This window comes from Arctopsyche grandis, chromosome 8, assembly GCF_051622035.1.
Source record: "Arctopsyche grandis isolate Sample6627 chromosome 8, ASM5162203v2, whole genome shotgun sequence".
Taxonomy (NCBI): domain Eukaryota; kingdom Metazoa; phylum Arthropoda; class Insecta; order Trichoptera; family Hydropsychidae; genus Arctopsyche; species Arctopsyche grandis.
The window spans coordinates 2,960,629-3,018,640 of record NC_135362.1 but is presented as its reverse complement, the minus strand read 5'-3'; the positions used below and the strand labels follow the sequence as shown (position 1 = coordinate 3,018,640).

The following is a 58,012-nucleotide window of genomic DNA, read 5'->3' as shown; positions in this document are numbered from 1 at the left end:
ATTTTTGTTTATTATTTATTACCCTTTTCCAATTATAAATATCCTTAGAAAAATAGGTGGTACCGATATTTTAGAATGCGCTCTAGGGTACAAAAAGGTTGGGAACCCCTGGTCTAGAAGGTGAAGTGCCGCAGTAGCTTTAAATTCCAGCTCAACACGGGACTTTGCGTGCGTTAATAACACTATGTCATCAGTAGTCACCGGAGACTGAGGGGGCCGTGTATTGTTCAAAGGTTGTAAATGCATTGTTAAAGGTTTGCCGAACAATGGATAGCACTGTGACTATCCTACCTCTAGTCATCAGTAGAGGTAGGATAGTCACAGTGCTATCAATTGTTCAATTGTTGTAAATCCTTTGTAAAAAAGGTTCGGCAAACCTTTAACAATGCATTTACAACCTTTGAATAATACACGCCCCCCTCAGGCTCCGGTGACTAGTCATCAGCGTACGCAACCAACCTGCAACCCTCCGGCAAATTGATTGTAAAAAGGTCATTGACAAGAATGTTCCAAAGAATAGGTCCCAAAACGGAGCCCTGTGGACATCCAATACAGAGATCCCTGAAACCAACCTGTCCACCGACTTCGAAAACCAATTTCCTATCCGACAAGTAACTCTGCAGTAAGCATAGTAAATTCGGATGCAGTCCCAGCAGACGCAATTTAATCAATAGCATGGGCCACCAGGCATTATCAAACGCTCCAGCAAAGTCCAACAAAACAACAACTACATATTTGGATGGAGAGTCCGAAGACTCCCTCAAGACACAGCGAATTGCATTAACAGTAGACTTGCCCGATCTAAATCCAAATTGACCATCGTATAAAACAGAGTTATTGTCAAGGAATCTACCGAGCCGACTCGATATTAGCCTCTCTAGGACCTTCCCAAAAATATGAAACAAACTGATTGGGCGATAAGCCTTAGGGTCACAAGCTAGTCTGTCAGTATTATGCATCTTAATGTCAATCAATTTTCCAACCTTCCAGCAACTAGGGAATGTTCCAAATTTAAAACAATTCCTATAAACATTAAGAAGTTCAAAATTACCCACCGACCAAACAGCTCTGGTAATATCTCCGCCTATCATATCAACTCCAGGAGCCTTACCCCGACCTAGGCTATTAAAAATCGAACTAACTTCCTCCGAAGTCGGAAGGTCTTCATAGCAACTAAGTTCAGTAACATGAGAAGCAAAATTACGGATACGAACGTGAGCAGGTAGATCATTGTCAAAGCGATCAACAGGGATAAGTGCATTCACAAGGTTATTAACCGCTTCACTACTAGATAAAGCAAGGTGACCATCAAGAGGACTACGAACTGCACATATAATAAAAGCGGGGTCCCTAGCGATGGCCTTATACGCTGGACCTCAAGGTCCCGACCCTGCCTGTGAGTTAACAAAATTCTCCCAAGACTTTTTTTTGGACAGCAAAATTTGACGCTTAAAAAGTGCAGAAGCTCTTCTCACCTCGATACCAAGGGGCATTAACAAATCTGGACCAAAACCACGACGCTTAGCCGAGCGTAATTTACGTATAGCCCTTTTGACTAAGGATTTAAGGGATGCAAGGTAGTCATTCCACCAAGGATTAGAGCGCCTACCTACAGCACCAACTCTACCAAAGACATATTGTGCTGTATTAATAGTAGCAAGGTTAATTACAGAAGCACACAAATCAGGGCAACTGTTTGCAGCAGAATGACCGTCAAAGGGATGCGGTGCATCCGCTCTAAAATCGCCAGACAAATTGAACGACAGATTAACGGACGGCTGCTTTAAATGCAATTCTCATCTTCTCGAATGATAGATTGCACATCAGATGACGGGTAACCTTTCGATGTGCACAGATGTAATTATTAAAATGGTAATTATTAAAATTGAGTTGGATCTTTCAGGCGAGTTTAATAAGGCAAGATTCGATAAGTTCCGAATCTTGCCTTATTAAACTCGCCAGAAAGATCCAACTCAATTTTAATAATTGCATATGTGCACATCGAAAGGTTACTCGTTATCTGATGTGCAATCTATCATTCGAGAAAACGAGAATTACGTTTAAATCTGCCGTTCTGTTAATCTGGCGATTTTAGAGCGAATGCACCAAACCCCCGTCAAAGCATATTTACAAGAATGGACTAACATTTTAAAAACTGCGTCTACCAAATCATAATTGAAATATTAGCGTAACAAAGGTGTATTATTTCTTGACGGTCATGATGCTGTATACACACATATGTATATAAAAGGTCTTTCAATAAGGACGCTCGATTTTAAAATGTAAATAAAACAAGTTGTGTGTGAGATATCTACTATTTTTTTTTGTCATTTGAAAGTATATTTTATGGCATTAAGTGTGGAATATCTTATTCTTCTTCTAATGCCGAATCTGTATTCGGACGTAGGCGACTATTCTACCATGGGCAGACATCGTTTATGGCCCGTGCGTATTCTTTCCTATCATGGGCAAGCCGAAATAACTTTTCGAGACCGAGTCCCATCCATGACCCGATGTTCCGGAGCCAAGAGAGCTTCTTTCTCCCAAGCTACCGTTTGCCTTATATTTTCCCTTTTATGATTGTTTGTAGAATGCGATATTTGGTGCCACGAATGATGTGGCCAAAGTATTCCATCTTACGGCGCTTCACCGTGTCAAGAAGCTTTCTCTTTTTATGAAGAAGCTGGAGGACTGTTTCGTTTCCTATGTACATGCTCCTTCCACGAGATCTTTAGCATCCTCCGGTAACACCACATTTCAAAGGACTCTATCCTCTTGATGGATGCCACTAACAAAGTCCACGTTTCGCATCCGTACAGCAACACCGACCAAACATAGGAGTGCAGGACTCTTCAGCGAAATTTCATAGACAACCTTCGACAACATAACACATTTTTCATGCTGCCGAAGGCATTTCTTGCTATTTCGATCCTTCTTCTTATCTCCATTTCGGAACTGACTCCCGTATTGATCATTGCTCCTAGGTATTTGTATTGTTCGACTTGTTCAATCATTTGTTCGCGCACACTCAGGTTTAATGGATCCATCTTTTCTTTACATATGACCATTGATTTTGTCTTTTTTATATTAATAGAAATACCCCATTTTTGACATGCTTGATCAATTGCGATCAATAACAATTGCAGATCTTCGGCACTCTCAGTCGGATATTATTTATAATTTCGACGCCTATTCTTACTCCTATTCGACTATCGACTGCCTGGTAGAAGACCATTTCGAATACAGATTGTAGAGCATGGGCGACAATACACATCCCTGCCGTACCCCTCGACTAATTTCTACTTTTTCGGTTTCCAAGTATTCAACCTTCACGACAGCAGATTGGTTCCAATATAGGTTCTTCAAAAGGGCGATATCCTTTGCATCTATCCCAGTTTGGTTTAGTGCATGGATTAATTTGTCATTCCACTCATAATCATGTTCCACTCTATCAAACGCCTTTTCAAAGACGATGAAACAGACGTATATCCTCTTTTTGAAATCCCTACACTTTTGTAGGAGTACGTTCATGCAGAACAACGCTTCCCTTGTTCCCAATCCTCCTCTGAATCCAAATTGCGAATTGCTTATCATACTGTTGCGTAGGGGTGGGTGGAGGATCCAAGTAAAAGGCCAACAGTCGTTTCACAGCATTTATTGATGATTAAGGAGATACACGCACTGGCAGTGCTCAGTCTAGAATGACATGATATCGCCTACGTATTGCCTTATAAGGGGTAGATCTCTCAGGACGTCTAATCTGTTAACCTACTGTATAGTCACGTATTCGTATATGTATTCCCACGGTATGAGAAGTGCAATCATTGTTTAGCTTACTTGCACTTAGCCTGTCGCTAATCCTTGAAACCACTTATACTAGTCGCACGGTCACACAGTCTCTGGGATTCTATTCGCTTAATCCGCGGCGTACGTAACAATACTTTCGCACTTTGTCGCATAAATCTGGCTGAATTTGCTGGATGGCGTTTGTTATGTTAACTTCGAGGGCGTCAATTGTTTGCGGTTTATTATAAAAGACTTGCGATTTAACGGATTCTAAATTGTAACGATTTGAATTTAAAAAATTTAAATTAAAGAAAATATTTCAGTTGAAAATTAAACTTTTCAATATGTATCATAAAATCAACTCCACACAAATTAGAGAATTTTCGTGAAATCGAAGTTTAAAAAGATTTATGTAACTTTTGAATATTTTTTACATCTGGTATATGATACTTACATTTGAATGTATTTAAGTCGACTAATCGAAGATAAATATCGTGTTTACCGTGAAATAAATATGTTAGTGCGAATGATAAGAATATATCTGATGTACATATGTACATATGTAATTCAATTGATAACGAATTTATCTTTCATGTATTTTAATCCCAAAAAATACATTAACCACATATGATGAAATAAATAAAATATCGCGAATCTCATTAGGAATTTAGGTATTATTGTTACGTAGGGGTGGGTGGAGGATCCAAGTAAAATGCCAACAGTCGTTTCACAGCATTTATTGATGTTTAAGGAGATACACGCATTGCCAATGCTCCGTCCAGAATGACATGATATCGCCTACGTACCGCCTTATAAGGGGTAGATCTCTCAGGGCGCCTAATCTGTTTACCTGTTGTATAGTCACGTATTCGGATATGTATTTCCACGACATTGGGTCTTCCCGTACTGATTCTGAGAAATAACTAATAACGGTCATTGTTTAGCCTAAATGCACTTAGAGTCCAGATATAATCTTTGGAAGTAAGTGCATGCATTTAGTTAATCCGATAACTGATATCCGTTGGTCTAAGTGCAATTCGCTCAATCCGCGGCGTACGTAACATTATCATGATTTCGGTCACGATGATGTTATCATAACTACATTACATAACATACACACATCTTTAGGTATTGTTTTGTTATTATCATTACTATGGTATCGCAAATTATTAAAATATAATAACACGAATAAAACGAAAATAAATGCCGAATGTAAAGATATAAAATGTAAAAATTTAATTTTAAGAAAATATTTCGAATGAAAATTAATAGCCTCTATTTAGTTATTTATTTTAGATTCATTTTCATTTATTTGGTTAGTATTGTAACGTTGGTAAACGATAGAGAGTATCCACTGTCTAAGTGAATTCATGGGTGAACAATAGAGACCCCGGATTAGGCTAACGGGACTCAGTAAGTGCCCAAACAAAGGATACGTTGGAGTTCTCACAGAACAAGACTTTTACGTACCTAGAAAATATATACATACATAGATGGATCGGGGAAGTTGTGGTGTGCAACTTTGTCCTTTATAAGGAGGTACACGCGGTGGATCAGATTATTCTGGAGAGAGCGGTGGCGTCGTGTGGAACTCCCGGATCGTTGAATAAATGCTGTGAAGCGACTTTGTCCTTTCATTTGGATACCGAACCCACCCCTAAACAACAGTATTTATATTCAACAGTTAACATAATATACATATATAGTGTTGTGCCCGATGAAATATCATCGCATGGGTTATGGTATATTAAATTATGCAATTCAGATTCGTGTAAATATGAGTAAATACTAGTACGAGCTTTGAGCTCGCAATTTTACCGATTTAAAATTCAGCACACTTCCAATTAACCCTTTTTAACGAAAACAAAAATTAGTGTGGCCAGAACACTATCCCAATAAACATGTTTCAATAGAAAATACTCAATATAAAATAGTATTAACAGTGGGAAAAAATCCCAAGTGAAAATACGTACTTTTGACTTTTGATTTGAACTGGACGACTACTTAAGAGATATTTGAAATCTGAAAAGTACTACAAATGAAAGATAAAATACCCGTCTATAGATTCCAATATTCATTTTGAACAGGAAATTGACATATTTTAAGACATCGACCGAACAACACCAAGATATAGTAAAATCGCACGATTTAAAAAAAAACACATATCTCCGAATCTCGAGCCAATCAACATTTTTTATTACCAGATTCGTGTTCACTGGGCATAGATCTATAAGAAAAGTCATATCTCGTCTCTGAACCATTTTTCGTGTCGAACAGTGTAATAAACGATCAATTTGGAGTCACAAATACCCCCAAATCTAACCAGCAGTATGGTGGATCGAGCCCACTGATCACTCGGTGCTAAACATACACGCTAGCATTAAGGAATAACGGTTGGCTGTATGTATGTAGGTATGCAATGCAAATATAAAATAGTGCATGATTATATTTTCTTACCACCATTTTCCATCAATATCGTGGAGATTTAATGACTTGTATGGGTTATTAAGCATAGATACTTATAATGGATTTATTATTAGGACAAGATTTATTTAAACAGCAAATAAAAAAAACGCACAACATAATGTGTATAATTTATTTATTCAATTCACAATTTAAAAACGTAATATAAAATTTAGACAAATTTAATGTGTTAACGAGCGGTGATTAATTTCCGTGACAAAAATACATACTCTTATATCGAATACACTTTCCGACACTAAGCATACTGGGGATTTATTTTTAATTAATTTTAATTAGATTCGATTTTTCGCACATTTCTTCTCGTAGCACACTCGTGCGTATCTCGGTACTCACTCACATACGAATAGTCACACAAACACACGCGAATTTGCCGACGTCTTAAAAAACAGTAACCTGGCAGAGGATCAAAAGAAAGAGTCCATCGAACGAAAATTTTGGCAAAATATTACTTATTTATTATTATCAATTTAGCGACGGCCGAACACATCACGCAGCGATTCGAATCCCACAATAAGCTCATCGTACAAAAAACATCGTCGCACATAATAATTACATTTCACATAGAATTTTAAACACTAGTCAAATAAATACGGTGTATAAAAAAATGGAGTGTATCAAATAAAAAATACATACATATATAAACTATTATATTCATACGTAGACCGAAATTTCACACCATCGTCAAAACTCGGACACAATCAGACTTTATCATACAAATACGTAACAGTAAAAATACAAAATAGGACGTAAATTTAATAAAATAAAACAATATTGTAAAAAAATGACGAGATTTCTTATTAAAAACAAAACATCCCAAAAAAAAAAGTAAAAACGACCAGAGAATACTCCTTTTATATATTTTTTTTCAACTATTATTTATTATTATTCGGCTATAATAAACTCGATAGTTTAAATATATGTATTTATATGTGTAATATTTTTCATTTTCAACTAACAATTTAAATATAACAATATATATGTATATATAAATGTATTACACGAGTGTGAGTATTATAAGGCAATTATACGAGACATCTCGTTTAGCTCGAAACAATTAGTATATATGCATTCATTTTTTCTTAATATTCCGGAAAGAAACCAGTAAAAGCTCGGCAAGATAATATTAACAATTATACGCTGAACGGGATGGAGGTAGGGATTAATAAAAAATAGTAATAAAAATAACATAAAAAGAATATTAGTAAAATTTAACGTACATACACAGTATAATAGTATAATATATATATAAAAAATTGGGAACATTTTCTCACGAGCGATTCGAAAGTGACTAAAAACGTACGAGACGGCAACAGTATGTAAGATAACAAACGACGCCAGTACTGTAATCTATCAACTACTCTCTTTTGCAACGTCGGTGTTCGCACCAGGAAGAGGCGGTGCAAATATCTCAACGGAAGAATCGCAATCCGCTTTGACAGCCCGACGTTTCGCCTCGAGCAGAGCCTTCCGCTGTTCGTCTCTCTTCTTAGCCGCAGATGCTTTGGCAGCCGAGGCGGCTTCTGTCTGATTCGCCGATGGCTTCTTCGGTTTAGCGAGCCGAGAGCGCGTCGACGGAGCCGACTTGGATGCACTGTCCGATGTTCTCTTGACGACGGGAACCTAAAAAACCACATTACTATCAACTCCTGAACACACCGACATTTCTATAGGGTACAATTTAACTGTACATTGAGAAAAATACTTTGTGCATTAAAATTTTGCATTATTTTCGATGAATTAAACAATCTCATATTGTGCATCGAATAAAATATTTTGGCATTATAAAGTGACCGTTAAACAACGAATTGTTGAAAAATCCGACTGACCATGCTCAAAGTGTCGAATGTTTACCGTTAGCATGCTAGCGGGACGGGTGCGCTTGGCCCTAAAGGTCTGACCGCACTATGCGTCAAACGAACGATCCGACACTTCACAACAGTGTGCGACAATATTAGGTAAACCGCACTTGAATTATGTCAATCATTCGTTCGGTACCTCAGAGCAAGATGGACGAAACGGACGCTATTATAGTATCTTTGATATGCGAGGAAGAATAACAATCGAGAAAAACCAAAAGGTTATGGCTACATGCTATTTCAAAGTCACGATATGAAGAAGGAGAATAATTGTCGCAAGGCAACCCCCATTCAACGACACTTGCCTCACGTCGCGAACGACACCTCGCGTCAAAGTTGGTCGGAAAGTCAACTTTGACGCACGGTGTCGTTCTACGTCATGCGACTGTCGCGCAGTGCGTTATGTCTCATACAATTGCATACAAACAATATTTGGTCGCATACTGTTGTGAAGTGTCGGATCGTTCGGTTGTCGCATAGTGCGGTCAGACCTTAACAACTAAAACGATCAACATTTTAACATTCATTATTAGCACTATGAGTGAACTAAAAACTTATATGAGAAAATGAAAACCTATAAAGCAAATTTTATAAAATATAAAGTGAAAAAAGAAAAAGTTATAGGCGTTTAAACAATTAAAATCTGACATAGCGAGATGGTGGCGAAAAGGGATGTAAAGTAAGAAGAGGCTAGTAAAAACTATCGGAGACAGTGTGGACAATTGAGACAATGTGGACGATAGACGTCACCGAGAAATATGATGGAGTATTTTCAAACGTGTCTATTGAGATTATTTTTCACCATCGTAATGGCGGAAGTCATTTCCACATATATTGATGACCAAACCGGGCAAAATGGCAAAGTTTGAAAACGATCGGATAAGAACCCAAATTTCATCACACGACAAAATCGAAAGTGAAGTGAGAAGGGGCTAGTAATAAAAATATGAAACGATCATTCGAAAAAATAGATTTCAGCATTAGAATAGATACAAAAAGTGGCTACATTGCAATCTTCCGCTATTGACAACTGTCAACTGTCAAAAGTGTTTAATTTTGTTTCTCACTAGTGAAATGTAATCTTAAATAAATAAATCCAGCCCTAACTTAACCTAACCTAACCAAACATATTGGTTCATATTTTGATATTCGCGACGTTGCCAATACAGTTCATCTGTCATTTTAATGCACATTTCATCCACTTTTTAAGTAGCAAATATTTTTTCAATGATCAAAACAGACTTTCTAATGCAATATGTATCCGTCATTTAGAAATGCACACAATTTTTTTGTAATGTAGGTACAGAAACTTTTTTTTTAATGTACAAAATTTCTTTTAATGCACATTTATTTTATAGAATGGACGTTGAAATTGTTTCCATTTCTATATACATGGGTATATTGTATTAATCATTATAACCTCTTTCCAATTGGTGCCCTTCATTATGTTGATCTGTTCGAATATCGTTCTGATGTCTTCAATCTGTAAACAGACCATGTCCCAAAAGCCTCTCAGATCCTCGTCGGTCGTCGGAAACTGATCGTCGGGTCGACGGTTTATATTATTATGACACAATCCTGGAATGAATTTAAGAAAAAACAATTAATAATCAGTTTCATATACGGTATTTATAATCAGCAACCTAGCTCGGTGATTAACTTATTATGACCAAACCTTTGATATTTAAATTGTACATACATCATATATGCCATGACAGGAAGACGACACAAATATATGTTTAGATTATTTTTTGTACATACATAAGTACTAACAATTTTTCAAACATACATTGAATACAAATAGAGACATCTATGGACAATCAACAAATTTTTGATACACAGCAAATTTGCAAGAGATACATCATGTAGGTAGCTTTTATAAGATTCGACAAATTCGAGATGCTAATAACTCGAATTTGAGAAAAGCTGAGGGGGAGGATACCGACTTGATCTCGACAATTAAGCCAGGAAATCGGAAAATTCTAACAGGAGACAGTTGATCTGTTGTTTTTTTTTTTAAATAACCACAAGACCTCGCCAGTAGCGATTTGGCCGGGATTTGAACCCACAACCTGTCTACCCGTATGCAATAGCTCTACCAGTGCACTACACTGTAGCTACACGTGGCTCCAGGTAAACTGTTTCCTATCAGAGTTTGCCAATGTATCTGATTTCATTGTTGAAACGGTTCCAAACAAATCGGCAACCTATCCTCATTCGTCGCCATTATTTGAATATAATTTCATATTTATACTAATAATGTTATAAATTAATATAAAATACTGTTACGTACGCCGCGGATTGAGCGAATTGCACTTAGACCAACGGATATCTGTTATCGGATTAACTAAATGCATGCACTTACTTCCAAAGATTATATCTGGACTCTAAGTGCATTTAGGCTAAACAATGACCGTTATTAGTTATTTCTCAGAATCGGTACGGGAAGACCCAATGTCTTGGAAATACAGATCCGAATACGTGACTATACAACAGGTAAACAGATTAGGCGTCCTGAGAGATCTACCCTTTATAAGGCGGTACGTAGGCGATATAAGGCATTCTGGACTTAGCAGTGACACTGCGTGTATCTCCTGAATCATCAATAAATGCTGTGAAACGACTGTTGGCTTTTACTTGGATCCTCCACCCACCCCTACGCAACAATACATATATACAAGTCAAGTTAAGTATTGATCTATGTATAGGTATATACCGAAGGCAAGATTGAAACAATACCTTGACAAGCAAATTCCGGATGAGCAAGCTGGATTTACTAAAGGCAGAGGCACACGAGAACAAATTTTAAATATACGACAAATAATCGAAAAAAAGTAGAGAATTCAAGATTCCTGTAATATTCCTGTAATAATAATCCTGCTTCATAGATTACACAAAAGCTTTTGACCGTGTCAGTTGGAACTGACTATAGAAGGTCCCAAAGTAACTGATAGCACTCATTCATAATTTATATACATAATACGGCACCAGTAAGAATAGATGAGTTTCTATCGGAGAAATTTCTTTCACTTGAACATCTCCATCCTCAAAGAGCTGGCAGTTTCAGAGAAACTCTCCATAACATGTAGGAAAAGGGTTTTTTCCCACTTTGGCAATATGGCCAGGAAGAATGTGGAGAGAGACTGGAGAGTCTGGTAGTCACCAAACCGCTGGAGGGAAGACGAGCGAGAGGACAGTCTCCCAAGAGATGGTCATACCAAATAAAAAAAAACTAACGGGATCGTCCTTTCAACTTGGCGCAAAACCGGGAGGAGTGAAGGTAGATCATTTATCAAATTCAGCATTAAGAAAACGGGAAAAAGAAGACAAATGTACAACTTTGGATATATGTGACAAAACCCGTAATGGCACCACAGTAAATATAAAAAAATTAGACCTTTTGACGTACATAAACTTACGTACGAGTCACAAAACTACAATTACCTTCAAATTGCTGCATCTTTTGCGAGGCAAGCAGTCTCGCTTTTCCGGCGGCGGCTCTCAGAAATCCCTTAACTTCCTCCGACACATCAGCGACATCCTGAAAATCGAACCGAAACATTAGAATACAAACTACAATTTAATATTCACCGACAAAAAAAAGACCAATATTGACCGACCTGCACCTCCACCAAGCATGATTCAGCCACGTCGCCCAGTTTGAGCAACTTCTCCGTCTCGACGCGCTTCAAATTCAAAAAGAACGGACCGTCCTGCACCACCGTGTCGTCGATTATGCATTTGGGCAACAGATCGATTTCGACCTGAGCCGAAACATTGAAAGTAACTACGGGAATGTTTTCTATGGCGACAACCTCGACATTCTTACCGCCGTTCACGAGTATATCGCTAAATTGGGCAGTCTTTAAGCCGTTCGTAGACGGTGCGTCGATCCTCTCACTGGATTCCGACTTAGTTATGGGTATAATGGTCACCTTTGCGTCTGATAAAAGCCTATCGTCCGGTTTGGAAACGTTCGTCGTCGACCTATCGACGACGTCTATTCCGGAAAGTCTCGTGTCTATTTGATTATTCGTTATAATATTACTATTGTCTGAAATTTTGGATAGAGGACTCCTCTTCGGCGAGAGGATCGGTAACTGGGCGCGGAATTCGGCTCTCAGGTGACGCATAACAGGCAGGACGGAATCGCCGTCTTCCTGACCGTTGCTGTGATTCTCCGTAAAGGTATTCTCAGACGTGACTCCGTTCTGCGTCTTTTTAATGACGACATGCCGAGTTGTGTGACTGATTTGCGTCACGCCACTCGCCCCGTTGGATGAATTGTGCTCGCCGTCTTTCAACTGCTTTTTTTGATTGAAGAAGCCTTGAGCTAGTGCGCCGGGACCGTACAGTCGTTCGACCCGTTGCTGGATGAAGGATTTGGACGGACTCTCGTCGGCCGCGGTACCGTTCGAAATGACGTGGTAGCTCTTGGACGTGTGCGTTTCGGAGCCGACGCTCTGTCCGTTTGATTTTAAATAGGTCATCACGTTCTGCGAGCTGATGCTCGTCTCTGAAAAGCTAGTTTTGAAGAAAGGCGATGCGGAGTTTCCGCCGTTGGTCACCGTTGGGTTTGCGTTGAGCCTCTGCGCCATGGCATCGTCTGTTCGATTCCTCAGCATAACAAACGACGATATGTTTCCGGGTCGCGCCGGAGAGTTCTCCCTGGACCGACTCAGCTTCTGCCGCAGCGTCGAGTCGTACGTGGTCAGGTTTGAGTAGCCGTTGATCGAGCAGGCCAGGTGCAAGTAGCTAGGTTTCTTCGGCGGTGGCACTCCGCCGAAGCAAGGCTTCGATTGGACGGAGGTGTCTTGCGGGTACGGTTTGAGGTATGCTTCCTCTTTGAGCGGCAGGCCGCGTAGATCTTGCCGCAGTCCCGGTGTGGCCCTCTCTTGGAATTTGGACGCGAATTCTCGGTAGTGGCTGGTCGTCGACGACGGCGTCAAGATGTTCAGACTGCCCGATGTGGTGTCTGAAACATGTTTGAAAAAACACTCAATAAAATACTTTCGCTATGATAGAGCTAAGAGCTTTCGTGCATGATAGAACAGTTTTCCTCATACTGTTTGGTTTATACTTTTGAATACATATTTCATCGAACATAATGACAAATGCAATGAATTTTAATCAATGAGACATTCATACGATAAAGCATACTGTATTGATAATATAAAATGCACCATATTAGCATATTAAACACGGGTATAGATCGACCATTATATCTGAGACTAGTTTCATATAGGGTTGCCAACAGGTCTCTTTTTAAGAGAACATGTTCTCTTTTTAAACACAATTCTTTTGTTCTCTATCTTTTTTTTTATATTATACCCATAATGTCCTCTTTTTCAATATTGACAATAATTTCATGCAGTCCGTAGGAGAGGCTTTTGCATTACCTGGCCAAAATGCCAATGTAGAAAGAATATTTTCCATGATCAGCGGACAGTGGACTAAAGAAAGAAATAAGTTGAAAATTTCCACTGTCCGGGGTATTTTAAGCGTAGTATATAATTACAAAAATATTTCATGGTTAGAATTTTATAAAGAAATCAAAGAAAATAAGAAACTTTTGCACCAAATTAGCAGTGTATAGCAACACAGATGATAAAATTGAGACTAAGAATGAAGATGATTGAATTTAAAAATTAATTTTTAAGCGCACTTTTCATCTTCTTAACATTCCGGTTATTATGAAAGTGGAATAAGTCATATAATATTTCGTTCTGAGAAAATTGGACATTATGTGATTATGATTCTTAATGTTATACATTAATTAATATATACATTATGATTCTTAGCTTTATATCTTTCCTGTACTGGTTGAATTTTACGATTACCTTGTAAAATAATGGTATTTTTGGTACCTTAAATGACTTATTTCACTTTAAAAATAACCAGCACAATTATTAAGCACATTTTAAAAAATAAACATTTTTGTTGTTAAATGTTCCGTTTTTTTGTGCATGATACTTGGCAACCCTAATTTCATACACACCTTCATGTCAAAAAGATTATAAATTTAGAAATCGTATTCAAATAGTGTTGACATAGCGCGTAGAATGGTTTTTACCGATTTGATGAGGACGACAGAAATAGATAGGATAGAAAACGATCGACTTGGAGTCACAAATATCCAAGTCTGACCAGCAGCACTACAGATGATACTCGGAATAAATTCGTTTCAATCAAAGTCATCCCACGGGATCAAACCCGGCAACCTCTCAGTGGTTACAATTATCGCAACCACCAAGCCATGCTACTGGCTCAAGTTTCAGTAAATAATATTGAAATTAATTTGCAGTATATACAATGCCAAATGAAAAATTATCATTGGAATTGGTTGCTTCGAGGAAACAGTGACAGAGTATCACAATTTTGATCAAAAATCATGATAATTAAGACTAGAAAACTGATAAATCCAAATGACAAATGACACAAGTCCAACAGCAGCCGTGACAGTGGTCACACGCTAGCGCTATCGATTCCCTAAATGTAATGGTAGATCTATAATCAGAGTGTTTATATAGAAGTCATAGATCAATCATACGAATGTATATACATTATTTCAGCATATTCAATTATTATTGATTTTACTAGTCAATTCCACATTAGAATATTTAATATTGATCTTAGAACACGGTCGAAAAGTCAAATACAATAAATTTTACAGACTGTTTATACAGCGTGCAGATGACTTAATTCAGTTAGAAGCTATTTTGATCGAACAAGCTATTCATAAAACCAGTCGTAACCTTAGTATTGAAAATATATATATGAATGTTATAAAGGAAAAATATATTTATATAATAATAAGTACAATATAATAAAATGCAAAAATTCATTCTTACGACATACTCATTGTTGACATTCATACCGATTTAAGCAATTAAATATTGAGGAAAGGAAAATATTATACATTATACAATATATATACATACACAGAGAGAAAGAGTAGACGTGAGTGAGGTACATGAAAATATATTATAATGTGAACATACTGTGAAATGAAATGTGAAATAATAATAAGTGAAGAAGTACATAGAAGAAGAAGAAGAAGAAGAAGAACACAAGCAGTTGTACAAATAAAACGAAATTTATTAATATAATAATAATAAAATAGAACAAAAGCATCGAAAGCATTATGAAACTTGCAATTAATAATGAAAATAATGCATTATTTATTATATTATTATATATAAATCGGTGATATAATATATGTATTAGTACTAGCAAAACAAAAACTATCATATTATCAAACCACTGTATACAATTACAGTTTGGACGACGACGACGATGATGACAAGGACGATGACCATCAGATCTGAATGATTTATTAATACAGTACTCATTTTATCAATACAAAAATACAAAATGCAAAGTTTCAATGATCCTCCAAATGCTCGTGAATAATAATAATCATCAAAAAAATTAATTAACAAATGAAACAATCAAAAAAAAAAGAAAAAAAAAACAGTCTGCAAAGCTGCACCACACTGCGCTACTCGAAACAATCATCTCCCCTCGTTATTCGGAATACCTGAAAAGTCCGTGTTATCGGCGTCCACGTCCAACGAGCACGATCCTATCGAGTCGACCGACTTATCCATGACTTTCACGACTAAATTCTTCGTCCTGTCATTGATCAGCAGGTCGTCTTCGGTAATGTTGATCTCATACGCCGAAGACGGCGTACCTTCCTTGCAGCAAATCTTTCTCGACTTCTTCACGCCTCCCGTGCAATCCTTGAAGCGAGAACAGTCGGCGTCCGACGACGAAGTAACCTCATACTGAACGTTGTAGTTGCACCGATTCCGCTCGGATCCAACCGGAACGAAACTAGAATCGCTCCTGTCACCGTTGAGAAATTTATCACGTTCGAACCCCCGTCTTATTGCACTCGCGTTACATTCAATGCAGTCTGGATTCTGGGATTCAGTCTTTGATCCGGCGGGACTTTCATACAACGGCTCAGTGTAGATAGACTCCTCGTCGATTTGAGCGTAGTCTTTCAGCACTGGGGCGGAATTGAGCGGAGTTTGACGGGCATTCTTCAACTTCTGTATCCTATTGTAGTGATTCTCCAACTTATCTAAGCGCTTCTTGCACCGAGACTCTTCCGACACCGTGTCGGCTATGCCCGGTACGTCTAACAAATCCGGAGTGGTGCGTCCTTTGAGCACCGGCGAACACTCGGCACTGCTGTCCAGATAAAATTTGCAATACTTGGACGATGAGAAGTCGTCCGACGAGGCTTCGGACCGTCTCGAGTCTAAAAAAGTCTCCAAAGTGAAGAACGACTTCGGCCTGAAGCGTTTCTTCTTCGGCGTGCAACAATTGTCCGTTGAGCAATTGTTCAGTTCTAGATTACCGGCGGTATTAACCATCGATTTGGGCCTCCGGGTTTGATCCGACGTTGTCTGAACGCTCCGGTTGACCCTCGAGTCCAAACTGAGGGTCTTTCTGAAGCGTTCGTTCAGCTGGGACAAGATGTTGTGTCGCTCGGAACGACGCGGCGACGTGCAAGCGTCACAACGCTCCGGAACCGGATAGCCGGATTTGTTGTGGACAGCGAGCAGCAGAACGGGAGACGAATTCTCCTCCCGGTCCGGCAAGTCACTGCAGGAAAAAATCGCACATCATTACTCCAGCTAGCTTCAACGTTACGATTACTTCAAAAACTACTCAAGTGTTAAATGTATAAAAAAAAAATAGTAATAATAAAAAAAAAATAGAAAAAAAGTACTCACAAAGAAAACCAAAGATTGGCATGCACACCTGTACATTTGAAGAACTTTTTTTTTCAATAAACACAACACCAGACAGGCAAAAATGTCACAAAAAAAATTAATTAATGTACTGAAAGTGTTAATTTTCAATATAACAGCAGCCAACGTGTATGTGAAACAATCATAATAACAATAAAGTGTGTTGATTATACATATTAAAGAAAATCAAATAATACACAATCACCAAAAACATATTATTATTATAAAATATGTACCATTAACCAAATTCATATACAAAATATACGCACAAGGCGTAGGATCGTTCAAGTCATACGTTCTAAACGAGTCGAGGAATTTACGATAACGTTCAATAATCACTCAACACGTTATCGAAAATGTGTCGAATTATAATAGGATTAACGCTAAAGACAACTATTATACAATTTCTTATTATATGTATAATATTATAATAATTGCATACATTCACTCGAGTACGAACGAGAAAGATCGTATACAAAGATAAGCTAGTCACTATCATACATATGTATATGTATGTGGCAAGTGACTAGCATGCAATTATAAAATATAATATAATATCAACCACACATTGAATCGGATGCGATTTAAATATATTTTATTCGATTGAGAATCAAATGTACATATATAAGATAGTCAAAATATCACACATAAGGTTGAATAGTATAACATACATACATATACATATGTATATGATGCAAAAGAGTCACATCATTAACATCATTGTTATTATAAGCAATCGGTTAATCTTGTAAAAAATCTTATAAATCATACAATGTATGATTGAGTTGGCATGCGTGAGTAGGACGAATGATGAGGTTGGTAGTATGTAATGTGACAGACCATTGCAGTGCTCCGCCGAGTAAAGAATGTTTTAAACCGTCAAAGAGTCTCATTCCATACAGGGACAACGAGAGTGGGGGGGGAGCCGGGGCAAAGTTCCAAGGCCCGGACTACTCAAGTGGCCCCGTGTCGGAAATCATACCTATCACATATATCATACTTTCTTATTCAATTATTAAAAAAAATAACAAACAACATATAGGCATTTTTCTAATATATAGTTCTGATAGATTTTTCGCATATTAAAAATATATCTATAAGATATTTTTTTTGGTTTGTCATAGAGCCCTGAATAAATATTTCCCAAGGCCCGGGATTTCTCTCGGCGACCCTGATTCCACACAACCGCCTATGTCTCCTAACAACAAGATCCTACAAAAATATTTGATAGAATTTGTCAATTTATCTTATTTAACTGTTGAAACGGTTATATACCTACCTATTATTTATTTATTTTCTATACTTTTGGGATAGGTGGTAAAGCAGATGTGCACAATTTCATATTTCAGATTGCCTCTGAGCGACATCTACGATATTAAATTTGTACGTATATAATTTTTTTGAAATCATATTTAAATAGTGGTGACATGGTGGATAGGATAGTTTTGCCAATTTGATGTGGAACCGTTCCAAATATCAAACCAAATAAATTAACCAACTTTGATAGGAAGCGATCGACTTGAATCACGAATATTCAAGTCTGAGCAGCAGCACTATAGATTATACTCGGAATAAATTATTTTCAATCGAGATCAACCCATGGGATCGAACCCGGCAACCTCTCAGTGGTAAACATCAACGCAACCACCAAGCTATGCTGCTATACACGTTTGGCCATACTGTCGATTTGGAGCACTACGGTAGAAAATTAAAAAAAAAAAGCAAACAATTAGAAGCTTAACATCAGACGGAATTCGACCATCATTTTAACCCTTTGAATGCTGATCAACGCCGATCGGCGATTTGCCAAGAAGTCCATGGGCTTGAGAAACATCGATAGGCGTTGAATTTTGAGCATGTACAAAGTAAGCCTTTCCAGGTAGCATTGAAAAAAAGTGCATTGAACATGGGTCGTGTAATCCGTGACAATGTTTAGAAAAGACTAGTTTACACCGGAATTTCTGAGTTTATAACCACAGCAGAATTTCCCGATTGAAATCCATAACTGCTGAGTATTTTAGATTGTGGCTTGGCATCTAGATTACATTTCAATAACAATGAAGAAGATGAAACTAGTTTTGGAAAAATACATTCATTAATAGACTTCTTTTGTTTATTTTTTATTGTTGCCAGATATATTAGAGAGTCTAATATACACACCTTTACAAAGCTCGAAATCCTCGGCGGCAGTTATCTAGGGTTTATTTGGACTAGCTACAATATTTATACCTGCTTTCTATTGGATTTCTAAATAAACACAGAAGGTTTAAAATTTTAATAAGACATTCTCAAGACCACCCGAGTGACAGTTTGCACACTGAATTATCTCCAATTAAACCGGCAGAACTCATCACCGTAGATTTGATTCAAGGCAATTGCCATAATTTACCGAACCCGAGATACACACATCAAGTTTCACCACAAAATCGATGACGTTGAATCAAAACATCGACGAATCAATCAGATAATATAACATTCCAATATCAAAAATGACACACACACAACTGTAACGAGGCAAACGAAGGGAAGCACTCTATACCTAGCAGTCGGCTATGGCTCGTTGACAGGAAACGAAGTCTATGTACGGAGAGAAGGGGAATACCCCCATTGCCGACGACGTTATTATTCGTGGTATAGTAGTTTAATAGGTCCGATGGAGCGTTAAAGGAATGTACATTCTATGCACTACACAATTTAAAATCATACAAATGGCCGGGAACCGTCACATTTGTCCCTACGTTGGCACGCCGCTCTACTCGGTACTGATTCGAACGGTTTTAGTGTACAATATGATGTTCAAATTAGAAAGAAACAGTTGGCATAGTTGGGTAACGGTAGGTTTGATTGGAAAACATATGTACATATGTAGACTAATTAACCTGGTTTGTTAGATGTAAAAATTTAATCTGAATGAACTTCATTCGGCGCGTTCTAATATTGAGTAAAAGTTTTCACTTATTAAAACCGAATGTGAAACTGTTGTTAATACAAAAAAAAAAAAACGAGCGGTAACTATGCGTGAATAACCATAGTGATTGATTAATACTACTATTAAATCAATTTGATTTGTTTTCTCTAATAAGTAGTTTTTATGTTTGTTTGTAATACATATAGCCAGATTGAATGATATACATGAATCAAAATTTGGTGCCACTTTAGTATGCGGTCTACTTTAGTATGCGATCTACCTTCACGTTTTTACTTTAATATGCGATCTCACTGTCTCAGTTTTCACGTGTGACAGTGAGACTGAATAATACCGACCCTAACAACCTAATCTTAAATGAATAGGGCCAACTCTAACTTTACCTAACCTAACCTGACCCTTAAATAAATAGGTGTTGGCTGCTAAAATATGTTATTTTGGAAAAATATTGATGAAATAAAACATATCTTAGCAGCCAACAACTATTTATTTAAGGGTCAGGTTAAGTTAGGTTAAATTAGGGTTGGCCGATATTTTGATAGAAATGCTTCAACAACATTATGGGGCGGCAGGAAAAAACAAAAACGTTGCTATGATACAAATAAACAAAATTGTCGATTGCGATTCAAAGGTAGATCGCATGTTAAGGTAGACCGCATACTAAAGTAGCACCCAAAATTTTATGTATTTTATTTCACGAAGTGTTATGTGTTATGTATTATAGTCGATCCGATGTAGCGTGAACCGAGAAGTATGTAGTGTAGAAAAAAAATCACGACATTTTTTATTTATATATCACTAGCTGAACCCGGCATGCGTTGCAATGCCACAATAATGCATGCAATTCCCATTCCCGTTCCTGTCCCTTAAATTAATACTTAATAATCAAATTAAATCACAGTAATGATAATTTGTCGGAAAAACGCAAGTCGGCGAACACATTTGAAATTATTCAATTGTTTGTTTATTTTACCCTAACAACGCAGGCGGCGACGCGAAAACATTTGGAATTATTGCATTGCAATGCGACTCGTTCCCGTTTTTTCCGTTTTTGGGCGACATTTTTTTACAGAAACCATCGCAGACATGCACACAATAACTCATGTAAGTTTCATCGCAATCGGTTGAATGGTATAGGAACGCATACGTGACAGACAGACAAACATTGATTTTTATATATATATAGACTTATATATATAGACATATATATTAAAAATAACTTCTAGGTATGAAATTTTGTTAAAATATATACAATATGTACATAGAAAGGTTTGGGAGAAAAACTTAAAAGCCTCGATACTCTAGAATAAAAGTTTCGGTTGATATAAAAATATTAAAAAATACTTCAGTTGATCTGATAAAAAAATTTCTTTATTTATTTTTTTAATCATTCCTTATTTAACTATATGTATAATATTATTACAATATAATTCAATGCAAGGTCTTTAAAAATATTACTGTGAATTTTACTGTCCATAACATGACGTTGATGATTATTTATATCGTCCAAAAACTGTAAATTTCCATTAATATAAAATAGATATGTACGTATTCCATAAATACATTAAAAATATCAACAACTTACTTTTTTATATTAAAGTTTTATTAATGTAAATATTTCAAAATACAAAACACGAACTCAAAACTAACAAAAAATAAAAGTCAAATTGTACCGACCGCTATGCGCACAAACAATGTTGTATTTCTTGACCAAAACGAAATGTAATTGGCCATCGCGGATCGAGTGGGGGGTGAATGCGATAGCATTATAACTCATGCTAGATCGGCACAACTATAAAATTCAAATTTGTCCTAAATTCATGATGCAATATTGATCTGCATTGATTTTTGTAAAGTTGTGAAAGTTTGAAAATCAGCTCGAGAGAAACGACAATAAACGAAAACGAGATACCTAATTTTGAAATTTACCGGTAAACCAGTAATTAAACGAAAATTAACAGAATTGCTAACAAACGGAAATGAATCCCTGGTATGTATAGGTACATAAGTAGTGTGATCGAAATGGTTTATTAATGTTGTGTAAACACTGAAAATAAAATCACACACGCATTCGGATTAGTCGAAAATTATAAAAAAAAACACACACTGTTTATTCGGGTTATCAAAGAACAGTCAACAACAAAGGTTTTCATGCTTTCGAAAACCTAAAATAAACACGAGCCGGGAAAGTCTCATACATCCCGCAGCTGATGGAAGAGACAAAAACAAAAACACTCCGGGGGATGCTTTCTTTACCTTTTCATCCAACGAAAGAAGAAACCACCTCTCCTCCTCCCGCCCATGACTTCTCAAAACTATCCTATCAAATATGTAGTAGAAGTTGTAGTAGTAGTAGTAGTAGTAGTAGTAGTGTGAGGAAAGAGTAATAGAGATTGTGTGTGAGCGAGTGTTGTTGAGTCGGTTTCGTTTCAGCTGAAAAACGACGAATACGAAAGTTCCTGTTAGAACAAAAAAGAAAAACACAAACACACGCGAGAGAGTTTCGCAATCGTCTCTCAAGTTGGTATTTATAGGCTACTCAATCTAATATGGTGACTTTCATCCCGTCGTCGCATAATTTCGACGATCGGATCGTCGGGACGGGTCCGATTCGAGGATGTCGACCCGACTAGGGTGGAAGGGAGGGGTAGAAAGGGTTTTCGCGGGATTTCGGGGATGTTTACCGTGGCGTCACACTCCGGAGGGCTGTAGCCCCGAGTGGGACGGGACTCCTGTGCCGTGTACAGGGACCGTTCGTTACGGAGCACCGTGCGCCACTGGTCACGGCCGGGTGTCTATTTGCGTACCGGGTAGTCATGGAGACAAGGGGGAACATCTTCGCGATCAGACGCTGCACACTGGGCCAGGTGTCAAAAACTATCATCTCGATTCTACATAACATTGAAGGTCGAAAACACACAGCGATGCACGTGGCACGTGGTATTTTTTTAGATACTTTTAAACGGTGTATCCTATATTTGAAGAAATGTAGGAGACCACCCACAGCGGGGAGCCATGCACACGACGTGCCGTTCTTCCCTGTGTGATTTCGCCCTAAAGGTCCGATCCTGCACACACTTTTTCTTTGTTCAAGTGGTGTGACATTTCAAGTAAACATCAAAAAAGGAAAAGCATATTTAAAGCGCAGACGCACAGAATCGTACGGCACGGCATGCCTAGGAGGACTCCAGCTATGAGTGGGCGTGTCTTATGGCATTATTAATTCGAACGATTTTATTATTCCGACAAGTTCCTCCTGCATTTCTTTAAATATAGGAATTATCGTTATTTTATTTGTTTTATCCAATTTTTACATCGATATATACCAGCAAGGCTAACAGGTAAACCCAAATGCGTCTTACTAGACAATTAATTACAAACATTGGAGCATTTTTTATTACATAAATCATTGTATTTTGAGAGACACGAAATTAACAATTAATTAAATAATGAATTATACCATAGAGACATCTGTGGATTTAAACTTGTACATATTTTTTTTACATATTGTACATAAATCAAATTCAGATATTTGTGACACAGCGGGTAGGATGGTTGTTGCCAATTTGATGGGAGGAACCGTTTCAACAATGAAATCAATTGGCAAACTCTGATAGGAAACGATCACAAATATCCAAGTCTGACCAGCAGCATTAAATATTGGTACGGGATCGAACCCAGTAATCTCTCAGTGCTAAACATAAACGCAACTACCGAGCTATACTGCTGTTATCGATCACTGTCAAGTCTATTTCAATACAAGGAAAATATATCACCATAAACAACAGGGGGTGAGTTTTGATCTGGCATAGATGAGGCGTGCTAGCGTTTTTTATACACGTGCAAAACTAACTAAAAAAAAGCCAATTCATACTATCCAGCATTGTAAACCAACAGCCCGGCACAGAAAAGACTACTTATATACATACTATACAGCAGCGTACGTTCAGACAAGTTTTGGCCGACTACAAGACAAAATCGGCTTACTTACCTATATACATTATAGAACGCACCATACATAGTTTGCGTCGTATCGTCGAGTCAATATTGTCACAATGTGACGTGTCTAAAAATATTAATATTTACAATTTCGTTAGTACGCGTACACTCGCTACTATGACGTCACGTCGCAAGTGAATATTTCCATAATTTCCAAAGAAAATCGGTTTTGCTTGATACTCTATGGTGACATGTACTGTTGTATAATATGAATAGATTTTGTCGGCCAAAGGTCTGACCGCACTAGGCGACTGCGCTGCAGCGACGCAGCGCAGCACATCAGAGTTGGTAAAAACGGCAACTTTGACGCGCAGTGTCGCGCCACTCGTAGTGTGTTCTATCTCATACAATTTCATACAAACAATATGTGGCAATTCAGTACGCGCCGCGTTCAAATGTCAGTATGAGAACGATATCCGCCTTGGAATGACCGTCATTTTTTCATTCCTTGCACTTATTTTGTATTATTTGGCGTTTCATACACACCAAAAAGATTTTTATAGTTAATTACAATGATTGACCTTGTAGATTTTGCATTATTTTTACACACATTTTAACTGGACGCTTGGACTCCGTGGCTAGCGGATTTTTCAAGCACAGTAATGGTGCGTACTCACCGGGCCAACGAATGTAAGCGAAGGGTATTTGTCGATGGCTGTACCACACGTTCGGTTAATAAATGATGGGTATACCACTCGTTGGGACCAGTGGCGTACAAAATATCGAAATAAAAATTAAATAACGAGCGTTTTATTAACCGAACGTGTGGTATAGCCATCGACAAATACCCTTCGCTTGCCTTCGTTGGCCCGGTGAGTACGCACTACAAGACAAATGTTAATTCGAATCCACGATAAGTAGTCACCGGAGTCTGAGGGGGCCGTGTATTGTTCAGAGGTTGTAAATGCATTGTTAAAGGTTTGCCGAACAATGGATTGCACTGTGACTATCCTACCTCTAACGATAAGTAACGCGATCGAGTTATCAGTACAAGAGATGCGGGTTCGAGACCCACCTAGGACGAAACATTTTTTCTTTATTTTTTTTATATCACCTGTCATATATTATGTATCTAATAGCGTTATTACAAACAAAAACTATATAAAATAAATGGGTTTTTATATTATAAATGTAGTAATATTGTACGCCAAACAGGCCAGTCGGCCCACAGTGCGTCGAGTCAAAGTATACACAAGCAGCGAGGAATGCGCCGCCACTGGCCCGCTGAAAAACAAACCGCGATTCGGACGAAGAAACATCCCGAGAAGATTCATATCCCGACTCCTAAATATACCAGACACCGAAAGTCCACTGCAGCGAAAGTGCATCTAAAATACCTATACATACATATACTATGATACTTCGGAACTTTCCGCTTACGAGTCGAACGAAAAGAAGAGGATGAGGATCACTTTCGTACACTGTCTATTATATATATATATACACGTATTGGGAAAGTCTGATTTCAGTTTTCGGTTTACGGTTCTTGGTTCCCACAGATCGATCAAGAGCAATGACCATCGGGTTTCAGAGCGATTCGCGAAAACGCAATGTTCGAACGACACCCACCAATGCAGACTGGCGACCGTGAAAAGTGGTCTTGGGCGATCTAGTTCGATCGGGGAATAGTATGTGCCAAGTGCGATGGCCGATGCAACATTCGAACCAGATTTGATCAAAATTCAAAAAAAGAAACTTAAAATAAAATCTTCTTTGACTTGGGCAACGCCTCTATCGCAAATTCGGCTAGTTTGAATTTGCTGATTATTATAAGTAAAGAGCGGAACCAGAGCGCGCCGTTCATTGTTCAATTGTTGTAAATGCATTGTTAAAGGTTCGCCAAACCTTTTTTTTGCACTCTAGGTTTGTAAATAGAGCCAAACCGCCCCGATTTCTGGAAAAAGCACGCTCTCTATCCGCACTCTAGTTATAAGCATGCTTGTTTCATGTTACTTTGAAGATCATATATATATATAATATCGATATTCTGTCTGTCTGTCTGTCTGAGATAACGCTCGCCGAACTATAAGGGCGAAATCACACAGCTGTGCATGTGGCACGTGGTTTTTTTGTAGATAGTTTTAAACATATAGAGAAAATCGGTCTACCTCACGGCACCGAAAGTCAAAAGATCGAAAAAGCAAATATCGATAGGCAAAGATCGAAAGATCTTAAGTCGAAAGATTAAAAAAAAGGGTGCACGGTAAACGGTACTATGTATATATAATATATATCAGTGGCCTGCGGTGAAATTATCTCTCTTTTTGTCATACAGCCTTGTTTAAAGTGCGTGCGCAGGATACGGGAGGAAAAGCCTGTTCCTCTTGTATCCTGCTTGCGCAAATTAAGTGAGGATGTACGACGGGGGAAGAGAAAGTTTTACCGCACGCCACTGATATATATACTAACCGTTTTTCATGTGTATGCATGGTAAACGAACATTTTCGATTTTTTGACTGTAGGTGACGGTCACCCAGAAAAGATCTGACGTTCGTGGCACGAATGCATGGCACACGGTGTAACGCGTCGTCTCAAAACGATACTTTCGATCTATGTCGTTTAAATTGTATGATAGTATTTATCCTTGCTTGGACCATTTTCGGTATAATTGTATCCTTGCTTGGCAGTGATCGATACCGAATGTGGGATACACCGTTATCAATCACTGTTATCGATCACGCTATCGATTTTTTTCGCGCGTTTAAAAGTATCTAAAAAAATCATGTGCCACGTTCCTTGCTGTGTGTTTTCGCCCCAAGTGGGATATGGGGGTGTTTTTTTTTAGATACTTTAAAACATGCGAAAAAAACGCAGCACCCCTAGCCCATATGCATGGTACACAGTCCCAAAAATCACCCCCTGGAGTGATTTCAGTGATATTTTATCCTTGCTTGACAGTGATCGATAACGGTGAATCTCATATTTGAAGAAACTTAGGAGAAACTTGTCGGTTGCATATTGATATGCATACACGTGCGACCTCCCAAACGTATGCATTCTGCACGTGCAACTACACCCGAATTCGGTTTGGAGAACACCCATTGTTTACGGTCACAGTGGGAAGCTGGAGCAAAATATGAAGGACGTGACGTCGTCCCATACTTCGCTCTTATTGACGCATTTTAGAGTTTGGTTCTGTCATATGGAGTCTCAGTCAAGCTAAATTCCTTCTCTTAATTGAAAAATAGTACAAAAGTTTCTCCTATACCTACATACAAAAATATACATGAAAAAGTATGGGTATTATCTGTTTCCCACGGGTTTTCTCCAATGTAACTTAACGCACAAAACACACTGAGAGGCACGCAGCACGTGTTTTTTTTCTTTTAGTCCTCGGGTTCCCAATAGGGATTGCATTACTACATAACGGTTTACCGGTAAATCGGCAAAATTTCGCCATCGGTAAATTCTAAAATTTAGCGGTATTTACCCGTAACTATTTTATCGTGTACAAGCATATTATTGCATAATATTACATTAAAAAGCGATGCAAATGGCGTATTGTGGATTAGGTTGTCTGGAATTTGTTTATTTTAAATGTGGTAAATTCAAAATTCACTGGCAGCACAGCCTAGCCAAATCATAATAAATGCGATTACACGGTTGTTTCAATTGTGATCAAAACTTTCAAATGATCCAAACATTAAAAAATTAAATATGATTGGTAAAAAATTAAAAAATAAAATATATTTATGACTAAGAATTTACTTTAGTGCTTTTATATGACATTATTCGAGGTAGGATAGCCAAGGTGCCGCTCATTGTTCCATTGTTGTAAATCCTTTGTAAAAAAGGTTCGGCAAACCTTTAACAATGCATTTACAACATTCGAACAATACACGGCCCCCTCAGGGTCCGTCCGGTGACCAGACATTATTCGCCTGAGATTTATTTTTAATTATTCACGATTGAATCTAGGTTAACGTTTTTAGGAAGTAACCACATACAGTTTTATACCGGTAGTAGGAAAAATCATTTACCGTTTACCGGTTTATGAAATTCGACGTGAAATTGCAATCCCTAGTACCCAGCCAGGGAAGGGCGTTCCCACTTCATTGTTAATTCGTACGATCTTATTACATCGATAAGTTTCTCCTAGATTTCTTCAAATATGGAAATCGCCGTTATCGATCACTCAAACGTATGTATGTAATAACAAGGATAAAATATCACCGAAAACACTCGGCAGAAAAGATTATGCGTGCAAGCATTTTTTTTTACATGTGCAAAACTATCTTAAAAAAACGCGCACTGCGTGCCTCTCAGTGTGTTTTCGTCCTAAGGCTTTGAATCTTCGAAAAGGACTGTTCCCGTTTCAAATACATCGTTGGGGTATTAAAGGAAAGTACGGACAACCCTTCGATTTTACCGGAGCTCAAATTTTTGACAGTCTCTTTTTAGCAAGTTGTCTAGTTCCTCAACGTGATAGGGTAGCGTCTGGACCTGTCTGACTGTCGGGTTGAGGAATTGCTTCGTGAGATTCAACACGAGTTTATTTGAATTAAAGTTGAATGAATAATATTTTATTGTTTACACTATCACTGTTTGTTGTTGACACATTGGGGTAACCCGTCAGGTCACAGCGGTCACTAATTGTTATTGTTATTATTTTTTATGCATTAATAGTAGCAATAAATAAATACATTCGCCCCTCACCGGTACGCCAGCAACTTTTGAATTAATTGAACATGCAAAAAAAATATTTGACTCACATAATTCACAGCTTAAAAAGGTGTGACCTTGCACGCATTTGCGTGACACGTGTCACGATGCACGAAAGGTTACGGACGATTCAGATCTCTTGGTAGGTATAATTAAATGGCAGCCCTGGTGGCATTTTTGTTAAAAAAAACTCAAATCATCGATTTTTTTTTTGTTACCAATTTCGTCCATAAATAGTGTTTGTAAAATTATTTTTATTGTACGCTTCGAAAGAGAAATCAATGAGACTCGCCCGTAAGACGACGGAGTCAATACGCGACTCATGAGTGAGTCGCTGGCGTACAGAGTTTAAAGAGAGGTTAACATAAATAATTTCTGGGGTTCTAGGACACATACCCCCGGTCAAAACCCCCTGGACATTAATCCCCTCGTCAGGGATAAAAATATTTTATAAAAATTGACAGTCAGTATCAATGCTAATTATTTCAGCCAGAAAAATACAGATTCAGTAATACAGATATTATTAATCAGATTCTTTATAAATAATCAATAATAAAAAATCAGTAATCAATAATAATAATTCAAAATATACAAAACTCCAAAATCAATTGTATTTTAATCTCATTTTCTTTTCCTTTTCTCGATTTTTACAAATTCCATCAAAATATTTAAAATATAATAATAATATAACGATAATATATACTTCTATTAAAATTTACTTTCAATAACCACCTAACTGGTGACTAAAAGTCTTTTAAATTGATATTATTCTATTCACTACAGTAAATTGAAATTAAATATTGTATATAAATTGAAATTCAATAGGCTCTACCACAATCAATTTATTCTTATTCATTACTTTACTTTATTATCAATTATTTATTAGTATTTTTAAACAATTTTTATCCCTGGCGGGGGTTATTTGCACAGGGGGTTAATGTCAAAGGGTTTTTGGCCGGGTACATGTCCGGATATCCATTTTGTTGGAATGTTGACAACTGGAATGCGCTGCTATTACTCGACACGTTCGGGCAGTTTTGACAAGTCCGGACATTACTAGACATTACTACATGGCTCACTTGTTAATATGAGCCGGACTTGTATCCTCCCCCCAGATTCATAATAAACACAATCTTTGTGTGTGCGCAAGTAGAACGCAATACTGCGCACGTGATATCGAAATGTCAAAAATTTCAAACTCCCAAAACAAGTTTTCCCACGACTACATTAACATTTTCGTTTGCGCAATTTTCATTTTCGTTTTTACACGTTTACTATTTTTACAAGAGTTTTATTGGATTCACTCTGTTAAATCCTGCCCGTCAAAATTTTATGATTTCATTTTGAACCACTTCTACTCTTTAGATCGCTTCGACACTTTACAGACATACGGGGATCAAATGTCAATAAAACAGGCAAACGTCTCCGACATGACGCTAGAGGAATTTAATAATTTAATGCTTTCGAACAAATTGGTCACGAGTTTGAGTCCCACTGGTTGCTGCTTGCCAGACCTCGGTTTGTGACTTCCAGCTCGATCGTTTCTAATTTATCTGAATTTCATTGAAACGGTTCCTGCAAAATTGGCACCCCTGTCCCATCTCTCTCGCACATTTCAAGTTATTAAGTATGTCGATGTTTCGCTGGTTGTTTTTAAAAATCCTGTGAATTTCTCCCCAAATGTTTCTGTGTATGTTTATCGCATTTGTCTTGTATAAATGCTTGTGTGCAATGTTTGACCATAGACGTCGTGTGTAATATAAAAATATATAATAATTATGTGTTTATACAATTGATATTTCTTGATCTGTATTTTACACTCGTTGCATTGGAGCGATCTCTAAGACGGGTGTACATTTATTTATTTATTTCATAGAACATGAACAGTCACCTCTACAGATCGCTCCAAAGCGACGTGTACACTAAAAAATAAACATCAGAACTCAAATAAACATCCAGTGATATCTATGGAGAAATTTTTGCAGCATTTTATTATACAAATTGACGGACCTCACGACGCTGAAAAGAGATGCCAACTTACAGGAACCGTTTCAATGAAAATCAGAAAAATTGGCATACTCTGATAGGAAAAGATAGACCCGGAGTCACAAACCAAGGTCTCGCCAGCAGCGGGACTCTAGTGGGATTCGAACCCGTGACCACTCTGCTCGAAAACATAATATAATAAGCATTAGTCCACGCCGCTGGTTAGCAGGTACATGATCGATTGAATAAAAATAAAATCTTACAGATCGACGCAAAAACAGCCGACTATTCAAACGCGGCTTTCTACAGCCTCTTCACAACTCAATTCAAGTGTAAAAATTTACTTTTTTCACTAGGAACAGTATGAGATGAAACCCAACCAAACTTTCGGCAAAGTTCTCAAAAGTAAGAGCAGAGTTCCAAACGCAGCAGCTCTTGAGACTTTTATGACATTTCGACACTACATACACACACACACACACACACACACACACACACACACAACAAAGACGACTTTATTCAAATGCCACTACATTTGCCCTGCACTTTGAAACGAAATGAGAAAAGGGCGATGAACGTGGGTATTTTGGAATGCCAATTTATGGGAACCGTTTTAATGAAAATCAGCAAACATTTGCAGAAAAAATGGAAAACTCTGATAGGAAACGATCGACCTGGAGTCACAAACCAAGGTCTGGCCAGTAGCGGAACTCTAGTGGGATTCTAACCCGTGATCACTCTGCTCGAAAGCTATCCAAAAGAATCTCGAAAGCTAGAAATACTATTCAAACGCGACTTTCTACCGCCCATTCACAACTCAATTCAATAGTGTTAAAAGATACTTTTTTCACTCGGAACAGTACGAGATGAAACCCAACGAAACTTTCGGCCAAACTCTCAAAAGCAGGAGCAAGTTTCAAACGCAGCAACACTTTAAGACTTTTATGACATTTCGACACTACACTCACACATAACAAAGACGACTTTATTCAAATGCCACCACATTTGCCCTGCACTTTAAAACGAAATGAGAAAAAAGGGCGATGAACGTGGGAGTATTGGAATGCCAATTTACAGGAACCGTTTCAATGAAAATCAGCAAACATTGGCAGAAAAATTGGCAAACTCTGATAGGATCGACCTGGAGTCACAAACAAAGGTCTGGCCAATAGCGGAACTCTAGTAGGATTCTAATCCGGGACCACTCCATCAAAAAGAATCTCGAAAGCCAGAAATACTATTCAAACGCGGCTTTCTACATCCCCTTCACAACTTAATTCAACAATGTTAAAAGTTACTTTTTTCACTCGGAACAGTACGAGATGAAGCCCAACCACAAACTTTCGGCAAAACTCTCAAACACAACAGCACTTTTATGACATTTCAACACTACATACACACACAGAACACGACTTTATTCAAATGCCACTACATTTGCCGTGCACTTTGAAACGAAACGAGAAAAAGGCGATGAGCGTGGGAGTATTGCTCATATGGTCCGAGACGAGTTTTACTTAATATTTGGCAACAGGGTCCTTGATCTGGATGAATCGAGTTTGGGCAACGTGTAGGACACAGACTACATTTTCAAATTTTTACCATTTCGAATAGTTCGGATAAATCTCTCGAGCTGCCACTGCAGAGCTGCCGAGCTACCGACGCCGAGCCCGGTGGTTCACCGGAGCAAACTAGTCGGACAAAAACCGTGGGAGACGAGAGAAAGCAAACGCACCTAGAGCGTGCTGCATCCACGTAATTTCATTTCCATCATTGTCCGCGTTTTCAGCCGTTTAGAAAATGAACGACAAAGCCTAGAAAACACAACAAGATCAAGAGTAACATATGTACGTGCATACATATAACAAACATGTGTTAGTTAGCGTCGATGACGAGTGTAAGTATAGATTGTTGTAAATATAAATGGAGCGTGAACCGTTTGCGAGACAATGGACGTTAGGATTAACCCTTTGAGTGTTGACGTCTTTTCTGTTGAAAGCCCGCCACGCTGAGAATTGCGCCAACACTTGTATAGAAATAGGTACGATTTAACTGTACATTGAGAAAAATACTTTGTATATTAAAAAAAAACGTTTGTGCATTAACCTTTCCACCGTGTACGACTACTATACATGTCCTAGCGAACATGCCCTCAGCGCGTGATACACGCATAGATGTCTTGGAAGTTCCAACCTGTATAAGAGCCGTCTATTGTGTTAAAATTTTATAACTTGGTTGAAAATATTACTAAATGTATACTTTACCAAATTCAATAGATGGCAGTAGTCAAAAAAAATTCAATATAGGCTAAAATAATTTATAAAATATTACAACCTATATTAATAGTCGAAAACGCGATAGCAAAATCCACAAAAAAGCAGCCGCGTACAGGGCATGTTCGCTAAATTTGGTGACGCGGGCAAAGGGTTAAACAATCTCGTATTGTGCATCGAATAAAATATTTTGGCCTAACCGAACCTAACCAAATCACAAACAAATAAAACCTAACCAATACTTTGTATCTTAAAAAAATGTTTGTGCATTAAAAATTTGCATTATTTTCGGTGCATTAAACAATCTCGTATTGTGCATCGAATGAAATATTTTACAACGAAAAAATCGATTTGAGCATTAGAATAGATACAAAAAGTGGCAACGTTGCAGTCTTCCGCTATTGACAACTGTCAACTGTCAAAAGTGTTTACTTGTGTTTCTCACTAGTGAAATTATAATCTCACCAGTGAAATGTAATCTTAAATAAATAAAAACAACCCTAACTTAACCTAACCTAACCAAACCATAAATAAATAAAACCTAACCAATACTTTGTATCTTAAAAAAATGTTTGTGCATTAAAAATATGTATTATTTTCGGTGCATTAAAAATCTCGTATTGTGCATCGAATAAAATATTTTGGCATTATAAAGTGACCGTTAAAAAATATGAAACGATCATTCGAAAAAATTGATTTCAGCATTAAAATAGATACAAAAAGTGGCAACGTTGCAGTTTTTCGCTATTGACAATTACTGTCAACTGTCAAAAGTATTTACTTTTGTTTACGTATTACGTATGAATATGAATGATGACGTCAGGTCGTACGTAGAGTCGAAGCCGAGGTCGTAGGTGTCGAAGGTCGCAAGCCGAAGAGTAAAAAATAAGGAATCCAGTTCAGTAGAGAGAAGCGTTGGTCATTGTGATACACATTTAAGTAGCAAACATCAAAGTTTCTAATGCAATATGTATCCGTCATTTAGAAATGCACCCAATGTACAATTTTTTTTTAAATGCACATTTATTTAATAAAGTGGACGTTAAAATTGTTCCCTTTAGAAATTCAATAGAAAGCAGGTATAAAAATTGTAGCTAATCCAAAAAAACCCTAGATAACTACCGCCGAGCATGTCGTGTTTTGTACAGGTGTGTTTAGACTTTAATACATCTTGCAACAATATAAAACAATCAAAATAAGTATTAATTAATGTATTTTTCCAAAACTAGTTCCATCTTCTTCATTGTTTTTAAAATGTAATGCTCACAATCTAAAATACTCAGCAGTTCGGGATATCCATCCGGAAATTCTGCCATGGATATAAATTCAGAAATTCCGGTGTGAACCAGTCTTTATAAACGTTGACACAGATTACACGACCCATGTTCAATGCTACAATGGAAAGGCTTGGCGGGTAGTATTCTTGTTTACTTTGTACATGCTCAAAATACAACGCCTATCGGCGTTTTTCAGGCGCACGAACTTGTTGGCAAACCGCCGATCGGAGTTGGTCAACATTCAAAGGGTTAACCCTTCGAGTGCCTCGGATAGTTCCCAGCAAATACGAGGTGTATACTGTAAAACACACAGCATGTAAATAAACGCACGTCAAAGGTCACGTCGCGAAACCTCACCGATACAAGGTGAAACATTTCGATAGTGCAACGGATCGATGCGAATCATCGACGGAAATAAAACGCCACTATGATGACGTCACACCGTCAAAAACCCAAAAATCATCGAGTCCAAACGACCGGCATTACGGAACAGCTGTTGACTGCATATCCATGCACGGTACGTAATACGTACATATACGCGGTGCAAAAACCGGTTACTTTCCGGATTGCCCTTACAAGGCCGCGTCAAAAACCACCCGAGAGCGGTGTCTCCGCTCCGTAAGGTCCTAAGGTCCCAATTACGCATTCGACGGGGAATTGCATTGTTTAGTGCGATTGCATTCCACATACATAGGTATGTATGCATCACTATCATGCGAGAAATATGAAGTGTACACGTGCGACCGTATGGGGAGCCCCAAAAACGGGCGTGTAACCGTTTTCCGTCAGAATTCATTTAATGTGTGACATTGTTCTGGCATTACGTAGTTTGACAGTGAACGATCAAAAGTTGACAGGTTCGCGTGTCGTCTCTCTGCTGAAACGTGTTTCGGATTATCGTATACTATCCAGCAGATCACGTAAACAACGTTTCTGTTCATACGGAGTTTGGACTAGTGGTTAGCATATCATGCTTTCGAGCAGAGTGGTCACGGGTTCGACTCCCACTAGAGTCCCGCTGGACTAGGGTTGCCAGATGATAATTTGATAAAGGAGGGCAGATGGGTCTAAAAAGGAGGATTTTCTGTAAAAAAGGAGGACATTCAGAAATTAAACGAATTTTTTATATTATATTACATTATTTTAATCGTATTTGGCTGAGCTGCCAATTTTGGAAAGAAGTTCTTGGTTTTTTAACAAATAATTATAAAAATCTTCACATGTCATGTTTTTGAAGTTGTATTGAGTAAGAATTAAAGATTTAACTGACTGCACACTTAGTCTATTCCTCTCTTTGCTCCACTGAGTATTAATTAGTAAAAAAACTCTTTCCACGTTTGCGTTATGTGCGCTTATACAAAAATAAAACTCGCAGATCTTGAGCAGTTCTGAGAAACATTCAATGCTTTTAACACTTTTGAAGTAGATTGTCCACTGCTCGTGCAACTTCAAATCATAATATGCTTCATCTTCATCTGATTTTGATTTAAGAAATGAAATCAAGTTACAAAATTGATCGTGTAGCTTAACATCGGCAATCTCTACACCCTTTTTCGCCTCCCGCCAGTCCCGCCCGATGTTTAGCAAAAAGGAGGACTTACAGTAGGTAAGGGAGGACAAAACATGGAAAAGGAGGACATGTCCTCCTTTTGGATACCATCTGGCAACCCTACGCTGGACAGACTTTGGTTTGTGACTTCAGGTCGATCGTTTCCTATCAGAGTTTGCCAATTTGTCTGATTTTCATTTAAACGGTTCCTGTAAATTGGCATCCAAATACTCCCACGCTAATCACCTTTTTCTCATTTCGTTTCAAAGTGCAGGGCAAATGTAGTGGCATTTGAATAAAGTCGTATGTTGAAATGTCATAAAAATCTTAAGAGCTGCTACGTTTGGAACTCTGATCTTCCTTTTGAGAGTTTTGTCGATTGTTTTTCAAATAAATGCGAAATCAAAATCGGGAGCTAAATAGCGTTAAAACTGCATGAAAAATTCGCCTCATCATTCTCCCAAAAGGGCGAAGAAAATCATCAAAGCTTTGTAAGCATCAAATTCATGTCGAGTGGGCGTAATGAGCATACATAATAAAAGTAACAATTCAAAATGGACGATTCGAACAATCAAACCCCAGTAGTCATTCTATTAAGCAAATTGACGATATGTATCAAAACAACGATACACCTACAATTAAATCCTACAAACGTCACCATAAGTAATAGTGATTAGAATCGGATTTGGACCGGAACAGAAAAAAAAGTCATAAACGCCACCACTTAACCACTTTAGTCAATACGGTCTATTTTAGATCAATTGCGCAAATTACACACACAGATACACACATATCAAACAATACGACCATTGGAAAGAAAACAAGAGTACTATTACACCCACGCGCATACCGGACACGCAATCAAAAACTAAACACAGCAAAAATACTCATTACATCGAAAGTGATGTAAACGAAAACAATAAAAAAATATATATATGAACATGAACAAAATTTAAATTTAACAAAAAAATGTGCAAATTTGATATGCAATCGAGTTAGAAATAACATTTAATTTTGTAATAGTGCAATCTATCACCCGGTTCGCCTATCGTAGATATCGCTACTTACAATAATCATATTGTATTAGTTATAACTGAAAACTATAGGGCGGATGGTCATTAAGGCAATGGCAAGTGTTCACAATCAATGTTCCAACAGAACTGAAAGCAAGCTGTTGTAAAAATAAAAGGTTTTCGACGAAGTCAACAATAGCAAAACCATTTTACTCTTATTAGCCTCTGTAGTTTAGTAATAAACTGTAAATGGGATACCAAATATGCTCTTTGCACAGAAAATTGTTCACTTGGTCATTAAGTTGTTCACATGGTCATGTTCAAGTTCAAAATAGTCAACCATGGTTTGTTGCTCTCTTGCTTTGTATAGTAATGGAGTGGTCTATTGTTATTATCTTAAAAGAATCAAGTCAACGCTTAAGTCTAGTAATAACTAAAGGCCGGCGCATCACGGTGCCGACCTGCGCACCATTGTTCATTTTTATGGTAAACCTTTTTTTATTTGCTCCCTAGCTTTGTAGTTTGCCCTGTTTCCTGGAAAATAGCCCCAAAACACCCTCTTTCCTGGGAAAAGAACGCTCTACCGCGTAAGACTGGTAATAACTAAAGGGAGGATAGGAAGCGTGCTTTTTCCAGAAATCGGGGCGTTTTGGGTCTATTTACAAATCTAGAGTGCAAAAAAAAGGTTCTTCACAAAATTTAACAAAGCACAGCGAACAATTAACAATGAACGGCACGCTTCCGATCCTACCTCTAGTAATAACCATATTCATTAGGGCAATGGCAAGTAACAATAAACGTTCCAATAGAGCTGAAAACAAAAGAAAACTTGTAAAAAGGGTTTCCGACGAATTCAACAATACCGAAAGCATTTTGCACTAATTAATCTCCGTAGTTTAGTAATAAACTGTACATGGGATATCCATTAGGGCAATACCAAATACGCGTGTCAAAGAACAAGCGAAAAATGAGTTTTTCTACGAAGTTAACAATATGAAAGGATTTTTGCCCCGAGGAGTATCCGTAGTAAAAACTAATCCAACGGTACGCGACAACTGGGCGATGGTCATCTGGGCGCTTTTAAGACTTTACTTAACTTTGGACATCTCCAAAACAAATACTTTTTTACTCCGGTTTTTATATCGTATCGGATGGCATATCATGTATCTAATAGCGTTACCACAAACTAATAAACGGAATTGAGATTGGATTTAATAATAATATCACATATACATATTATTATTAAATTCGTTTTAAACAGCGACATTACTCGGTGGTTAGCATATAACGCTAACAAACGAGGGGGTCACGGGTTCGAAACCTGATCCAGTGTTGCCGGCCAGACCTTGGATATATGCGACTCCAGGGCGATCGTTTCCTATCAGAGTTTTCCAATTTTTCCAAAGATTTCATTTTGGATTTCACCTATCCCATTTGTCACCATTGTTTGAATTTAATTTCAAATTCATAATAATATTGAAAATTAATACATAGTACATATGTAGGTACACAGTTGGCCATAGGTGTCACTTTGAAGCAATCCCGTAATGACACCAGAGTAAAAAAAAGGTCAATCTAAAAAATCCTTAGCATGAGGCCATCACCCCGCGAACGAATACAGTCTGAAAGACATACCACTTGAATTACATGTTCGGTATTTATTGTTTTGTCGCCCAGATGTTCTTCTCGTTGGACCGTGTCCGGCGAACATCCATCACTGACCTGACTCTCGAGACCCACCCACGAGAATCTCTCACACTTTTTTTGCAAATCACGGCACCGCGACGACACACATATCCGAATTGAGAAGAAGAACCATGGGTGAAAATTTTTGCCGAATTCTCGGCGAAGAGACGCGGCCATAGAGAAAACGAGCAGCAATTGCGACCTTCACAACTGTTGACGTGTGGGCAGGTCGATATGGTTGCCATTTGCATAAGGCCTCTACGCCAAATTGCGAAATTCTATCGCGACCAATCTTCCGATGACCGCTCTAGTCGATGACGCTCCTCAAAATGTCTCCAGCCGGATGGAGAAAGTCTTCCCGGAAGATTTGGAACCGGCGGGTTTATGAGTGAGAGGGGGGGGGGTGGTAAACAAATCTGACCCACTTGCCGAAATTGGGAAATTGGTCCGGTTGTCACACATAGAACCAAAACACTACGACTATGATTGACACAAGTGCCGATTGTCAAACAGGTTTAGTGGGTAAATACGTATACCATGTTTATTTATACGTTATAATATGAAGAAAAAAACGGCAAATTAACAAATTGCCAAAACGTTTGAGAAAGTAACCGTCGATAGTAAGTCGATTACTTCTTTTATCCGGCTATCGTAGAAATTTTGCTACTTATGACTAAAGGGCGGATAACCAGCGTGCTTTTTCCACGAATCAGGGCGTTTTGGGTCTATTTACAAAGCTAGAATGCAAAAAAAGGTTCTTCATAAACTTGGACAAAGCACAGCGAACAATTAACAACGAACGCCACGCTTCCTTATGACTAAAGATCGATGTTCGATGGATGCTTTTCACACAAAAAATTGATCAATTTCAATAAAAAAAAAAGTGTTTTTTCTTATTTCGAACACTGATGTAGCAGTCGATTGTTATTTGAAAATCTTTGCGTATGACATTTGAATCGTACGGCAGATATGGTCTTATCGAAAGAGCTCTTTCATATTGCATCGTGTTCGTACACACGCAAATAAACTTGCTTTTTACAAACGGTATAGAAAAGGAGTGTCTACTAGCGAGCCACATTCTATTAGGAATTTCAAGACAAAAATAGAGATGAAAAGAAGTTTCAGCAAAATTATTAGCCTAATTTTCGAGAAAAGATTAACAAACACATACATAGAATATTAGCTCGTTTAATAGCTGCTCACCCACATTTGTTTTTGTAGCATGGTATCTGCCTGTTTATCAGCAACACCATAAAATGCTATCGAAATACAGACATTCTTCGATATTTATGTATTATATATAAGATAATATATTCCATATAACATCGGTGGAGGGGGGGCTGCATAGATTAATCGGGCTTTAGTAGCTTAAAAACCATACCGGTGACCGAATTCAAACAAAAATAGCATGCATATATACTAAACTGGGAGGGCTGCAATCCTGCAGCCCATATGGACGAAAAAAGTAGCTTGTATACCTATTATACTGGGAGGGCTGCAGGCCGTAGTCCATATATGACTCTTTGTGAAAATACTCTGGTGTACCATTCACACCTCGCTTGAGCAAACCTGAATTTTTTTTTTGCGCCGTATAGGCTAATCTTTTGAATGCTTACCAACGCCGATCGGCGTTTTGCTGACAAGTCCATGGGCCTGCAAAATGCCGATAGGCATTTTACAAGTAAACAAGAGCATGTACAAAGTAAACAAGAATACTACCTTTAAAGGGAGCATTGAAAAAATGCATTGAACATGGGTCGTGTAATCCGTGTCATTAATTTGTGAACGTTTATAAAGACTCGTTCACAACAGAATCTCTGAATTTATAACCATAGCAGAATTACCCGATGGAAATCCCTAACTGCTGAGTATTTTAGATTGTGGCTTGGCATCTAGATTGTAAGCATTACATTTTAACAACAATGGAGAAGATGGAACTAGTTTTGGAAAAATACATTCATTAATAGACTTGTTTTGTTTATTTTATATTGTTGAAAGATATATTAGAGAGTCGAAACACACCGTTACAAAACTCAAAATCCTCGGCGGTAGTTATCTAGGGTTTTTTTGAATTAGCTACAATTTTTATACCCGATTTCTATTGGACTTCTAAAGGGAACAATTTAAACGTCTATTCTATTAAATAAAAGTGCATTTAAAAAAAAATGTACATTGGGTGCATTTCTAAATGGCGGATACAGATTGCATTAGAAACTTTGATGTTTGCTACTTAAATGTGCATCACAATGACCAAAATACGAACCGACAACGACCAACGCTTCTCTCTACTATACTGGATTCCTTTGTACTGGAAATTTTCAGCGTGGCGGGTCTTCTACGGAAAAGACCTCAGCACTCAAAGGGTAAATAGCAGTTCAAAAGTGAACTTTATTCGTATAAGCTTTTTTTAAGCCCGCTTTAAAGGTCAAAGGAATTTGACCCTTAAAGCACTCAACATGAGGCCACCGCCCCCTCCCCCAACGAATATAGTCTAAGAGAACCTTTCGTCGGAGAACGATACGGTTCGTATAAACTATTTTGAGTTCTTGAAAAACCTACTAGCAGTGTGTCTACGAGCGATACGTTGTTGCTATACGTTGTGCAATTGATTGAAAAAATAACGTTTTATCCGAGGATAAAAGCGTTATAATAATAATTAGAAGTTAAACGTTTGACGAAACCTTGTAACGAATTTGACAATCAAACCTTCAGCATCGAACATCAAAAATGTACATATGTATGTACACTACACATCGACCCAAAGTTTGATTACGAAACGTACTAAATACGCTCATCCGGCCATTGTATTGCAGTCCGTTTCACACCGAAAAAAAACAGAAACATCAACGCATCGAACGGAACGAGCCTCCTCTCGATATGCATAGCAGACGATATACATAAAAGGTTGGTGCAACGAGACCAACGGTCGCGGAAAATATTATTTGACCCGAATTTGCCAGTGGCGTACCGTGCGATCGAATAACAGTAAAAAAATTGTACAGTTGCGGTTGCGGTCTTAAAACTTAGTCGGCGCGGACCTAAAACGTCGCTGTTGTCAGTGATTTAGAACCTTTTTCGACTTTCGGCGAAATCGCCATCGAATCGGGTTGTTTATTTTTGTTATGATCGCATAATAACCGGTTGTGCGGCATTTTTCTCCGATCTTAAAATAGAAACGACATCGAATTCATAAACGATAAGACGGGCTGTTGATTATTTTTTACATAAATAACTGTTAGATCATACATTTTCATGACTTGGGACCATTCTGGCGTACTTTCTCATTATCATTCTAAATACATATGCGATAAGTCCCTAGTCTGCTTTTCATCTAATCATGTCCTTCCCATTGCCATTTCAATCAATTCGCTCCACTATATCAGCTATTCTATAGGCGATTCGATATTCTATTCAGCTATTATATAAGAGCATACTGTCGCATTCGTGCAATGTGTTGCAACGTTGTAAGGACGTAGAATTATTTATTTATTTGTTTTAATTATGGAGAAATGTGTAAGTTGCAATGATTAACAATATTCCTTTCCTTTTGATTTACTTCCCTTTATTATTACGGCTTAAAATGGTAGAGGGACTGCCGGTCGTGTGGCGCAGTGCAACTAGTCACATCACTGAACTAGTAATGAGCTGATAACAGCTAATACAAAGCTAAAGCTAACTGACCGTAGCCCTCTATTTATACATATAATATAATACATTAAAGTGGGGATTGGCCATAACAATATGAAGATTGTCCAAATTATTTATTATTTAACTATATAATATTATTACAATATAATTCAATGCAAGGTCTTTAATAACACTGTTCGACAAGAAAAATGGTTCAGAGACGAGATATGACTTTTCTTATAGATCTATGCCCAGTAAACACGAATCTGGTAACTGATAACTGGCTCTGGTAACTGATAACTAAAAAAATGCTATTCTATTGATAACTGGCTTACCTCCATAAAGTAAACGAATTTTTGTTTTTAATCCACAAGAATAGTCGAAATATGATTTTTCTAAGTGGAATTTTATTTAATTCTCATATAAAGACAATTTAATATATTATCCCTATTAATTCACTTCAGATTCGTGTAAATTTGAGTAAATATTAGTACGAGATTTAAGCTCGCAATTTTACCGATTTAAAATTCAGCACACTTCCAATTAATCCTTTATTTAAACGAAAACAAAAAATAGTTTGGCCAGAACACTATCCCAATAAACATGTTTCAATAGAAAATACTCAATATAAAATAGTATTAACAGTGGGAAAAAATCCCAAGTGAAAATACGTACTTTTGACTTTTGATTTGAACTGGACAACTACTTAAGAGAGATTTGAAAGCTGAAAAGTCCTACAAATGAAAGATAAAATACCCGACTGTAGATTCCAATATTCATTTTGAACAGGAAATTGACAGATTTTGAGACATAGACCGAACAACACCAAGATATAGAAAAATCGCGCGATTTAAAAAACACATATATCTTCGAATCTCGAGCCAATCAACATTTTTTATTACCAGATTCGTGTTTACTGGGCATAGATCTATAAGAAAAGTCATATCTCGTCTCTGAACCATTTTTCGTGTCGAACAGTGTTATTTCTTATTTAACTATATAATAGTATTACAATATAATTCAATGCAAGGTCTTTAATAATATTAGTGTAAAACTTTGCTGTCTACAACATGACGTTGACAATTACTTTTATCGTCTAAAAAATATAAATTTCCAGTAATATAAAATACGTATTCCATAAATAAATTAATAATATCAACAGCTTACGTATTTTATATTAAAAATGTACTAATTTAAATATTTCAAAATACGAGACAAGGTCTCAAAACGCACGAATAATGTTGTATTTCTTGACCAAAATGCAATGCGAAACTGAAACGAAATGTAATTGACCATCGCGGTCGAGTGGGGGGAGGGGGGCAATAGTCAAACTTTTCACCTGTGTATTTCGCATTTTTGACCATTCCCTTCATACCAAGCATACGACATTCCAAACATCTGAGTGCATTAAATTTTCAAATCTCACAACTACCTATACAACATTATTATTTTTTAATAAAAGACGTTGATCACGTTCAGTACTGTAAAATGAACGTGTTATAGGGAAGTAAATTTTTCGATTTTTTTGATATTTCTATTATTTTTGAATAACCGTTGCCTTAAGTAAGCCTTAAGCCTTAATCGTTGCACTCATACATATGTGTATGAACATTGTATTATAATAATATTTCCGAAATATGATAAAAGAAACTCCAGGAAATGATACAGATAAGATTGCGCTATATACAATGTTGTATGACGAAAATTGATTTATGAAAAACATGTTGTAGGAAGACAAGTTATATGGGAGATGCCAAGAGTTTTCTGAGGAATCGTGTTATAGAAGGTTTCGGGTATCTTTTTATGCGAAATCCGATGTTTGTCGCAATGCAACGTTGTCATATGTTTGTATCGGTGTCGAGAAAGGTAAGCCCAACCGGCCTTGTTTTGTGCAAACTCGGGCCACGGCCAGTACAATGCGACCCAAACCAATCGAGATTGGGCGTTCCTTTCCAAACTTAAATGATCTTTTTAAACTTTTAACTTCAATGACAAGTATTATTTTGCGATATTTTTTATGCCGTATTCCGCAGAACGTATCTATCTATAGCATAAAAAGAGAATTATATGAATTCTATAATACACATAGAACAATATACAATGTAAAACAATATATCTAAAAATACTAAATATTCATGCATTTCAATTTTCCAAATTGAAAATTTTTGTATATCATGAAGTTGTTGAAAAAAAAATGTTGAAACGAATTACCATGAAATGCGCAAAAGTGAAAATGGTACTTTATATTCATGAGTTATGCAAAATATGGTAGGAAAATAGTCGAAGCGATATCCGACTATCCAAAATACAAAACCAAAATAGAAATTTGCGTCTAAGGAAACGGACTGTTGCCCGTTCGTTTTTTTGTTCTTTCACTTCTGAGACAATTCTGGCCATTTATCTTTATGTGGAAATGAAACGTGAGATAGTGGCAAATATTGAGCCAACAAAGAAGCCACTATCGTATAAATTAGATTATGTAAACTAAATATTGTCCTCGGCAATCGAATCTGTACAAATTCAAACTATATACATACATAGGCTACGTTATCATATGCTAAATCGCTTATGATTTTTTATGCACCTCTTGGCTGCCATTTTAGGCTCAATTTGAACTAAATACTAAATTTCACTGACCCAAAAGCCTACGAAATATAACATACATAAGGACTTTTCTCAGCTAGTAGTTTTACCACTAATTTCAGAACAATCATAGTTTGATAAAAACAGGATCTAAAATCAGATCATATTACAAAATATTTTCATATCATAGAAGTATGTATCTATAAACAGAGAAGATAAAAAGTATAAAATATATACACAAATATAATACAATACATAAATAAACAGTGACGCAACCGGAGGGTTTCCAAAATTTGACGAAATGTCTTCATAAATTAACATTTTTTGAAACTTTTTATAATATATTATAAAAAATGGACCAGATCAACAGGATTATTGAAATACAATAAGCAAAAAATAAATAATTTGATATTTTATTTAATGATTACTGGAAGAATATTTCGTTGGAAACCCACTGTTACGTAAATAGAACTACACCGCTGCATACAAATAAAACCGTATATGATTTATACACATATAAATAATAAAAAGTGCATTTCTATGAGTGCGGTATTAATAAATTATGTGAGGGATTTGTATTTACATAGCGTATATTGAATTAGCATATAATAAAGGTCAGAAGTTGTGTCGCACTTTTATTAAAAAAAATAAGCGAGCGAGTCTAGGGATTGCAAAAATACCGGAATTTCCGACACCGGTATTATCGAAATAAAAATGACGATACCGGTATTACCGGTACTTTCGGTATTATATTGAATTAATTAATTTTTAATAATGACCCAAACAACATTCAAATACCTGTATTAGGTAAAAAACTGTAAAGTAGGTACGTCCCAGATATAAAGGATTATAATATTTCGTAGAAACTTTATACATTTTTTTTCGTGTGATATTATTTATTTTATTTATTTATTTAATATACTTGGGGGAGGCGGCAAAGCCAATAGGCCCAAGGGGTTTGAATAAACATATTTTACAAATTATACATATATGCAATAAAAAAATGAGAAAAATTAAAATACAATAAAAAAACAATATTAAAATTAAATTAAATAAGAGAAGAAAAAAAATATAAAACATATAAACAATTAAGCTATTTTTTTTACTAAACTCTTCTTAGTTTTTACAACTGAAAATGTTTCCGAGCATTGTATTTAACGACATGTATCGGAAAACAGTAAAAATTAAAACAATTTTACAGACGTGTTTTAATACCGGTATTACCAAAGGCTAATTTTTGTTCAAATACCGATATCACCGTTATCGACACTTCCAGTATCGGTACTTTCGGTATCAATACTTCCGGTATCGATACTACCGGTATCGGTACTCCCGGTATTGCAATCAATAAGTGTGACCGAACTTTCGATCGTATGTAGAATTCAGTGCATACCTATATATAACTCGATTTTTTTTTTTTCAATTCGGTTTTATGTTTTCAATTTCAAAGAAAGTGCCCGACCACTGGTATAAAATTAAAATACAATAATAAAAGGGAAAATGTTGAATCAGTTGTAAAATTAGGTCATAGCCGAAAAGTATGCATTTGTGTCGAAAAAAATTGAAGCACACACAAACGTCAAACGGCGCGCGGCTTAAAAACAATATATACATATATAGTAGAAATTCAAATGAAAATAAATAATCGAGTTGTGTTATGTATAATATGAGCAAAAAAGTAAATGAAATGATAACGACAATAATAGCCGGTAATGTTGACTACATATAGCAAATGTGTGCGACATGACGGATGTGCGGTAGGCGTGTAGAGGGGCGGGGTTTTTGAAGGGTGCGTGTGTGGGGGTTGAGGGGGGTGGTAGGGGGTAAGGGGGGCTCACCGAGAGGAGCGGGGGCCGGTCGGGGGGCGCAGCCGCGTCGGGGGGCTGCGTCTCCGAGGGACGAGGCGGCTCGTTGCCCGCTACTCAACACTCGCACTCGACACGAGACGAGCCGCCAGCCAACACACTGTCACTGACAACACTACTCTTCTTATGCGACACACAGCACTTAACACCCGTAAACACGGCCATGCTCAGACCTTTGGGAAAATTATTTTAAGTTTAAACTCGAAATCCAACTTTACACAACTCGAAATCCTCGGCGGTAGTTATCTAGGGTGGTGATCTTTGGTTTGTTAGCTACAATTTTTATACCTGCTTTCTATTGGATTTCTAAATAATTCTAGTTGAAAATGTTGGCGAAATTTTCAGCATGGCGAACCTTCAATAGAAAAGACGTCAGCACTCAAGAGTTAAGAACTACGATTTGCAACCGTGTTTCGCTTGTCCACAACTTATTTATAAGAGAAAATACCAGTGGTAGCTCGTGAGAATTCATAGAGGGAGGGGCTGCAGAGATAAATCGGGATGTAATAGCTCGTTGACCATACCGGTGATCGAATTAGAAATGCACGAAAAACCAAATATCGGAAGACAAAGATCGAAAATCGAAAGATCTTAAGTCGAAAGATAAAAAAAGGGTGCATGGTAAACGGTAGTACATACTCACGTACATCCTCAATTTGTGCGAGCAGGATACAACAGGAACAAGAGGAACAGGCTTTTCCTCCCGTATTAATGTGCGCGTGCAGAATACGGGAGGAAAAGCATGTTCCTCTTGTTCCTATTGTATTCTGCTCGCGCAAATTAAGTGAGTATGTACCGTTTACCATGCACCCTTTTTACTTTATCTATGTACGTAGTAACAATAGATGAAGTTTTGTGATCATGCGAAAATTCGAACTCGAGATTTTGACTGATTCGAACTCAGAATCGATCACTGATCACGTTTTCATGATCTAGAAAAAATGTGTGTGTGTGTCTGTGTGGGTGTGTATTTTGGGGATATTTTTAACACCGTTAGTCCTATCGAACTGAAACTTAGTATCGGTTACTGAAATTCTTATCGACACGACGTAAATTTTTTTCAAATTTTTAAGTTGACCGGAAATGGTACCTCGCCTTATAGGTGTCCTCTTTTTTTAAGTTTTTGAATTCAATTATCTCCCAAACCACTAACTGAATCGGACTGAATTTTTTTTAAATATAATACAAATAATAATTTTTATAACCTCATTTTTTTTAAATATTTCTATCTGAACCGGAAGCAGTACTTTTACTCTAGAGAATCGAAGTTTTTTATGTTTTTTTCAGAAACCTTTTGGTTTATTGAACTGAAATTTCATATCTAGAAGTTTAAGTTTAATACCAAGTTAATTATAAAATTTAGTTAGCATCCGTCAACCGGAAGTAGCAGTTTACTCTTGTTCGATTTTTCTTCCACTATTTTTTTCGACCCCTTAAACATGTGTGTTCGTCACAAAAAAATTCAAGTATAATTCTTGTATCAATTTGATGAAAATAAAAAAAAAATATTATATTTTATAAACCGGAAGTGGGATTTTTTTCTCTTAGAAAGGTCGAAAATGTTGTGCCCACTACTCTGTCCACACCCCTGAACGTATTAATTAATTCGTAAGCCGGAAGTAGTTTTTTTTTTTAAAACAATTTTTCATTATTTTTTCATTGTTTTATTTTGACCTTTTAAATTATTTTAAGCTTCTTGATATTTATTGTGTATGATAAAAATAGTGATTTTAAGTAAAAATAAAAAAAAAACACTTAATTTAATGAACCGGAAGTGGGATTTTTTTTCTCGTAGGAAGGTCAAAAATGTTGTGCCCACTACTCTGTCCACACCCCTGAACGTATTAAGCTGAAAATGTATATTTCTATACTTTATGTACTAACTTAGAGCTGGTAGGGTTTTGGTCAGAATTCGTAAACCGGAAGTAGTATTTTTTTTTAAAACAATATTTAATTATTTTATTTTGACCTTTTAAATTGTTTTAAGCTTCTTGATATTTATTGTGTATAATAAAAATAGTAATTTTAAGTAAAAATAAAAAAAAATCACTTAATTAATTGAACCGGAAGTGGGATTTTTTCCTCGTAGAAAGGTCAAAAATGTTGTGGCCACTACTCTGTCCGCACCCCTGAACGTATTAAGCTGAAAATTTATATTTCTATCCTTTATGTACTAACTTAGAGCTGGTAGGGTTTTGGTCAGAATTCGTACACCGGAAGTAGTATTTTTTTTTTAAACAATATTTCATTATTTTTTCATTATTTTATTTTGACCTTTTAAATTGTTTTTAGCTTCTTGATATTTATTGTGTATAATAAAAATAGTGGTTTTAAGTAAAAATAAAAAAAAATTACTTAATTTAATGAACCGGAAGTGGGATTTTTTTCCTCGTAGAAAGGTCAAAAATGTTGTGCCCACTACTCTGTCCGCACCCCTGAACGTATTAAGCTGAAAATTTATATTTCTATCCTTTATGTACTAACTTAGAGCTGGTAGGGTTTTGGTCAGAATTCGTAAACCGGAAGTAGTATTTTTTTTTTAAACAATATTTCAATATTTTATTTTGATCTTTAAAATTATTTTTATTTTCTTGATATTTAATGAGTATGATACTGATAGTGATTTTTAGTAATAAAAAAAATTTGAACACAATCAGACAACCGGAAGTAGAACTTTTGTTTTGTGCAAGTTTCCATACATTTGCGCTCAATTTGTATCGCTATCATAGTCATCAGTTCAATATCGAATTTTGTTTTGTAACCTTCTTATATTCCTCAAATACATAGATAAAGTCATGGGTTGGTCACACCCGAATTTTTACTTTATTTTATATATTTCTCTCAATTTTAGAGTAACAAATTGAAAAATTAAAACAAAAACAAAAAAACTATAATATTAGCCGTTTATTAAACATATTTATAAATATGAAACTATATAATTTATATATCTTATATACATATTTAAAATTATTTCAGTGTAATGTGCACATATTGAGAAAACTAAAAAAATCAACAAACAAATTTAAAAAAAAACACCGAGTGTATAAATTGCAATAATTGTTACAATACACAATCAGATTACTTAAGACATATAAAGTTTAAGATCTTATTTTTAAAAATTTGCAATCCACGCTATATATTAAATAATTTTCAGTTTCATTCACATTCAATATATATACTGATCATAAAAAATATTTCAATACATATCTATAAATTTTTCAATACCCTTCTGAAGCCCGAATTTGATTGCCTTAATAGTATGATAAAATTGCATAGAAATAAGTTTTATTTTTTTATCTACGTGATTCTAAAATTTCATCAGCGTCTATAATTTAAATAAATATTAAATGCATGGTCCACAATTTCTAATCGATACAAAATTAATGAATTTAATTACGGGTAAATCAAAACATGTAGATTTTACTTTTAATCCGACTTTTGATACGTTCCGAGCCAACACACATTCAACGGATATATTGTATTATACAAAAGCTACCTCAATATGTGTACGAATATACTCAAAATGATTATTAATTCGTAAGCATTTGATTTAAATACATATTATACATTTTTTTTTTACAAAAACAATCACTTCACAATTTTTTTTCAGTTTATACATCTGGAAGAATATTTGAAATCTTTGCCCAAACGACAAAAATTCGCAAATACGAATATCACATTAAGATTTCGTTCCACATCTGTCCATCCTAAATTAAAACATTTAATTTATTGTGTCATCCATTTACCTATAATATATAATACTATCGTAAGTTAAAAATTACGTAAAACAATTTGTCATTTTTTTTTCAATAAAATTAACTCAGTTGTGAGAATGAGATAATAATAAATTTATTTTTAAAATCATAATTAGTTTTTGAAGTACATATATATATATATATATATATATATATATATATATATATATATATATATATATATATATATATATATATATATATATGTATATATATAGCCAAATTAATACTATATTACAATAGAGTGATAGTGACATTTAAAGCAGGCCCAATTCTATATAGAACAGTCAATTTAGAAAACATATGGCAATTAAGACTTAAACCTCAATTTTATTATACCGATTATTAAAGTTAAATAATAAATAATTTCTACAAAAAAACCAGTTTATTAAAAAAATTTAAGTCCAATTTACCATATGATTTCGTATAGAGTTGGGCTCGGATAGTCTATCCTCATATTTATGCACTTGTCTAAAAAAACAAAAATAAAACATTTGAAAAGCACTAATTTTTGGTAACGTTAAAAGGTACTGTTTTGATGACATTGTGACTTTAATACGAGGTATTTGTTTCATGTGATCAGCAGCACATTTCCTTCACGATTCGAAGACTTGTTTCGTTCGACCAGCACACGGAGCCCTGAGAGCACACCAAAGCCCACACGTACGGAGTGAAGAACTCCTCGGGTTGTTCTTCCTCGACGTAACGAAATTTCAAATCGGGGAATTTCTGCAAACACGAGAAAGTCATCATTAACAAAAACACATCTATCTAGACAAAATTTCAATCAAATCAAAATTAAAACATTACTCTTAATCTATCCGTGGACCAATGATCGGCAGCTCTGGTCACAACGGCCAGCACTTCGATGGCTCCGAGTGCACCTTTCTGCTCTTGAGCTCTCTGCAACCTCGCCGAAAAGTATCCGACGACCTAAAAAAATCATTCACCCCGCATTAAACACTGCAAAATCGAAATGGAGCCATCAAAGTCAATATAAAATCGATACCATTTCAATATTCTGTATCAAATCTTGAAAAGCGGCGTGAGTTCTATAACGATGAAACAATGCTCGCTTATGCAGCAGAGTATATACTAAGTGCACGTTTGTACGCAACTGCGACGCCAAGCACGAATTTATTATTTCTAATACCATGCGAAGTACTTCTTCGACAACGGCCATATCCTGCAACTGATGAATTCACAATTGAATAAAATATAACGGCAAATGAAATAATTTTAGAGTATTTTTCTATTTTTTTTTCCTAACCAATTCCTCTCTCATTTGATCTGTCAAGACTTCTTCAGCTTGTTCGATGTCTAAATGGGCAGAACCTGAAGAATCAGTCGGAGGCGATGCCGGAATAGGTAGGTGAACTCTAGCTGCTAACCTGGTGTGTTTCCGAGACAGAGTTTCGAAGAGTGAAACTAGTCTTTGGGCTACGTACGGATGAAGGTTTCGAAATTCACCTAAAATATATTATTTTTATATACATACATACATACATAACTATTTTTGAATCCGAAATTTCGAATTATTTTTAAAAAACATTGAATTATTCAAATTTCTTGAGAAGTGGAAAGGAAAGTAAGAACGGTTAATCATGATTTTTTTCAAATCGATAAAACACTCACTACTCATATTGGCTAGAGCTGCTAAGCAGTTTGTATGCAAATATTTGTCTCTCATTCTCAACATGTTGTATTGAATAGTCCGAATGATGACCAAAATCAGCAATCCGCCGAGAGATATTTCAGCGATGGACCTTTCAGTATACCAGGAGATATTTTTTAAATTCTGCAAACACACAAGTGGCATAGAAATATTACTTAAGGCTTTATTAATAAGTGGTCATTATGGCATTTGCTTTTGAGGCTGATCATAACTATTGCTAACTTCATAAAAAAACTTTTTTATTGTTCTCTTGCATTCAACACTGTTGGAACGTGTATTTTTATTTGTTATTGCCCTAATAACCATTTGCCCTATACAGTAATTGTCGGAAATCAGCTACACGTGGGTGCTCTATTGTTAATTTCTTAGAAAGGACATATTTTTACAAGCTTTTTTGATCTGTTGCTTTGAACGCTGACGGTTTTTCTAAGAAATTGACCATTTCTAAGAATAGTGCACTCACTTGTAGCCGATCTCTGGTCATTATACATAAATAACTTAAGGTCAGTATTTATATTAAATGGTTAATGTAATATTTTTACTAAACTTGGCTTAAAATTAAATTAATACTGACCAAAATAGATATAAATACCGACCATTTCACTGAAATAATACGGTTAAGTGATTATTTCACACAAAGCAATCTAAAACCACAATCACGGAACATCTGGCACCCAAAAACTTCATCAATCGAAAGCTAACCACGCGAAATATTATACTGACGAGAACTCGAGTGCCAAATGTTCCATTATCAAGATTTTAGTGACTTGCGCGAGATCGCTTTTTGCGTAATAATCAGTTTACCGAATAATACTGACCATTTAAATATAAATTCGTAACTTCAACCAATAACAACGAAAACAAATACATACCAATTCGTGTATCGTTTTGTTGAAGGAATCGTCTTCAGTCAATATCAAAAGTACTATAAGCGACATATAAATATGATGAGAGCTACTATTGGCTGCATCGTACAGTGTCCTCGTAATCGGAACGACCTGAAAACCACAGTGTTTTAAAATACTTAAAAAACCAACGATTTAAACTCGATGAACCGTCATATTTACCAGTGAGTGCAAATCGGACCGAGCTAGCAGATGACTCCTGAAGGCAAGATTCTTATGAAGAAGCAGATAGAGCAACAACGTGACATGTTCCGCAGCCGCTGACTGTCCGAGTGCATTATAAAGCGCACCGAAATCAACCCCCAAAGCACCCGCTTGTTGAACGTCTGAAAATTTATCCATCAAATTCATTCCAGATTATAATCTTGCTTACTTACATACATACAGTCGCGATAGGTTACCTTGGCAATTGAACAACGCTTCTTTGTACAAGTTGGCTATCGGCGATGGTGGGCAATGATTCGCTAATGCCAGAGCCAACAAGCAAGCCTGGCTAGCTGTAGGATGGATGAACCGATGAGATGCACCCTCGTTTGTTGCAGCTGTACCTGGAAGCGGATCGCTGGACCACCGAGAGCCCCACACCATGGACCATATGCTAGCTACAATAAAAACAATAATTATAGATTCAATTTTACCAATTTATATAGAACCCATTCTACAGTTCATTTCATTTTTCTATCTTGATTGAGGCAAAAATGCAGATCTTGATTATATTATTTTACAGTTAATGATAGCGCTCACCCATATAGGCCATAGGTACTGTATCGTGAGAACATGAGAGAGTATCCACTGTCTAAGTGCATTCGTGTATTCGGGACTCAGTAAGTGCCCGAACAAAGGATACGCTGGAGTTCTCACAGAACAATAGACTCGCCACAGTAAACCTTTACGTGCCTAGACAATAGATGCATATATGGATCGGGGCAGCTGTGGTGTGCAACTTATCCTTTATAAGGAGGTAGATCAGATTATTCTGGAGTGAGCAGTAGTTTCATGTGGACCTCCGGAATCGTTGAATAAATGCCGTGAAGCCACTTTGGCCTTTCATTTTGATCCTGAACCCACCTCTACGCAACAGTACGTAACAAACATACATTCTGTAAAAGAATATAGCACAGCTTTTACTACCCGAATCAAGATCCATGATCTCATCGAACCGCACGATTGGATCATCGCGTTCCTGTACGAGCATGGAGAGCCAACCTGGCCCGAAACATTTCCATTCACATCAAGACAAAATTCGACTTGCTCCAGATAAACAACCTCGAGGAACCCCCGAGAGTATGACCTTACCATACGGCTATGCACCAAACAACCTCGAGCTCTTAGGAATCCTGGAGAGCATGATCTCACCAGCCAAGCTATGCATTAAACTATTGCACCAACACCAAAAAGCCCCTGGAATTCAGCCAGCCCATAGGCCAGGAAGTGGTCAAAGCTTAGCCTCCCATCCTACAACTTTTATTTGTGTCTGAAAACACTATACATATATCTGAGGTATCTTTCTGACCGATAGCAATTGTGTATTATTCTGCCTACTGCACAGCTGTCCGGAATAAAGAGTAAAAAATTTGCATTAATGACGTACTTGCTAATCCTACAACTATACTCCCACTGGCCGCTGGCGGTGGAGGTGGTTTCAGAGAGGCGACGTCCCTCAAGAGTGCCCTTATGAGAAGACCAGCGTGCAGCGAATATCTTCCGCCAAAAATTGTCCTAAATGAAGCAATAATGATAAGTACAAATTGAAAACAAAATTAGAGGATTTTTATGTGAAGATTCCGTTACCTATATATGAGAGAGTTTTCCGAGTTGACGACTTCTTGCGACGGTGCAAATATGTGCACCGATAATAAGACCAACAGGGTGTTTATTGCTTCTAGGTGAAGGTGGTAAGTGTTGTCTCTGGAAAGCGTAAATTTTAATTAAACAACACGTCTACAGACAAATAGAACTCGGATCCGCTAAGCTTGAATGTGGCATTGAAAATTATACTAACGTCACTGGCACGTCAATGATGAGTCCAAAGAGGGCATCTAAGAGCATTTCTAAAGGTCCGTCTTGACATATTGTAGCTGCTGCTTCATCGGCGACTTGCACAATGGACTCTCTACCGTCTTCAATACTTTTATTAAGATTATTTTGTACATCTAACTCTTTAGACGGCACCGCTTCGGCGACACCAGAGTCCGACATCACAGATGCATTCCCATTCGCTTTGTCGACGGGAAGAATTACCTGAAAAAGAATTGTTAAACTTATTGACGAGACCGATGCTGAAAAAGTTGCAAAGACGATTCTCACATTTATATGCTCGGACGATTGAGCGTTAGTAGGCGTATCAGCATCGCAACAACTGTGGAAGTACTGTCGGAGAATCTGCTCGCTTACATTCTCCACCAAATACTTGGTGATGGATCTTATCACAAACAATGCGTTGAACGTCTGCCACGATAGAATGTCGCTGAAAGTTTTAGTTTTAAACCGTCATTAGTTACACAGACGACTTCAAATTGATACAACAGTGATAGTGTGATAGTACTTGTCGGCATTCGGCGACGCCAATAAGTCGGTGGCTCTCGTTATGAATACTTGAATGAGCGAGCCGACGTTACCCGACGTGCAATTGTTGATTGAAAGCTTCTGCAGGAACATGTCGGTGACGGCGTCGAAGCTCAGTTGCTCCTCACTAAAACAAATCTGTTGGTTAAAAGTGTGTGTAAAAAGTTGTAATGATTTGAAAGTATGTATTTACTTGGTTACGGGAGGCATTAGATGAAATGCGAGGAGTCGCTGCCAATACGGATCCGTAGGCGGGATGTGACCCGTGTCTACGAAACGGGCTAACATTTCGTTGCCCTCTAATTCGGTGTGCTTGCTCACTCCTGTACCCATTTTGAAAAGGTATTCTGAAAAATATATTTTATTTTATCAATCAAATGGTATATATAAAGGAGAGGTAATGGGTTATATTAGTTTAAAGATATGTATAAATAAATCATATGTTATCTGTTGAATTAGAAACACCTTATGGAGTGCTGCGAGGGTCTAAATTGGGACCCCTATTATTTATACTAACGATTTTGTTAGGGTAGTGGATAAGTGTAAGATTCATCTGTTTGCAGATGATACTTTAATATATGTATATATAATAAGCAATAATGTTAATGTAATGTCTGAAATTTTAAATGAAGAATTGAATTATGTTAGTGATTGGTTGTGTGAAAATATATTAAAGCCAAATGTGAATTAAACAGAAATGATGTGGTTGAATAGTAAACATATATTTAATGAAGTTAGGATTGATGACACAATTATTGAAATAGTTGATGATATAAAATATCTTAGAATTCACATAGACTCGAGGCTGACTGACACAGAAAGTTGGTGTTTTATGTAGGTTAAGAAATATTATAAGTAGAAAAAGTAAAGTTTTAGTCTATAAGTTAGTGCCACTGTGCTTAACATGTTTAATGGCCAAGATTTAGGGAAAATACAAAATTTACAAAATAAAGCTATGATCGGTATTTTGAATGTTGGTAGATTAGTTAGATGAATTGGGATGTATGAGTATTAGAAATAGTTTAAATCTTAGTACATTGTCTTTTGTTTATAAGTTAGATCTTAAGTTATGACCTAAATATTTTAGGGAATATATAATAATAAATAGTTATTTTTATCTTTAGTTATTATACTAGAAATAAGAACAATATAGTAGTAGGTAGGGTAAGGAAAAAGAAGACAGCTGGTGGTGTCTTTCACGGTTCGGTGATTACTGGTCACAAAATACTCGTCACAAAGTTACTTAAATCTCTATAACGGAACATCTGGCAGCCGAAAAGTCCATCATACTAACAATAACTATCATACGAACGAGAACTTGAGTGCCTAAGATTGTGTATTCGCAATTTTCATGGCAAAAATTGTCTTTGTGACCACGGCAAAGTGACGAATAGTCCAATTACCGTCTTTCACAGGGGTGTGCTCATGTACAATGCCTTACCTGAGTGTGTCAGGTCTTCTAAGACCGTGGATGCATTCTTGCAAGGTGCGAGGACACCTCTGTGAGAGACGGTGCATATAAATTTAGTATATATAATTTTAGAGTTAAGTAATTAAGTATGTTTTTGATTAATAATAGAAGCCGTGTTAAATTAGCTAACTAGATAAAATTATATAAATAAATAATAAATAATGCAGCTAGCAATTTCTAAATAATATTATTTTGATCAAAAAATCTGAAAAGTCAACACACATTTGTTCAAAAGTAAAGCGTCTCGTCCACTTTCGGTGATTTGATGAATTGCTGAAGATGAATGTGAACGTGTCTTTGGTGCATTTGAAAATTGAAAAGAGCCAAGTTGGCAGTCCTGCCTAATCAGAACGATGAGCCAGGCGATGATGTGTCGTGGCTTATGCTGGGTGTATGAACTAACGTGTGCTGGGGAGGGTTGCTGGGTCCGGGGGGCGAAAGGGGCGCAGGCTCGGGGGGCGAAGGGGGCGCAGGCTCCGCTCGGTTGACAGCCGACAGTTGCCGAACGCCGAATGCCGGTCTCCTATCGACCAAACGAGACCGACGACGCGGACTTGTATACGTTCAACGTTGCGCGATACCGTTCGCCTTGTCGTCCATGTCCCTAACATCTGATTTATGTCATTCGCGCATTCCTCCAATATTTCGAAATCGACGCTAAACATAGATAGGATTAATGATATACATGTATCAATTCTTCCAAATATTCATTTTAGAAATAAATTACTTTTCTGATATTTTCGAATAGGGAAATACTAGAAATATTACTTACGAATAAATAATTGTTGTCAATATTACGCGGTACGTCTCTATAAATACGCCACAACGCACGGAATACAATCGGATCAATTTACTTATAAAAATGTATCCCATGTTTTTTATTGTGTGTTTTTGAATGCATTGTGCAATTTTTACCGATGCTTGCCCATCTTGCGAGTAATATAAACAAACAGAGAAGTTTTTATCGGACATATGTACGTCGAGCACCAAGCATAAAATACGACTGATGCTAAAATTATTTAGGATTGTCTGTGGACAATCGTCACTTGACAAAAATATGACGCCTAAAGCTACTTCTATTAATATAACTTTTCTCTGCGTTGAAAGCTCACTGGCATCTGTGGGTGATGCGCTGATTTATATACTGGTTAATTGTACAACACGTAGCTTGGCTGGTGAGGTCATGTTCTGGAAGATTATCCTATGTAACTGTGTCTCAAGGTGCGGTTGAATTTTGAATTTGAAGAAACGTAAGAATGTTAGAAGTATGTTAGATGAATTGAAATGGTTGGATATTGTAAATA

The 58,012-nt window shown here is 36.8% G+C and overlaps 2 protein-coding genes across 2 annotated transcripts; both read right to left on the bottom strand.

The window, feature by feature from the left end:
- Nucleotides 1-7,440: 7,440 nt before the first annotated feature.
- On the bottom strand, nucleotides 7,441-15,751 carry LOC143915092 (uncharacterized). Its single transcript, XM_077435520.1, has 5 exons — nucleotides 15,667-15,751; nucleotides 11,747-13,101; nucleotides 11,571-11,667; nucleotides 9,547-9,704; nucleotides 7,441-7,890 (listed from the first exon to the last, which is right to left on the bottom strand). Exons 1-5 carry the CDS (start codon nucleotides 15,734-15,736, stop codon nucleotides 7,621-7,623), a joined length of 1,950 nt encoding a protein of 649 aa, XP_077291646.1. The 5' UTR covers nucleotides 15,737-15,751; the 3' UTR covers nucleotides 7,441-7,620.
- A 34,164-nt stretch (nucleotides 15,752-49,915) lies between these two features.
- On the bottom strand, nucleotides 49,916-57,302 carry LOC143915418 (dymeclin). Its single transcript, XM_077436057.1, has 16 exons — nucleotides 57,112-57,302; nucleotides 55,431-55,584; nucleotides 55,218-55,364; nucleotides 54,980-55,139; nucleotides 54,675-54,913; nucleotides 54,464-54,580; nucleotides 54,264-54,391; nucleotides 53,074-53,274; nucleotides 52,835-52,998; nucleotides 52,640-52,765; nucleotides 51,728-51,890; nucleotides 51,363-51,562; nucleotides 51,102-51,284; nucleotides 50,903-51,025; nucleotides 50,506-50,821; nucleotides 49,916-50,083 (listed from the first exon to the last, which is right to left on the bottom strand). Exons 2-15 carry the CDS (start codon nucleotides 55,568-55,570, stop codon nucleotides 50,672-50,674), a joined length of 2,241 nt encoding a protein of 746 aa, XP_077292183.1. The 5' UTR covers nucleotides 55,571-55,584; nucleotides 57,112-57,302; the 3' UTR covers nucleotides 49,916-50,083; nucleotides 50,506-50,671.
- Between the last annotated feature and the right edge of the window lie 710 nt (nucleotides 57,303-58,012).

Coding starts and splice junctions, on each gene's coding strand:
- LOC143915418 (XM_077436057.1), bottom strand. CDS start 55,570: ATGGGTACAGGAGTGAGCAAGCACACCGAATTAGAGGGCAACGAAATG. Junction 54,581..54,674: donor ATCATTGACGTGCCAGTGAC/GTTAGTATAATT, acceptor TACGCTTTCCAG/AGACAACACTTACCACCTTC. Junction 54,392..54,463: donor GAAAACTCTCTCATATATAG/GTAACGGAATCT, acceptor TGCTTCATTTAG/GACAATTTTTGGCGGAAGAT.
- LOC143915092 (XM_077435520.1), bottom strand. CDS start 15,736: ATGGATAAGTCGGTCGACTCGATAGGATCGTGCTCGTTGGACGTGGAC. Junction 9,705..11,570: donor AAAGATGCAGCAATTTGAAG/GTAATTGTAGTT, acceptor AATTCATTCCAG/GATTGTGTCATAATAATATA. Junction 7,891..9,546: donor AGGGCACCAATTGGAAAGAG/GTTATAATGATT, acceptor GTGGTTTTTTAG/GTTCCCGTCGTCAAGAGAAC.